This window comes from Rhipicephalus sanguineus, chromosome 11 (genome assembly GCF_013339695.2).
Source record: "Rhipicephalus sanguineus isolate Rsan-2018 chromosome 11, BIME_Rsan_1.4, whole genome shotgun sequence".
Lineage (NCBI taxonomy): Eukaryota > Metazoa > Arthropoda > Arachnida > Ixodida > Ixodidae > Rhipicephalus > Rhipicephalus sanguineus.
This window is the reverse complement of record NC_051186.1, coordinates 41,469,210-41,540,672: the sequence shown is the minus strand read 5'-3', so window position 1 is coordinate 41,540,672 and position 71,463 is coordinate 41,469,210. Positions and strand designations below refer to the sequence as shown.

The 71,463-nt window shown below is 49.7% G+C and overlaps 2 protein-coding genes and 1 long non-coding RNA gene across 4 annotated transcripts; 1 reads left to right on the top strand and 2 right to left on the bottom strand.

The window, feature by feature from the left end:
• Positions 1–18,257: 18,257 nt before the first annotated feature.
• On the bottom strand, positions 18,258–21,764 carry LOC119373367 (growth arrest-specific protein 1). The gene has a single exon (XM_037643388.1). The coding sequence runs from the start codon at positions 19,895–19,897 to the stop codon at positions 18,977–18,979; it is 921 nt and encodes a 306-aa protein (XP_037499316.1). The 5' UTR covers positions 19,898–21,764; the 3' UTR covers positions 18,258–18,976.
• Positions 21,765–32,409: 10,645 nt separating this feature from the next.
• Positions 32,410–45,488, top strand: LOC119373660 (uncharacterized). The gene is made up of 5 exons (XR_005179933.2): positions 32,410–32,702; positions 32,929–33,097; positions 37,589–37,850; positions 39,313–39,481; positions 45,314–45,488. It is a non-coding gene; the product is annotated as an uncharacterized LOC119373660 (long non-coding RNA).
• An 11,393-nt stretch (positions 45,489–56,881) lies between these two features.
• Positions 56,882–62,880, bottom strand: LOC119373278 (uncharacterized). Of its 2 annotated transcripts, XM_037643297.2 has the most exons (4): positions 62,697–62,880; positions 61,126–61,209; positions 59,578–59,619; positions 56,882–58,492 (listed from the first exon to the last, which is right to left on the bottom strand). In XM_037643297.2, the coding sequence occupies exons 1-4, from the start codon at positions 62,852–62,854 to the stop codon at positions 58,162–58,164; spliced, it is 615 nt and encodes a 204-aa protein (XP_037499225.2). In that variant the 5' UTR covers positions 62,855–62,880; the 3' UTR covers positions 56,882–58,161. The 2 variants fall into 2 exon arrangements, with proteins under 2 accessions (XP_037499225.2, XP_037499227.2); XM_037643299.2 differs by lacking the exon at positions 59,578–59,619.
• Positions 62,881–71,463: the final 8,583 nt, after the last annotated feature.

Here is a 71,463-nt window from a genome sequence, read left to right as displayed (position 1 = left end):
CTCAGTCGGGTTGGCCTGTGGGTGATACGTGGTTGTCTTGCGGTGCTTAATGCCAAAGGCAGCACACGCATCCACAAACACCTTGGCCGTGAAGTAGGACGCATTGTCCGTGATCAACTCCGCCGGAAAGCCAAAGCGGGTAAAGACCTCGGTCAACTTGTCCCAGATTGCGCGTGCCGTTAGCTTCCGAAGGGGAAACAGTTCGACCCACTTCGTGAAGTGATCTGTGACAGCCAGGAGAAAAACATGGCCTCTCCGGCTTCTTGGGAAAGGTCCCATAATGTCACAGGCCGCGACTTGCCAGGGGTGTTGGCTGTCGATCGGCTGCATGAGCCCGGGGGGCTTGCCACCACGAGGCTTCACACATTGGCACACGCGGCATGAGCGGGCGTAGTGAAGGGCATCACGCTTCATGCCAGGCCAGGTAGCAGAGCGGCACAACTTTTGAAAAGTCTTAAGGCCACTCGCATGTCCGGCCAACCGCGAGTCGTGGAAATAGCCGAGGGTGGCTTTCCTTAGACTGCGGGGTATCACCACCTTGAAAGACTCCTGGGGAGCTTCTTCAGATGGGACATAGCGCAGGAGAACGCCATCAGCATCAAGCAGATACGAGTCCAACGTGCCCGCAGCAATACCAGTCTGCGTCCGGCACTCGGCGCCGACAGCTATACCAGCTGCCCATTTGCGCCCGGCGGCTTGACCGCCCCGCTCCTCTTGGGAGCTCAGCTCTTTGAGCCCGTCAACAATTTGCTGACAAAACGGATCGTCCTGCTGTGCCTTAAGTAGGTCCTCTCTGCTGAAGACGATACCGGCTGACGTGACAGGGTCTACCAGGTATGCGTCCTCACCCGAGGCGGTCGACTCGAAAGCCACTGCGCCGTCGGGGTTCGCGCCGTTCGACCCATTGGAGCCAGGAGCCCCTGAGTCTACTCGGTGCGAGTGCTCTTGGGAGTGGCGGACACAAGTGTCAGACGCCAGAACGGGGGCACGCGACAAGGCGTCGGCCACGACGTTCGAACTCCCTTTCCGGTAGCGCACAACAAAGTTGTACCGCTGCAAGGTCAACGCCCAGCGCGCGAGGCGGCCCGAGGGCTCGCGCAAGCGCTTAAGCCAGGTGAGTGCCATGTGGTCCGTCTCCACCACGAATGGCACGCCGTCGACGTAGCAGTCGAACTTCCGGAGAGCAAAGACTATAGCGAGACATTCCCGTTCAGTCACGCTGTAGTTGCGCTCGGCGGCGTTAAGTGACCGGCTCGCAAAGGCGACTGGCCGGAGGACGCCGTCGTGCTCCTGAAGCAGTACCGCTCCGAGACCCAGGTCGCTCGCGTCCGCTTGGACAACGAACTCCCTGTTGAGGTCGGGCAGCTTCAGATCGGCTGTGGCCACTAGAGCTTGAGATAGAGCCTTGAAGGCTCGCTCTTGCTCTGGCCCCCAGCTCCATCGTGCCGACTTTTTCAACAGTGCGGTCAAGGGCGCTTGGAGGTCCGCGCAGTTTGGGATGAACTGCCGGTAGTAGTTCACCATGCCCAAAAAGCGCCTCAGGCCCTGAATGTTCGCCGGCGTCGGGTACTCCACAATGGCTCGTACCTTCTCCTCGCACGGCAGAACGCGACCGCTCTCGATGGTAAAGCCCAATAGTGAAATGCGAGTCTCAGCTATTTGAGCTTTCTTCGGGTTCAAGGTCAACCCGGCGGCACGCAACCTCTCGAGGACATCCTCCAAGTGGCGGAGGTGCTCCTCGAACGTTCGAGAGAAGATGACGATGTCGTCGAGGTACGCCATGGCGTGTTGCCATTTAGCGTCCCCGAGAACGCGGTCTATCAGTCTCTGGAACGTAGCTGCAGCTCCAGAACAGCCAAACGGCATGCGTGTAAACTCGTACAGACCTCTGTGAGAGGTGAACGCAGTTTTCTCCGCGTCAGCCGGCTCCATCTGAACCTGCAGGTAACCGCGGCTAGCATCCAAGGTGCTGAAGTAGCAGGCACCGCCTAGAGCAGCCACGATCGAGTCAACGTTAGGCATAGGATAAGCATCCTTCCTCGTGACCTCGTTCAGCCGGCGGTAGTCCACACAGAGCCGGTGAGAGCCGTCTCTTTTGGGGACCATTACCACCGGTGAACCCCAGGGACTGTTTGAGCGTTGGACAACTCCGGTCTCAATCAGCTCATCCAATGCCTGGTCAATTGCTTTCCTCTTTGCCGCACTGACGGGGCGAGGATTGCATTTCCACGGTTGTGCGTCGCCTGTGTCAATCCGGTGCCTCACCAGAGAGGTGCAACCCGGGCGTTCCGTGAACATGTCACTGAAACGTGTCAACAGCGACGACAGGCGTGCCTTCTCATGTGTCGACAAGCTGTCCGGCAAAGGCGGCAGCGAGCGATCCGAGCTGCTGCTTACCGGGGTGGTCACCGGCGCAGCCGAGACCTCGTCAACCACGGTAGCGCTATGCTCGAGAGAAAGCGGTAGGCACGGGCCGTTTTCCGCCGCGCCGGCCAAGGGGCCAGTCTTGGCGTCGGAGTGAGAGACGCGGGCCGAAGGGGCCACGCTTTGTCTCCTCTCCTCCTGCTCTCTCGTGGCGTCCGGCGACTTACGGGCAGCCGAGACCACGGGAGGTGTAGCGAATGGCCGTAGGGCGCCGGAAGGGCCGTCCCTGTAGCCTCCGCTCGCGACGTCTATCACGATACCCGTGTGCGCGAGAAAGTCGCGACCAAGAATCACGGGCACGGAAAGACCCGGGAGATGCACGAAGCGCTGTCGGCGCGCGCGATTCTCCCAGCGCACAACCAACCGCGCAGCGCCGCACGAGGTGGCGGTACCGCTGGCGAGATGGAAGGCAGTGTCGCAAGCTCGAATGCGGACAGAGCGGTCGCGCAAATGAGCCATAACCTCTTCGCCGAACAGCGAGATCGAAGCCCCGCTATCCAGCAACGCCGCAAACTCTCGACCAGCGATCGTAAGGGCGATGAACGGCGCCGGCGTGGCTGGAAAGTCATGTCCAGCGCGACACGCCATCGGTGCCAGAGGTTGGGTTACACCCCCATGCTCTCGTACTGCTGTAGCCGCCGGCGAGGGGGAGCTCACCGACGGCTCACCCCGTTTCCCGACGGGCGAACAGGCCCTTGCGTCGGTTGGGGCGCGTTGCATGATCGCGCGGTGTGGCCACGCTCATGACAACGGTAGCAGACGACGCCTTTTCCCCCATCAGTGAGGGATTTTGGCGACCCTTGAGAGCTAGGAGGCCTCCGTTCGCTAGCCGCAGGGGGGGCTCCGCGATCGGATCTCTCCTCGTGCATTGAGGCACGGGGGTTCCGTTCTCGTTCGCCCTGCAGTGCAAAGGGGCACGCCCGGGCGTACGAGTACGGGTCGAGAGCGCGGTCCGAAACGTCCGGCGCGTCTCGTTGCTCTCTCACGGCCGAGGCCACCTCGTGTTTAGGGGGATTACGGAGTGACGAGTCACCACCAGCCCACGCACAACGAGGCTCGAGAGAAGCGGACGGCGGTGGCGGCGGGCGGTAGGCTCTCGCCGCCAGTATGTCGCCCTGAATACGCTTCGCATCGGAGGCCAGCTCGTTTAGGTTACGATAACGGGCGCTCCGAAGGTAAGCGGCGAAGGTTGGATGAGCCTGGCGAATGGCTCGCTCTACCTTCTCAGCGTCTGATGCCGTAGGGTCGGCAAGGAGGTAGAGCTCCTGCAAAGCCCGGACGTACTCGAGGAGAGATTCGTCGGGATGCTGTGTTCGGAGCTCTAGCTCACGACGCATGCGGCGCTCGTAGTCAGGAGGAAGGAATTCGCTACGGAAGAGCGCCCTAAACTCCTCCATCGAACGAGCTTGGTGGCCGACAAGTCGGTACCACCGCGCCGCTTGGGCTGTCAGCGATACAGGCAATACACTACCAAGCATAACGCTGTCGCTCAGCCCCATCGCCCGCTGATAGCAGTGCAGCGCCTCGAGGTACTCTGTGGCACTCATGCGGTCCGAATAACCGCTGTACTCAGGCAGAGGTACCCGTAGGCTACTCGGTGCGCTTGGCTGAGGGGGCTCGAGGTCTCCCTTTAAAGCACAAGGCTGCGAGCGCGCCGCTTCCAACAGGACGTTTAGGAGCTGCGCCGCAGTTGCGTGCAGCGGCGATTGCTCCGACGCAGGCGCGGCCGTAACAGGGTCGCGCGCCTGTTCTCCGGCATGCACGTCAGACCGAAAAGGGCCACTAAACGGCATGGAGGAGGTTAGGGTTGTTTCCGCTCCGACGGGCGCATGAGGCCTCACACGATAGGCAAGCGGATCGACCGCAGAGCACGGTGGCCCACGTCTGTCGAAAGTACCGCCAACGTGCATCTGAGGCATGCAAGCGTCGGGAAACGCGGCGACGTTGTCGGCCAAGCGAGCTGGCTCGCGCACGACATTGTCAACCCTTTGCGCTCGCGACCACGGCGGGTCAGGAAGCGCGTTCCCGCCAACACCTGAGTGCCCCCGGTAGGAAGGATCGGGTGCGGCGATTTGAGCTGTCAACCGTGCTGCTGACGGGGAAAGGCCAGCGAGCGGAGACTGCGCCGGGGACAGGCCCATAAGCGCGTGAGCCTCGAACAGCTGATACAGCCCGTTACTGGCTTGGCTAGGACTGTGGTCCTCGTTCAAGCGGCTCGCATCACTGTAGGGGGCCCCGAAAAAGGGATCTCTCCCGGTGAACGCAAGCAGAGGGTCGCCGAGAGGGCCGTACCCCGTGCTGTCGCCGCCGTCCGCCTCGAACGAGATCAAGTCCGTCGCCACAGGATCGAACAGGAACGAGCGCCTCGAGGGGGACTGCTCTGATGCCATGCCGAAACCAAGTTGGGCGCCAGTTATGTGGAGATAGGTTTGCACTAGGCTTACCTATATGAGCGCGACCGTGTAGGGACGCGACGTTCTCCACTGCCGCAGCGAACAAAGACGCTACGGCCGGGTTCGTCGATTCTCCGGCACGGCGCAGAAACCACGCACGAGGCAGGGTAACAACAACAACACGGGTTTATTAACCCAAGATGCAGCACAGTACGACACTCACAGGCTTGCAGGCCGCCAGTGACAACCCCCTTCCCCCTTGAGCTCGCTTCTGTCTGGCGCGGGCTTGCCCGCGTCAGATGCTCTCAGGCTAGCACGAGAGGTTGACGCGCTGCTCTAGCAGGCGGCTTCTCGTTCGTGTGCTCGACCGCTGCCCTTTGTGTGGTAGTCTTAGCGCCGCTGGCAAGCGTACTCGATCGGTCTTGCGGAGTTCCCCCTTACGGCCTGCAAGCCTGTGAGTGTCGTACTGTGCTGCATCTTGGGTTAATAAACCCGTGTTGTTGTTGTTACCCTGCCTCGTGCGTGGTTTCTGCGCCGTGCCGGAGAATCGACGAACCCGGCCGTAGCGTCTTTGTTCGCTGCGGCAGTGGAGAACGTCGCGTCCCTACACGGTCGCGCTCATATAGGTAAGCCTAGTGCAAACCTATCTCCACAATTGCCACGCTCGAAATAGACAGAGAACGAAGACGATGTGCGCGCAGTCTCGTGAAAAGGGACACTGACCAAAGAAGACGACGTGCATTTGTTTATGTCCTTGCTCTTGGCTGCTGCATAAAAAACACGCCGTCGGTTCTCGGACTCAACGTCTCGGTGGTCTGCTTACGTTGAACCGCGACACTGGTGGAGGTGCTGGACTGCAAGCCTGCCGATGCTCTACACCCCATCTGGGAGCCGTTCATCAAGTTCCGACACGCAGTCACCTGTTACGACACCAGTGCACCGCTTCAGTCGGCGGTTTGCTAGGCCTCTCTCCTGAGCTGACCTCCTTGGACGAACATTCTACCAGGCATTTCTCACCTCTGCCAATGGCATCCGCCAGCCAGCCACAGGTGGTCCAAGGGATACAAGGCAGCCCCGTTTCCAATCCAGCCCAGGTAACGCTTCTTCAGCCACTTGTGCCTAATCGCTTCAGTGGTGCCCCACATGAAGACGTTGAAGATTGGCTCGAACATTACGAACGCGTTGCCGACATCAACCAGTGGAATGATCAGCAGAAGCTCGCCCGCACGTACTTCACCCTCGATGACAGCGCTCACACGTGGCTTGAGAATCGAGAAGGCCGTATATCGACATGGGATGAGTTTCGTCAGCAGCTGATTGACACCTTTGCTAGCGTCGACCGTCGAGAGCGGGCTCAGCAGTTGCTTGAGTTAAGACTTCAGAAACCTGACGAAACTGTGGCAATGTTTGCTGAAGACGTGACGCGCCTGTGTCGTCGCGCTGATCCCAGTATGTCTGAGGAAAAGAAGTTGCGCTACCTTATGCGCGGCGTCAAGGAACAACTGTTCGCCGGCCTTGTGCGCAATGCCCCAACTACCGTGGCCGATTTTATAAGAGAAGCCACTGCCATTGAGCGTGCTCTGCACCAAAGATCGAGGCAGTATGACCGCTCGTCCACTACCACCCCAAGCAACGCCGCTTCAGTGACTCTGGACAATCAGGGCTCCCTACGTGACCTGATCAGAGATGTTGTTCGCGAAGAACTTCAGAAGCTTTGGACTCCGCCAGTGGGTACACCAGTGACCGCCGTTGCCGCAGTCGTTCGTGACGAACTTAGGCACGCTTTCTCAGCAGCTGATCTCGGTCGCGAGCAGCGTCAAATGAGTTACGCCGACGCTCTCCGCCGTCCACCACCCGTCCCGCCTATCACGTCATACTACCAGCCACCTACAGCCGCACCTTTGTCGCAACCTTTGCAGGAGGCTTTCAGACGTCGGCCCATGTCTCCGATGTCTTCATGCCACCAGCCATCACTTGCCGCGCCTTACTCACCACCACAAGAGGACATGGGACGCCCACAATTTCGCAGAACGGAGGCTTGGCGCACTGTCGATCGGCGCCCCCTCTGCTTCAACTGTGGTGGTGCTGGCCATATAGCTCGCTATTGTTGGTACCGCGACACATCGCTTCGCCCGTCTCGGCCAGGCTACGACGGTCGCCGTGCCAACGCCGACTATACTGTTCGCCATGACGACCCTGGTTTTCGAGGACCTCCAACGACGTGTTCTCCATATCACGAGTCGCTTCCCAATCGCCAGCCCAACTCCGCCCACCGGTCACGCTCTCCATCCCCTGCACAGACATCGTCACCGAATCGACGTACTTTTGCTGACCTTCGGGGAACAAGGTCGCCCAGCCCTTACCGGGGAAACTAAAGGCGGCGACCTCTCGGGGTAAGGTCGCAGCCCGACCACAAGACGATAAAAAGTCCCCAGTACTGCCGCTACAGAACGACGCGACGTCGACGAATATTAACAGCGACGAAACGGTGAGCGCCGACCTCAATGTACTTATTGATGGAGAGCAAGTGACGGCTTTAGTCGATACGGGTGCTGATTTTTCCATAATAAGTCACAAGCTGGCCGATCGTCTTAGGAAAGTAAAAACGCCGTGGACAGGACCACATATAAGAACAGCGGGTGGTCAATTGCTGCTCCCTACTGAAAGATGCACAGCAAGAATCAGCATAGGAGATTCCTCTTTCGTCGCGACTTTCATCGTTCTTCCAGAGTGCTGCAAAGATTTAATTATAGGAATGGACTTTCTCAGGGAGCATGGCGCAATAATCAACATCCCGGACCGCGTGGTTTCGTTTTACGAGAGTGCTCGTCTGCCTGATTCTTCATCACCAGAACACAAATCCTTTCGTCTCAAAGACCACGATATAGTTGTGCCGCCTCGATCATGTACCCTCGTTTCAGTAGCATGTGACGCACCGTTCGACGGCGAAGGAGTCGCCGACCAAGTAACCTCGCTGCTTTTCACTCACGGGATTTCAGTAGCACGAGGAATAGTCAATGTCACTGACGGCCGAACGAACTTGCTGTTGACCAATTTCACCTCCGAGCGACGGCACCTTCCAAAAGGCACAACTTTGGCATATTTTGACGAGATAGCAGATGTTTGTGACTGCTTTTCAGCACTCGAAGCAACGCCTACACAGGACCCACATGACCTAGCACCTAACCTTGACGTCAACCCTACTTTAACTCAGCAACAGCGGGAACGCCTCCTTGCGCTGCTAGCCGAGTTCCACGATTGTTTTGCGTCGACCACGAAAGTTGGCCGGACGTCCTTGACCAAGCACCGAATCATCACAGAGGACACGGCTAGACCAATCCATCAAAATCCGTACCGTGTGGCTTCGAAAGAACGAGAAGCGATAGAACAGCAGGTAACAAAAATGCTTGAAGACGACGTGATTCAACCGTCTAAAAGCCCTTGGGCGTCACCTGTTGTTCTAGTCAAGAAGAAGGACGGCAGCCTGCGTTTCTGTGTGGACTATCGAAAGCTAAATCAGGTGACAAAAAAAGACGTGTACCTGCTTCCCCGCATAGATGATTCGCTCGACAGGCTTCGAAACGCACGTTACTTCTCTTCTATGGACTTAAAGAGTGGATATTGGCAAATTGAAGTCGACCCCAGGGATCGTGAAAAAACCGCTTTCGTGACACCAGACGGACTGTACGAATTTAAGGTCTTACCATTTGGCTTGTGCTCCGCGCCTGCTACTTTCCAGCGCCTCATGGATACCGTGCTCTCTGGGCTTAAATGGAGAACCTGCCTAGTATACCTTGACGACGTCATTGTGTTTTCTGCAACGTTTGACGAACACCTCGAACGATTGCAGGTGGTCTTGCAGGCCATACGGGCCGCAGGCCTGACGCTCAAGCCGGAGAAGTGTCACTTCTGCTTTGAGGAACTACAGTTTCTTGGCCATGTCGTCAGTTACGCAGGAGTTCGTCCAGATCCCGAGAAAGTTGCCGCTGTCGCACAGTTTCCGACACCATCAGATAAAAAGGCAGTCAGGCGTTTTCTGGGTCTCTGCGCGTATTATCGGCGGTTTATTCCAGATTTTGCGCGCATTGCGTCGCCTTTAACTCGCCTCACGAGGGATGACGTTGCATTTGTTTGGGGCGACGACCAGGAAGCTGCTTTCAATGACTTGCGGCAACGTCTACACACGACCCCCGTGCTTGCCCATTTTGATGAGACAGCCCCTACAGTGCTCCATACTGACGCCAGCAATGTTGGCCTCGGAGCTGTGCTTGTGCAGCGCCAGGACGACGAGGAAAGAGTGATCGCTTACGCAAGCAGAACTCTGTCACGCACAGAAGCAAATTACTCGACAACTGAAAAGGAATGCCTCGCCGTGGTGTGGGCAGTTATGAAATTTCGCCCATACTTGTACGGCCGCCCATTCAAGGTTATCAGTGACCACCATTCGTTGTGTTGGTTAACAAGTCTGAAAGATCCTTCCGGGCGATTGGCACGCTGGAGCCTTAGACTACAGGAATTTGATATAACGATGGTGTACAAGTCGGGAAAACGACACACGGACGCCGACTGCCTGTCTCGATCACCGATAGAGTCGGCTGCTTCCCTTGAAGAAGAGACGGCATTCCTCGGAATCCTCGACACGTCAACCATCGCAGATCACCAGCATGACGATCCTGAGCTACTTGGCTTGATTAATTATTTAGAAGGACGAAGCCAGAACGCACCCAAAGCCTTTGCAAGAGGACTATCGTCGTTCTGTCTGCGAAACAATGTCCTTTACAAAATGAACTTCTCGTCAGACGGGTCCACCTACCTGCTTGTCGTCCCTGCCGCTCTTCGTTCTGAGGTATTGCAAGCGTGCCACAACGAGGTCACAGCTGGACATTTAGGCTACACGCGCACACTGGGCAGAGTTCGGGAGAGGTATTACTGGCCTAGACTCACCGCTGCCGTGAAGCATCATGTTCGGACCTGCCTCGATTGCCAGCGGCGCAAGTCACCTCCGACTAAACCAGCCGGTTTGTTACACCCTGTCCAGATCCCGCCAACGCCATTTGACCAGATCGGAATGGACCTTTTGGGCCCACTTCCCACCTCTAGTGCTGGTAACCGCTGGGTTATAGTGGCGACCGACTACCTTACCCGCTATGCCGAGACAAAAGCCATCCAGAGAGGCACAGCAGAGGAGGTGGCCCGATTCTTCATAGAGAACATTGTGCTGAGACACGGTGCGCCGTCGATCGTTATAACAGATCGCGGAACCGCATTCACGGCCGCGCTTTTAGATCATGTGTTGGTGCTCAGCGGTACTATTCATCGTAAGTCGACAGCCTACCATCCACAAACCAACGGGTTGACCGAGCGGCTCAACAAAACTCTGGAAGACATGCTTTCAATGTATGTGGACATCGAGCACAAAAATTGGGACGAGATTCTCCCTTACATAACGTTTGCCTACAATACTGCTAAACAAGGAACCACACGGATGACCCCATTCAGCCTTGTTCACGGACGAGAAGTAAGGACCATGTTGGACGCGATGCTGCCACACGAATGCGATAACAACGAAACGAGTGCCGACGCGTTCACTCAACGCGCAGAGGAAGCCAGGCAGCTCGCACGTCTGCGAATATACCAACAGCAAGAGTACGACGCAGGACGCTATAATCTACGTCATACACCTGTAACGTACGAAACCGGGGACAGGGTATGGGTGTGGACGCCTGTACGAAGACGGGGACTATCCGAAAAGTTGCTCAGAAGATACTTCGGACCTTATCGAGTGCTGCGACGACTAAGTGACGTTACCTACGAGGTCGCCCCGGATAGCCCAAACTGCACAAGGCGTCGCCAGCACCGACCTGAACTTGTGCACGTAGTGCGCATTAAACCATACATCAGCGAGTGACTCTACGAAGCACCGTCGCTTGTACAAAGTGACTTTATGCGCGAATGACTGTCTCAGCTATAGCATCGGGGCGATGCTCTTTTAAGGGGAGGCAAATGCCACGCTCGAAATAGACAGAGAACGAAGACGATGTGCGCGCAGTATCGTGAAAAGGGACACTGACCAAAGAAGACGACGTGCATTTGTTTATGTCCTTGCTCTTGGCTGCTGCATAAAAAACACGCCGTCGGTTCTCGGACTCAACGTCTCGGTGGTCTGCTTACGTTGAACCGCGACAATATATATATATATATATATATATATATATATATATATATATATATATATATATATATATATATATATATATAAGGCACAAGGAAAAAATTCTGTGGTACCCGGCCGCGGATTCGAACCAGCAATCCCTCGCTCCCAAGCGCGCTGCGTTAGACAACTCAACCACACGCCATGTATGCGCCGGTGAATAATTACACCATTTCCCTCTAAAGGGGACCATGAGGCGATGCGAAGCCGGAGCACTGGCACGATCGCGTTCCGTTGGCGTTCGTTGGGCATGCTACCGACCTCGCATCGTGGAACGCGAAGAGGAACGCTACGTGCGTCTTGTCTTCCCTCTAGCCTGGCCGTTAATTCTCACAGGGCGATCGGGGAACGCGGTCGACAGGCGTGCGAGAGGAGGGCAGCGTAGGAGAGGAGAGAGGGGAAGGGGACGCGCATGCACTGGCGCTCATCGCGGCGTTGCGCAGGAGAGAATTTCGGCATGTCTAGCCCGCGTTTCAGAGGAAGAGTGGAGAGGGGAGGGGAGAGGAGAAGTGGAGAGGGGGTTATTGAGAGGGTATGCGCATGCGCAGTAAGGGTGGTCACGCCGCACACCACCACCCCCACCGGTTTGAACTCCGCTATAAGATGCTTCGCATCTAACAACGGCGAGCTATTTATATACACCATGTACCGCTGGTGCTAAGCAAATCTCGGAGTAACGTGCGCGTGTTTTCTATCACGCAACGCTCCTAATTTTCTTTCAATTTGAAAACTACCCTTGCGTCGCGCACGACAAAGTGGCCCTTGTCTGTACTCACTCGTGATGTGGATGGAAAAAAGAACAAAAAACACCGGGCACACCTTGCATCAGACGACCCCGTGCGGCTGGAGACGCAGGGGGTCACTCCACGCGCCGCAGTTTAAAAGAAAAAGAAATATTTAAGAGCATTTGATTCTCCATTGTCGACACTTGCAGCGCGTTGCTCAAGCACATAGACGTAACAACTGTGACAGTGGTTAGTTCACGCTTGCTCTGTGCATGCCTGTGCGTTCTCTTAGGACGTCCTTCTTTGTGCTTCAGCGGCGCGCTGCAAGTATCGAGCTGCTTCTGGTTCTTCGTGTGACATTTCAACTTCTCGCTATCGCGTTCATTGCTTTGCGCTTGCAGCGAAACTGTGACTTTTTCATGTCATCACCAGACAGTCATATTCGTCAAACCCTCTTCCCTCCCATGCCAGTATTGGTCTACACCAAGCTAAGGAGGTGATCACGAGAGCACCGAGACGTAGGCGGATAGATAGATAGATAGATAGATAGATAGATAGATAGATAGATAGATAGATAGATAGATAGATAGATAGATAGATAGATAGATAGATAGATAGATAGATAGATAGATAGATAGATAGATAGATAGAAACGCTCAAAGTGCCTTGGTTTCGCTAAGAAATGCTTCGCCTTTTAAAAAATTCACCGACGATTCAGCACAGCTATTTAGGTGCTTTGATTTCGCATTAAGTTGAGGCGTGACTACCTCGCTAACAGTGAGACCGCGGAAGGCAGCGCGTGGGCGCATTCCACAACAGCCGCCGCATGCAGGCCTTCGTTCACGCAGCGCTTTATTTATATATATGTGGTATCGGTGTGCGCTGGATGACGTCATCGGCGACGGCACGAAGGCGCGCATTACTATGGCGCCGCGGAACCTATCGTCTCACCACTATTGTTCCCTCCTTCTCCTGCTCTCCTCGCTATCGCCTTGTTTCACCCTCCGCGTTCGCTCTCTTTCGTCCTCGTTCGCTCTGCCGCTTACGACTAGAGCACTGCACGGGCCGGATTTTACGGCCCGGGCCCGGCCCGGGCCCGCTTTATGAAGCCCGAGCCCAGCCCGGGCCCGTGGTTCCAAGCGCGGGCCCGGCCCGGGCCCGGGCGTACATGAGCGAACCCAGCCCGAGCCCGGCCCGGGCCCGGGCGTACTTGACCGTACCCAGCCCGAGCCCGGCCCGGGCCCGTCGTTCCAAGCCCGCGCCCGGCCCGGGCCCGGGCGTTCATTACTAAACTAATCCAGGGCGCGCTTGTTCATGACCAGGCCCGACCCGTGCCCGCTTTAGTTGTTGATGATGATTACTAATGATGCCGTGCGCTTTGTAGCGGGCGATCGGACGGAAAATCCGGTGTGTACATGCATCGAAATGTTGCTTTGCCCACGGTGGTAGCTCAGCGGTTAAGCTGTTTCGCTGTTAAGTCCTAGGACGCGGGTGCGATTCCCGCGGCCACGGCGGCCGCAATTTGGTGGGGGCGAAATGCAAGAACACCCGTGTATATACTTATCTTTAGGTGCACGTTAGAGAACTCGAGGCGGTCGAAATTGATCCGGTGCCACTACGGCGTGCCTCGTAATCATATCGTGGTTTTGGCACGTAATACCAAGGAATATAAATGAAATGTATCGTATGTGTCAACCGCGAATAAAAGACCGAAATCTTTATGCCTCCCATGGGAAGAACCGTGATATGGCCCATTCTTAGTGCTTTATATATATATATATATATATATGTCACTTCAGCTTGGCACAGTATACCTTAGACCATAAAATGCATAACATTCGCGTGTGCTCGAAGGCCCGACTTACGCCTTTTAATGAGCGGGTCCGAGTCCGGCCCGGCCCGCAGCCTCAAGCCCGGGCCCGCCGGAAAACGCTTCGGACGGCCCGGGCTTTCGGGCCCGGAAAAGTAGATGCAAAATTTAAGAGTCCGCTTGAGCGTTCCACACACTAATACCCTTGTCACACGGGTAGTCTAACCACAGTTAAGTACGACGGCCGTTAAGTCTAACGGCTGTCGTACATTGTCACACGACATCCCTAACCGCAGTTAAACCGCTACGACCGTTTTCGTAAACGGAGGTAGGCAACCCATAGGCAACCCCTGTTAGCGCCGTAAACTGACAACATGGCGGCCCCCATGTCGGACGCGAGCAGCTCGGCTCCCAACGACATATCGAGCCAAAAGCGTGTCAACTGGACCGTTGCGACGATGGAGGCGTTGATACCCATTTGGCAAGATAAATTACCGGCTTTGAGGTACAAGTTTGTCCGTGCTGCAAAAATCTAGTGTGCATTTCACGAGATTGATACACGGCTGCGTTCGTTCATTGAACAGGGCTTCACGCTATTTGATAGACGCGCATCAAAACACGCTGCTGACGCGTCAATGGACAGATTTAGTTGAGCGTCCGCAACAACTTTACGGACGCAGCCTGCCATAGGAAATGGCTGGCAGGCTGCGTCCACAGAGCTGCTGCGGACGCCCAACTAAATCTGTCCAATAATCGAGCGTGAGGCCCTGTAAAAGGCGGTGTTATAGCGGTGTTGCACGAACGCAGCCATGTATCAACTAAAGGACGGTTGGAAGCGCTAGAGGCGCACAAGCGCGCGTCTATTTAATATTTGGCGTGTTTCGCGCGTTTTTGTTTTTTCTCGGAAATAGCAACCAGACAGGTGTGACAGCGCCTCTGTCTGGTTTGCGGTAACTGTGGTTACGTCCGCTAACTGCAGTTGGGTCAGCGGTTAAGCTTACCCGTGTGACTCGCAGGTCAACCCACCTTCTCGTGCCCGTGCGCGAGAGGCGCATGTTGCGTTGTCATGAGAAGCGCGAGCAGGTACGAGGCATTGCAGACGTTAACACAGCGGCTCGCTGCGCTCCGCGATCGCTCTCTTCCGTCCTCGTTCGCTCTATCGGTTACGCCGACGACGACGGCGACGCCGCTCAACGCAGGAACGGGCGCCTAAGAGCTGCGCTCTGAAATTACAGCCTAATGAATCCATCAGACAGTATAAGCCGAGTAAACCGTAGGAGACGTTATTAGGGGCGAAGCTCCTTAAGGCGGCACCCGTTCGTCCCTCGTAGTCGTAGTCGTAGTAGACGTAGTGCGTAACCAGTCTTACGCTTTGACCTCCAAGGTAGTGCCGGTGGGAGATTTTTCCTGTGCGTTGTTGAACAATAAAAATTCGCAGCGTGCGCGTTAACTAAAAGCCGAATTCTTCTGTCTCTCATTCCCCATTAGCAGCCATTGGCATGTTCCAGTAGGAAACGTTAGTAGAAGTAGAAGTGTAAGTGTTAGCTAAAAGCCGACTTCTTCTGTCTCTCATTCCCATTAGCAGCCATTGTTTACCTCCAAGGTAGTGCCTGGTGAGATTTCTCCTGTGCGTGATTAAACAATAAAAATTTTGTTCAAAACGCCGTTGATTGATGAAATAAACCAACGAAAGACGCCAGATGTTTTGTAAAAGCAAAACGAAAGAACGCCAGATGTTTCTAAAGCAAAACGAAAAGACGCCAGCTGCTTAACGAAAGACGCCAGATGTTTTCTAAAGCAATGGTTTTCTAAACAATGAAAATTCACAGCATACATGTAAAATTAAAGTGAGCTGCAAGTCGTCATAACTCATCGAACCTTTAGTATAAACGCGCCCGATCTCACGTCGGTGATGATGTACTGGGCAGAATTCACGGAAGATTCACGGTTTACCGATGAACCTCCGCAGCTTCGCCCACTCATCATCATTCACTCCGTGGATATGCTGTGATTTTTTGTAGTTTTTAACTGTAGTGTAGTAATTATGGCACAAATTGAAATGAATGAAGTCCGGCAAAAAAAAAAAGCACGCTTTCCGTCAGTGGGGCCCGAAGCCACAAGGTTGACGGTCCGGGCCCCATCGTCCTTACTAAGGCGAGTAGGTTGCTTTGGTTTTTTTTTTTCGCACATTTTAGTAGTCTGTGGTTGGGCTTCTACCTGCCGGTACTAAGGAGCAGACTTAAAGGTAGTAAAGACTCTGGAGTAGCATATATATGTTGTACGTGTGTACTACTGCATGCTATACGGACGTTTCGGCTAACGGCTCTGTTCTCTGCCAAATAACGCTATGGCGCGAACGCTGTCCCCACAGCAAATGCGCCCCTTCAATGACATCACAGTAAAGGTTAATGGGCTTCTCGAAGCGTTAAGCCCGAACCACACGTACGCGTTGGAACGCGTCAGCACGCGATGCTCCGCGTCGGCGTCAGCCAAAAAGGCCGGATCGCGTGTTGACGCGCGTCGAAGGCGAGAGCTGGTGCGCCGTGCTTCCTTACAGGCTGCAGAAGTAAGCGTCTTTCCTTTCCTCAAACCCCCGCTACTACTCGTGCGCTGATGCAAAAGAGCACTGATGCAAAGGAAGCGGTGAAGACAGTGATGGAACTGCAGAGTTTTACAGGCGTAGGGAACAGCACATCGTCACCTTTCGTGGTTTTGCAGTGCCTCCGAGATTCGCCCACCTTTGGTCAAGTGACGATGTCATGTGATGACGTGACGATGAAGTCACAAGTTCTGGTCATCAGTGATCACATGAGATTATAATTACAACATGCGTGAGTAATACTGTAAGAGTTTCGGTAAGGATCACATCAAGTAATAAACATGTCATACAGAGAGTTACCGTGTAGGATTCGCTTTAAATGTTTAGTAGAGCATAAACATGTGATTACGAAAGTTTGGGCATGTTGGTATTCCATTTCAGTATCTAGCGCACACACAAGGCAAGAAATAATTAAGTGACAACCGACGAAGACAGGCGCTATCTTATAGTGTAGCGCCTTTTTCGTCGGTTGTCCCTTGTTTCTTGCCTTGCGTGTGTGCTATACGAGAGTTGTTGTGGTGTGATTGTATATTCATATTATATACACAATGTTTATAATTTCCATATTGATACACTATATACTGTGGGAGATGACCGCGCCTGCCACGGCCGGCAGCGTCCACCCGTGAGTCCAGCCCGAGCACTGTTCACGGCACGCACTACACAAGCACTTCGTCGTTGTCCATTCATTCTCTGCAACGTCCCTCTAGCGGTATTCCCATAATACACAAATTTACATATTGATGCAGTATATACATTTTGTTCATAGATACTCGAGTAAACATGAGGCATCCAAGGCGCCTTAACAAGCGAGTCTTGAATAGAACGCCTGGCATTGCGATATACGCAGGCTGACCTGCGGCCCAAGACCCAACACGGCTCCTCGTTTCGTCGACACGAGACGCGTCGTTGACAGCGAGAGCTGCGGAAATTACCCTCCCTCGATGAGAGGCTCCGAGACGTGTGTCGAAACGAAACTGGGCTGATCACGCGGTGTGTTGCGAAACTCTAACGGCGCCCATCACGAAACGGAAGCCAGATTCTGTCTCACCAGCGCCAAATGTGCGAAAAGAAGAAATGTTTTTTTTTTTCTTTTTTTAAGGAATTGCATAAGGGATGGGGCAGTGATAGAACGCGTACGCGCGGAAAGAGGATCCGAGACGTAAATTGTCGAGCGGAGTGTGTGCGATACGATAAGTGAAGCAATCAATAAACGCACTCTGCGACTAAAGACACTCGATACAGCCTAAGAGGCTTATCGTGCTCCGCCAAACTGCCCCGAGGAAACCACAACAGCGTTCTACGGAGTGCATTTCTATAGCTTAGTTCAACAAGTGCCTGTCCCGTATATATGTGCCAGAATGTGGCGCACACACACACACACACACACACACACACACACACACACACACACACACACACACACACACACACACACATATATATATATATATATATATATATATATATATATATATATATATATATATATATATATATATATATATATATATATATATATATATATATATATATATATATATATATATATATATATATTCAGGGGTAGGTGTTCCTTGAATCAAAAGTCAAAGTGAACATCATCACATTTATTAGGCCGGGTCCCCGGCCGAAACGTCAGATTAAGTGTTATGTTTCTCACTGTGACTTTTTCTTCGTATATACTATATGATACGGTGTCGCTGAAACGACTAAGATTAGGCGCTATGGCATTACACTGTCCAGAGGCCGGTCGCGACGCCGTATACGGAATAGTAACGGATTTACTCTGACTGACTACCCGCTGTCATCGTTCATGTGCATTTAAAACTCAAGCACAATTGCATTTTGGCATTTCCACACCCCTGTTCATTCGTACGTGGTCTAAGCAGCCGAGCTATATAGAGCCGACGAGATCTAATCTGCAAAATGATACAGCCACTTCACCAGCGTGTCGGCATTAGACCGATCGTCTATACAGTACAAAAACACATTATATAGATGCTCAGACGGAACGCAACAAAACACAAGATTAGACTGCAAAGAATCGGGTGATATCGGACAACACGGCACATTAAACAACAGCGTTAGGATAAATTTATTTCAAGACCACAGTCTACAAGGAAAGGAGTCCAAGGACATGCAAGAACGATTGGAAGCACAATGAATTTGTGACAAGACGCATGCAAGTTCAGCTGAAGAAAAAAAAAAGTTGATTCAGATAGACGTGTCCACAGTGGATGCTATAAAGAGACTTCAAGGATTTCCAGTAATCATTATGCCTAGTGTCCTACAACAGAACCTTTAACACGCTCTCAAAAACGTATTCGTTACTTTGTAAACACGTCAACGCATTTAACTGCATATCTGGGTAGCTACTGCATGTTTCCTTTTGTCGCTGCTTGGTGATTCTTCGTATTTTCAGGGTTGCCATTGGCAAGAGTATACTAGGAACATAATGTGTGCTACAAGTGAGCGCTTACAGAATGAACTCCCACGAGATTAAAGGGGCTATAGAGAAACATAATGGCGTACGGTTCATTACAAAACGTATACTGTGTACTCACGCTGGGACTATGAGTCGCCATACGCCGTCGGCAACTAGTTTCAGTTCAGTGGGATTGGTAGTTTGGCGAGTTGGCACGGTACAGCATCGCTGGCTGCATCGCCAAAGAACGAGGATATAGAGACGAGAAAACACCGAACGACAGCTGTACAAATCAGTTTCATGCTAGATTATGAGCCACAATCACCACCGCGGAGATCGGAAGAAAGACATTTAACTTCGCGGCGCTCATTCGCGCACACTGAAAGTCACCAACCGAAAAGGATCAAGAGATGCACCAACAGAACAGTACGTCTGGCGACACTGTCGGCACTGAGTAGTCCCGCGCTTGCTCCACTTGGATGTATGCCATCTAGGCGAAAGCAGGCGGTACGCACCCGGTTCAATTCGTTGCCGCAGGTCACCCGCGTGACGCGTCCGTCGCACGCGCAGTCCAGCAGTCTGTGAGCCTTCTCCATGCGCATCAGGATGCGTACGCTGTTCCGGCACCGCGTCGAACAGTTGTCTGCGACGCCGTCCAGAACCTCGTGACAGAAGCGGCGGTAGTAGTCCCACGCCACCGAGCACACCGGGTCCTCGACGCAGTCCTGGGCCAGCTGCGAACACTGCGGCCTCGAAGACGACGACGAAGGTGGCGATGACGGCGAAGAAAGAGTCGTCAGACCACCGCCGGGGGGCAGCTGGAATCCCGTCGCGTTGGCTGTCGAGGTTGACGCGGCGCAGGGCTTCTGCCACCAGCAAGGAGCGAGCCGCAGTCGCAACGCCCGGCAGAAGTCGTCCTCGCCGCACTCGCAGCCGATGTAGGCGTAGCCTTCCTCGGTGCTCGCCAGGGAGACGAGAGACTGGCGGCAGTGGACCGAGCAGCGACCCGGCGTGCGACCAGCCAGCTCTCGCTTGCAGTCCAGGCGGTGGCCGTGGAAGGCCATGCCGCAGGTCAACCGTCCGATGCAGTCCTGTTCAGCGTCGGCGCACGTCCCCGTACGACGTCTAGGAACGGCTCGAGTGGAGGAGAACGGCGCACTGATGTCGGCACCGCTGCCGCAGTCGACGCCGGCGACCACCCGTACGCTGCCCAGGACGGCAGCGATGAGGACAGAGAGAAGAACGAGCATCAGGTGGCGCCGTACAGGGTCTTGCCCGAAGAAGCGGCGCGCTGAACTTCCCAGCATTTGAAGGCTTTGAACGACCTTCTTCTATATGTTACTGGTCCTCGTTCGAATGCACTTCGTCGTGAGCTCAAGTCGAAGGCTCGGGACTCACACGGAAAACGTTTCGACAAAACTACGATAACCGTGTTCCACTGGACAGCGTCTGACTCGAGGAACCTAGGGAAACCCTTACAACTTGTTGACACCGAATGTATTCATCCCTGAGCCACCGGACTCCAACATCCAGACGTTCGGGTCATCTCAAAAGCAAGCTTCGACCACACGTACTTACTTGAGCAGGTCTGTCTGCGCTTATCCGCGCTTCAACTCCGCCTCCATCTTCGCGGATATTGTTTGTGAAAGTATATCACAAAATAGTCTACCTTTGAGCAATTCGAGTGCTGAAGCTTTCATGTTGGAGTCATCCACGATGGACGTTTCACATGTCAGAGGCATACACTTCAATGTATTGCTTGGTAAGTTGAGCCGATCCGAGCGAAGTCCTCTGCAGTGGAGCACTGGAGCGACTGAGACACCGCACTCAATCCCATGAAGTCTAACAGCTCTCTTTGTAAAAAAAAATGAAAGAGAAAAGAACGTTGAAACTCCAAGTTCCTTTATCTTTTTTACCTACTTGCTAGCTTTTTCTTGTTCATACAACAATAGAAGGAACAGTTCCAATCTAAGAATGCCGCTCTCTCTCTTTCCCAACCTTTTGTCAGGTTTCATAGGACGTTTTCTCTAACTTTAAAACGTCGTTCTCACAACGTCCTATCGATTTTCTGAGACCTCTCTTATTCAACGGTTCCCGGTAAGAGCTTTTCTCTATATTGAAGACGTTATTCTCGCAATATCATTTCGATTTCCTGGCGACCTGTCTTATACAGCGCATATTTCCTTCTTCTTTCGATACCAAGTCAATAAGACTTGAAAATAGTTTTTGTCGGTGAAGCGACCACCCCCGGCGGCAACTCCGTTTGTGATCCGCTGAATTGAATAAGCGCTCGCAGGAACCACGGATCTCGCAAAAATCAAAATTGGAATCGGAAAATCCTGTTCCAAAAACGATGAAGGATCTTGATGTCGTTGACGACAGTGATGGAATACGACTCGATCACAATAGAATTTCCATCCATCCATTCAGAGGCTTCGAGATGTTCAATGTGTCTTCAGTCATTCCTCGTTTCTGACAACGGGTCGATGGCTTTTTTTTTTTTTCGAGTCGCGTTCCCGTTGGTGACCGTTCAGTACTCGAATTCTTAAGGAGAGCTAAAAGCTTGTCTGAAGAGATTACATAAATAATGCTTTATTACCACGTTCCTGCTTGAGCTTCAGAGGCTTTCGTTCAGTATTCTTGATGGTGGTTTCTTGCTCCACATCGGTTGACAAACTGTCGACTGTACCTTGCCTTGCACCTATTTGTCAATTCGCCTTAGGGATCAAAATCATTCCGGAATAAGTACTGGAATACGGTAATGTTCATAGGAAAAGTAGGTTCCAGGTGCCAAAGTGTTACAAGGTGCACCTTGGGGCAACCACAGCACTACGTCAAGCCACAGTACGCCAAGCCCTCCAGTGCTTGTATTAAGTCCAAGGCTGACATGATGGAAGAATAAAGTGTCTTTTAGCTAATCAAAAACGTAGTGTTCTTTACCTTGATCAACAATAAATCACCAGAAAGATTTCCTTTCACTGAACACTCGTTGAGACGGAGTCGACTGGTTTGTCCGGAGATAACGGTGGGTGTAGTGATTGAGGCCTTCAAAAGCCATGGGGATATAAACCATTGTTCTTACGTGCAGCACGTTCCCAAGCACTTGTACGCTTCAACTTAAGCCTCTCATAAAAATGTTACACAGACTGCCTGACTGCGTTAGTATGTGTAATACCACCGTCCTCTGTTCAATGGCTACACTTAGTACGCTCTACGTGAAAGCGAACGAAGCCTTGAATACCCGAGAGGCTTGAAGAACACATGCAATGAGATGACAATACGTTCCAGTCTTGTTCAACGCCTCGATTAGCTTCGCACCAGGGAGTGGGAGGGATCCATGTTTACCGTATCGAGTATTAAATTAAGCAGTGGCTTTACCTGTTCGTGTCTAACTGATATTCCGGTCTGGGACCACACAACGCACAAGCATATCCACATGCTTAGCGGCGCCCACCGATCGCAGGTTCACAATGTCCTCTTGTAGCTAAATTAGCTCGCCACTGGAATAATGAAACGGCACTGTGGACCCAACTGTAGCTGCAGCGCCATCAGCGGTCCTTAACAGTCGTTTCAATTCTCAGCGAACGTATCCGGTATTCCTTCAACGCAGACGTTTTCGTCCGTTCGGAGTAATTCCATTCGCCATCTGACGTAAAGCTTTCAAGTCTTCAAGTGGTGATCGCCTTAGCACATGGCACTCTGTTGGCTCTACAGTATCACGCTCGGGACATGGCAACTTCGGCAATGCTTCTCTTTCATTCTGTCAGACTTTTTTCGACTGCTTGCGGAGCCGCGCCAACTCTGTTTAACCTGTATACCTGTGACCGGAAACTCGGCGTTTAACAGAAGTTTTCAGCTGCCAGTACATTCATTTGGTATTGGTAGCACGAATAACCATCGGCTTCACAGCGTTCACCAGGCCGCCCTTTCCCTGCATATCCCGTTTTCGGGCTGTGGGAAGTTATTCAGGCTTGGCTTCACAAACTTATTCCGCATCGGTTTGTTTCACACAATGTTGAGAGGCTGCGCGCTGCTGTCCTCGCCGACTTCAACGCGCACACAGTATAGGGAGAAAGTTGCGGTATTCACGGTCTCACCGTGATCGCGCCGAATACCACTGAGTGAAACAACGCGAAGCACATTTCAGCTGAACGCGTCGTCCCGGCCTGCGGTGTCACACACTCCGACGACCCGTGGACATCCGTGCTCGAACCACCATTTGCTCTCAGGAAACACGACGGGAAGAGTCAAGGCAGCAAAAAATGGAGTAACACATTTTGGTACGTCCCCAACTCAGAGTCAACTGTACAACGTCTGCTGCGTGATCGTTCTTCAGGTATCCTCGAGCATAAGTAAAGTGCACTCACTTCGCAGTCGATTTGGGGTGATTCTCTGGAAGTGTACAAAAAGAGAAACACGGCTAAAAGAAAGAAGACAACAAGTGCGAACGCGAAACTTTCAATCGGCGCAGCACACGGGGCAAATCCCGTTGGGACGGGAACCGCTCGACTAGAGAGCCCGATATGGAATGACCGCGAGCGGCCGCCGGAGGCGCTTCCCGAGCTCCCGCTGCTTCGCTGGGAAAGGAGGAGTAACGGCGAGGAAAAGCGGGAAAAGGGGGAGGCGCGCAGTGGAAAGGGGAAAACGAGGGTAAGTGAAGTTGGAAGCGGAGAGTTAGAAGCGGAAAGAAGTGAACTTGGTAGTCGAGGGAAGCTGGGCAGAAAGGAAGAGAGAGGGTCGTAGCTCGCGGGATTTAGGGAAGCAGCGAACGGTCGCGGTAGCTAAAGGGAAGCGGCAGTCTTAAATAGATTTGGAGCTGTAGAGGTGCGAGGGGGAGAAGATTCGGGAAGTTGAGAGTGGACGACGGTAGCAGGACAGCAGAGAAAGGCTGGCAGGGCGGAGGAAAGAAGCTCGGATCGAGAAATCTGGTAAAGGGGACGTTGCGGAAAGCAAAGTTTAAGAAATGAAGAGATCCAAAATTTAGGGAAAAGAAGGCTGAACGGGAGTGCGAGGCCTTGAAAGCAGCAGTGGCAAAACTGGGATGGCAGTAAAAAAGAAAAGAGTTTGTACCAGCAGATTTAAAGAGGAAATGGGGATCACCGTACAAAATGACGATATTCGGAGTGCAGGCAATAAAGGAATAAGATGGATGAGAGGGCTTGAAGTAAAAGAGGGCGAACGTCTGACCTACTATCTTTCTTTCTTTCCTCATATCGAATTGAGCAATGCTCCCTCCTAATTGTTTCCATCCTCCATGCCGGGATTGGGACCTTCGTCCACGAGCTTAGCAGCGCAACGCTTCAGTTGCTGACGACGGTCATGCGTTCATATCCAGACAGCAATGCAATGTGGCAACGTCAAATCACAAGTCATCTCGATAAAAGATCAGATTGCCACATCAGAAACGGCTGATTGCCGACAAGCCGACGATCGAGAGATTATGCAGTGGTTGGAAAACGACGCATGCGAATAAGCACGTGACTGGCGCACATTCGAAGGCCATATTTCTGTATACTCGCCGGCATCGAGTTTTTCGCGCACAACGCCGCCGCCACGAAAATATGGAACTCATGAAAAGCTTCGCTTGGAAAAGGTGGTGCGTGGCAGCAAAGTAATTGATCAGAAAGCTGATTGTAGTTTAAACAAGAGGAAAGTAATGACGTATTACCGATCGAAGAAAAGCGGTGACGGTTGATTGAGTGATCGATTAGATTCGATGACGCAAAGCAATGCCGGGGCTCTTAGAAACGCGTCTGTGTAAAAGTCCGGGTTTGTTTTCACCACTCAGAGTGTGTTTAAGCTTTGATTCCAAGCTATGGGGATGCAGCAGCGAAAATGATTCGAGTCACTAGAGCACGCGTAGAGAAAGCACGCGTGGTGAAAGGGTGGCGCCTCTCCCAAGTCGACAAAAGCTCTGCTCGAGGGAAACCAGCGACTATACGAATGCGGCCGAGTTTCTAGGTCATATGCCTCGAGTTCATCGTCCCGAGGGAACACAGAAATATCTTTTATTGCTCTCTCGCTCACGCCCTTTCTCCGGCATGCAGCATTTACTCATCACTTAAAACGCGACACGTTGTGTGTATTTTATTCCGTCTTGTTCCGTTGTGTTCTGTTTATATGCCAACACACAATAAAATATGTCTCGAAGTTCGTGTCAATGAATATAACGATCAGTAAGAGCGCTGACAAGCGAGGAAGGGTGTTAGAAGGGTGAGGGGAGGCACGCGAAGTTCGGGGAGGAGAGAAACGCATCAAACTGAGAGCCCGAGTGTGCGCGGGACTGTGGCCACGAGAGGGAATGGCATGCGCGGACTTGCGGGCGATGCCGACAGCCGAAGAGTGATTGCCTGGGGTTCGCATGGAGAGTCTCGCGCAGGCTCTAACCTCGCGGAAACAATCGCTCCTCCCTGGGCAGAGCCGGACAGAGCAGCCGGGGCAGCGCGAGTGCGCCGCCGCTAGGCGTTCTTTTGCTCGTCACGGTCCTCCTTCGTATATTGGACGACAGCAGCGCGGCTTCCTTACTTTGTTCTTGGCTCCCTTCGCTCTTCGTCCCTTTAGTAGATGACGCTGGCGGCGGTTCCGCGCGGCGGTTAGATTACATTTACACTGAAATTACATAAAGCCGTTTCCTTTCCCTTTGCGCACACCGGATCGCATGTCGGCACGCTTGCGAAATCAGCGCGACTTTATGCGTATTCTTGGCGGAACACGCGCATTCAACCGCTTTGCCACAAGCAATCTCGCTGTGGAATGATCTTCCCGACGCGATAGCTGCTGTGACTAACAAACAATACGTTCCGCGAGCAACCACACTCTCACTACACCTAGCATTATTTCATAGCCATTTACATTGATGTGCATTAAATGGGTGACTGCATTTTCTTTGTAGTTGGTGTTTTATTAATGCTATTAGTGTCGTTGTGATGTTGTATTCAATTCGTATAGCTGAACTGTTTACGTTCTCATTTTTCTGTCTTTTTTCTCTGTATGCCCCCCTTACACTATGTTCTAACCAGAGCCTGTAAGGTACGCCAACTGAAACAAAATTTTAAGAAGTGCCACAGGAAAATCTGGCGCTATGCCCCACTTCATGTTGTCCTCTGATTTCCTCCTTCTCTTGTTTTCATTTAATTGTACTTCTAACATATCTTTTTTGTCAACACAATCTGTTGATTTGGACCCCCCCCCCTACTAGCCAATGTCTATTGGTCCAACCAGGGTTGTGCATTTTCGTGTACTAACTTGAAATATGATGAAGTAGTTCGTTGCAGCGGAGATTAGATTACATTTACACTGAAATTACATAAAGCCGTTTCCTTTCCCTTTGCGCACACCGGATCGCATGTCGGCACGCTTGCGAAATCAGCGCGACTTTATGCGTATTCTTGGCGGAACACGCGCATTCAACCGCTTTGCCACAAGCAATCTCGCTGTGGAATGATCTTCCCGACGCGATCCTGCAGGCGCACGTCCTTGTGCTCCGAGGTACAGTATTATTAGGTCGAAATTTAGGCTTAGATGCTTCAACACACGCGAAAGTGACCGTCGGCAGCGGCGTCAGCGTCAACGGGAACTGATGGAAAACATGACGGCGGCGACGGCGACGGCAAAAATCAGCCGAGACTGTCCATATAATTGCTATCGCAATAAAATCAGCGTCGTGTGACGGCGTCATCTTACCATGTCATCTTGACGTGGTCACTACCATGTCATCTTGACGTCACGGAGGGGTGGGACGTCAACAAGACCGATTTTTCTTCTTTCTTCGGCAGCCGAGTACGCCGGCAGCTCTTCAACATGCGGTTTCTCTTTGTGACGCGCGCGCGGCATCGTTTGCGGTTGGAACTAGCCTCGGCCCGGGCTTCATCTCCCGTTTCGGACTGCGCGTGTGTATGGCGCAAGCGGACAGACCGCTGCAGTCTTACTGTCACGTGACTCAGCCGTCCGTGGATGGGTCCGTCCTCTGAATACACCGTTAGTTGCCTTTCCGGGTCTTTCCGCCTTTCCGGGTCGGTCGCTCTACCAATTGAGCTAACCAACAAGCTACCAAGAAAGGCGTTGGTCACGGGCATAGGCGTGCGCAGGGTTCCTCTTCAGGGGGGGGGGGCGAAAGTCCCCCCTCCCTATTAAGCTAATGTATGGGGCAGACTTTGCACCCCCCTCTTCTTAGGTGACTAGGGGGGGGGGGGGCACCCTTCCCTTGCGCGCGCCTATGGTCACGGGTTCGATCCCCGGACCAGGACGAGTTTTCCGGCAACAAAGAGGCTTTCTTTCTGAGAAATCCATATGGATTTCCTTGTGGCTTCCTGCTACAAATGGGTGGTTGTCAATTTCCCTCTCTTACGCTTGTCTTCTACGCCATAAATCCCTCTCCCCCCCCCCCCCCCCCCATCACGTGTGGCGCGTATAACCGCATACCAGGGCCCGGCGTATACAGGTATGCGCCGCGGGTGAAGTAACTACGTTCAACTTTACAGTCTGTATCAACCACTTCAGTAGGACAGACTGCTGGGCTAGTTGGTCCTGCATTTAAAAAAAAAAGTTAAATTAGCGCTATTAAAGACGCGCGCAGAGACGAGGCAGACAAGGACAGGCGCCACTGAAAATTGTTTGTTGTGAAAAACGCCCACCGAATTATATACCCTCTGTCGCGCATGCGCCGTCACACATCACGAGGGCGCCTGGAAAATAACATGATGATGATGCGTAAAATCGTATTCCGAAGAATGCAGTCCTATGAAATCCACGCTTACGCAGATAGGGGTATTATGTTTTATGAAGAAGGCTTTCAAAGTTAACCGAGCAGTACAGCTCTTGCTACTTCCTAAAATCTTGGTGTCCCGGAAACGTGGCTCGCAACCGCATCTTCTCTCTTCTTTATTTTTTGAGCATGCTCCTTAAGATGTCATTAAAGGGACCCTGCAACAATTTTTCAGCGTGGTCGGAAAACGCTGCCGGTGGGTATTCGAGGCTCCTCAGAACACGCGTGCCAAACATTACAGCGCAGCACGCGGCCTGGAATTTAATATTAATTATCAGTCAGCTCGAAATCGTTCCCTCTTCTCTCAGCAAATGATGCTACAAGCCCGAATAACCGCACCATAAACCCAAAGTCCACAGCAATTTTCTGATTTGAGCATTGTGAGCTTCATAGTTACCGTGGCCGCCGCGTGATGCCGCCACGTGCCCGCGTGCGCGCTCACGATCGCACTGAACGTAAGTCGCGCGTTCGAAGACAAAAAAAGAAAAGAAAGAGTTCAAGGTCATGATGGGCGCTGACGAAGGAACGCATCTTCTTGCCCCCTTGTCATCCCTCTCCCTGCGTAGCTTTCAGCGCGCTCGCTGGTACGAAAGGAGAGAGAAAGCGCTTGAAGCGTGCGACGAATCCCTATAACTCAGCTCGTACTTGAAGGATTCTAAAAATTTTTGCGGCAGTCCATTCGTGAGGCAATAAGCTCTTTTAATAAAGCCATTCGACGATTACTTGCAAAAGTGTTCCAGGGCCCCTTTTTAATGCAACATTGCATTAACGATTGTCGCTGAACGTCGAGCGTTGAATGAACGTTGCATTAACGACCGTCTCAGGGAGCGTGCTCAAAAATGCGACGACGTGCTTATGATACGAACGTCGTCGCATTGTGGCGTGCATTTCTCTTCGATGAAAACTTACGTGTACGCTGTAATAACGTGTGTGCCGATGTTACGTTGGACCATAAGCTGCGCCCTTTGAGAGTCAAAGCGATGTCGACGTGACTGGTCAGCCCGCCTAATGCACACAATTAACTGCCGAATTTTCACAAAGGCGACGATCTGCCTCGTAGCGCTTGGTTCAAAGCCGGACAATGCGGTACAGGCAGCTCCTCCCTGACAGCTTCGCGTGACATTAATTTCCCAATGCGTTGGATCTGCCAGTATTTTTATTGCAACAGCAATTATATAGACATTCCAGGCGCACTCCTGCCGTCGCCGTAAGGTACCGTATAACGTCCAAAACGATTACATCGCCTCGCGCGTAGTATTTTCAACGTGCGACTGAAAGCGTGCGAAAGCAGCTGACAATCGCGGCTCGAGCGGAGAGGAAACGCTCAGGCCGTCTTTCGTCAATCGAAAAGTCCAACGGGGGGAGGGGGAAGGGGCGTTCGGCCGGGCGTGGTCGCGCTCGATTCATCTTGACAGGGATCTGCAGATGGCTCTACCGTCAGCGCCTGGTCCTGTCTGTTTCTTTCTGTGTCCTCGTACTTTAAGCGCTGTTTCGAAACCCTGAGGCTCTATACCTTTGTACGTGCGCACCGCTAAGTTTGCGTTGAAGCAATAGACAGCACGAAGCCATAGACAGCAGCGGCCGGGTTTTCTTACGCTAGCGTTTTTGCTCAGTTACACCCGATCGGACGCTACAGGAGTTAGCTAAAGGGGTTATGCCAGGGGCGAAGCGCAGAAACACCCATTTACTTAAATCGAATTAGGTTGGTGTTAGAGAACCCGAGGGTGGCAAAAATGAATCACACGGTGCTTTCAATACACGGCATGTTTCATTGCTGTATCGTGGCTTTTGCAAGGAGAACACCATAATTTTATTTTGATTAATTTAACCACGGGGTACTAAGCTTTAGCGCTATCCCGATGACACGCGTGCAGTCCATAAGCATGCCACGTGGACAAACATATAGGTCAGCGACGACGCGTTTCAACAAAGAATGTCTGTTCGCTTTCGATGGGGAACGAGCAAAGGAATTTGATTTCGCTGCCGGCGGCGCGACTGATGCTGGGAGTGAAGCCATACAAGTTGGGGTCTGTGTTCGGCTATACAACTTGTCAAGGGAGCGGCATTTCCTCCTCAAAGGACCGCGAAACAACCTCTGAAAATATAAAGAGTGAGCGCGTTATTCTCTCCTGGCGTTTCCCGTCTTTACGGCACGATTCCTGACGCCAGCAGACGTCATGAGCAAATACAGCTCTCGATTGGTCCATATACGAAGGATTTCAGTTATGAATCGTCTCCCGTATACCTCGCGCTTTGCTGTGCAGTCGCACGCCCGTTCTTCCTTGTGTCGCATGACCGCCGTGTGCGATCAACTGATTTCTCATCGTTTTGTGTGTTTTCGACTGCGCAAGCGGAGACAACAGCGTGTTGCCGAAAACCGTGAAATACTGACAAGCTCAACGCTTAGGGCTGTCATTGTCCACGTGTTTTATAAAGAAATGAGTGGCGAGGAAGAGACAGCTCCTGTGCCTTGTAGAAAAGGGAGGGAAGGCGAGAAAGAAACCACTCTCTCGTCTTTGAACTCGGAGTCATGGTTTAGGGGCCCTTTAAAAGTGGATGAATATGAGCCTGCGCCAGTGGGCGCGCATTCTTGACTGACGTCACGAGCGGGACTGCCGGTGTCTCCGCCGTGCGGCTCATGTACGGGACTCTTCCTTTCCCTTTAAGTATTGTCCAACCACAGTCGTTTCTCATTCCATCTCGGTGCGGCGCCGTGTGAATCCTACACAAAAGATTCCAATTCACCACAAATTGGAAGGATGAGTGCGGAGGGCGTACGCGTCGCTTCCTTTGTGTTTCGTTGGCGTTGTAAACTTTTCCATTGTGTTCGCTGCAGCATAGCGTCCAGATGAGTGAATACATGGGACTGCAAGGATTAGCAATCAGCTAAGTTATAAACAAATCGCAGGAGCCCTTCCTCTATCGGGAAAACGGAGGCAAGCGAAGCTTGGCGTGCGCGCGCCTGGCTATACTTTTTTCGCTTTCCTTCTATCAGTCTTTATTTCTGTCTTTCTTCTATTATCCCCGGCGGAAGCGAAACGGCTCTGATTGGTTGCGGGCGTGGCGTGAGTGCGCGCCTACGCAGTTGTCACTAGAGTCACTGTATATGCTACCTTTAGGTAGCATATACAGTAACTCTAGTTGGCACCGCGCCTAATGACTCACGTTCCGGCGCCGGAACGTGAGGACACGCATTCTTATCAAGGCAGCAATGGAATGTGGCATCGTGAAAATGTCCAGCGACCTCGATAACAGATTAGATAGCCATATCATAAACGGCTGGTCGCCGGCAAGCCCAAGATTGAGAGAGCAACAATTATCGAAAAACGCCGTATACGAGTACGCAGATGACCAGCGTAGCTAAGAGGGTCGCATTTCTGTACGCTCAAGGCGCCGGGTTTTTCGTGAGCGGTAACGCCGCCACTGAAATCTGTAACTCATAACGAGCTTAGCTTGAAAATGCGCGCGAGAGAGAGAGAGTCGAAATCCTCAATACATCTTCTTGGGCCACTTGGCTCGTTGGGCCAAAGGTAATCACGCAATACAACGCGAAGGAACAAGATTTACAGCAAAGAGCGCCCATTTCTTGTTTTAGTCAGGGCCCACTGTAGAAGAAATGTAGAATAATGAAACATGTTGTTGGGCTAGTTGGTTTATATTGTGCAAAAGGCAAAGAAACGCAAGGCGAAGAAACAAGAGGTATACAGGAAAGAGCGTGTACCTGTACCTCTTGTTTCTTCACGTTGCATTATTACCTTTTACACAGTGTGAGCCAACGAGCCCAACAACGTGTTTTATTGAGTTGGTTCATCTTGGAATAAGGAAGTACCAGCGCAACAGACGCCCACAAGAGAGATGACACGTAAACACGAGCGCTGTGTGTGTGTGGGAGTCGTCTCTCTTGTGGTTGTCCGTCTGCTACTTCCGTAATCCAATGGTTGAAATTGCGGCCTCCTAACACCAATAGTTCAAGACGCAACACGAAGAGCCGTGATGGAAAAAGAACAAGAAATCGTATTGTTGGGGCACCCGGCGCCGCACCGAAAAAGAAAAACATAATAAAGACTAGAAATGAAGGCTCCAGTTTCTTTACACGTCTCCGCAATCTTCGTACTCGGCGATGGGGCCGGTAATGAGATAAAGATTGCGCGAACCGTAGATAGCAGCTTCGCATAAAAAATAGAAGTAAAGAAAAACCACGCGGTAAAGACAGCGGACGTCCATCCCTATGGTTGGACACGGGGCTCCGAGGAAAGATAAGTTGGTCGCAATCTCGTGCCAAGGTCGAAGGCAAACGGGTCGCCCGAGTATTGGTCAATCGATTCGCTCTCCACATCGACCACGAAGCGTCGTCCTTTTATTCGACATCGCAACGTAAGCTGTTTTCTTCCGCGCGGAGGCCTCATATTCCGTGCCGGCATTCCCGCTAGTCGTTAGTATAGGGACGAGCCAGACGAACTGCCGGAAAGAAAGAAGCGTGCAGCTTCCGGAACGATGGATCGAGACGCCGTGCAGTTAACTGCACTCCTAAACAACATCTTAAGATTCAAAGAACGAGCGCGTTAGTATTCTGTCCCATGGCGTTTCCCCTCTTTTCGGCACAATTCGTGACGCCAGTAGGTCTGTTCACGTGACGTCACGAAGAAAATAAGCTCTCCATTGGTCCGAGGGGTATCAGCTGCGAATTGTCTCCTACCCTGTTCTGCCATGCAGTCGCACGCCCGTTCTGACTTGTCTCTGCGCTGGTCCTCATCTTTTCTATGTGTACTCTGTCAAAAATTTTTGCGCTGAGCAGTTTAATAATGGAATACCAACTAGCCCAATCCCACACTTTACTGCCTCGTCTCGCATGGCTATGGCGCGCTATCAACTGATTTCGCTTCGTTTTGCGCGTTTTCGACTGCGCAAGCGGAGAGAGCCGAAAAGCGCGAAATCCCGATAGGCTGAACGCGTTATGTCGACATTGTCCTCGTGTTCTACGAAGAAATAGGGTGGCGAGGGGGAGATAGCGCTTGTAGGAAAGGGTATAGTGAAAGGCGAGAGAGAAACCACTCTCTCGTCTTTGTGCTAGGAGTGGTTTAAGGGCCTTTTAAGTTCGCGAAGTCGCATTTCCGCACCTCGGCTTTCATTTTATCTTGTGCCTATAGCGTCCGTGCTGGAACAGTCGCGCGACGGATTTGCCGCCCGTTTTCAACCGGGGTTTTTTTCGGAAAGAAGCTATGGCGGGGACACGACGGCTGGTTCACTTTTCAACTGCCGCGCCGACCTGCCGGAGGACGTGCTCGTAGGCCTGCGAGGCGCTGCACGCAACTAAGTACTCCTCGACACGCTCTGCACACCGCGATCTGGTAAAGATTCGTTTCCAAGAAGGCGTTAATCTGCTTAGCATAGCATTCGGCTGGCTTGGATGTTCTTCCGGTTCCCTTTCCTTCAGTCGCGTAATCTACCCCTCTCCCTTTGCTCTGTTCTTTATGTTCTTTTTTTTACTCGGATAAACATATCGCGAGCGCTACTGGCCGAGTGGTAATCTTTCCACGTCTTCGCTTATTTCTGTTTCGTGCCTGTTCTTTCCAGATACACGACGGGGTTTGAGCATCGCTCAAGGGACCGTGGGTTTCCTTGGAACGCAACTCCGCGGTCGCTGCAGGGCAGTCGGGAACCACGCCTGTTGCCATGGGTCGGAAACTGCAATTCGTGTGCTGATCCTGCAAGTGGATCGTTAAGACCTCGCCTAAACCTTCAGGTATCGGCACTGTTCTTTATATGGCGCTTGATATTGGACGTTCTCTTAAATTGGTCCGGCAGCACGTGCCCTCTGCTTGTTACGCCAAAATATCGTGTCCCCGAAATGGGAGAATTTTTTAGGCGGTTTCGGGGTGTTCCGAATTGACGGAGAAGTGGCGTGGTCGACGCACGTTTTTGTCAGTTGGTGACACGGTCAGGTAGCACATGGAATGTATACTGCTCTCTATCCGCCGTCGTATGGTGAACGGGTCCGTTTTCGTCTCATCATCAAAGCTACAACGGACCATTTTCGATTGATTTTTGACGATGTCCGCATTTCTGACGATGTCCGCACCAGAGCTGACGTGTGTGTGGCTTCGAAGACAGTGTTTTATTTTTCTTTTACTTTCACCACTGACACACTGGACTGCTTACTCGCATGAATTATCAGCGCAGATACTGTCAGCCCCTGTGTATTCTACGCAATCGTCTTTCTGTTGTGCGATATGGACTAACATGGCAGTGTCAAATATGCTTGCAGACGAGACTTGATAGCAATATTTTCCACTTGGAACATGCTTTCTGCATTCTCGTGCAGAGAATATGCGAAGGTAAAAGCCAGCGAGCTCATACAGGCTTGAGCTTACTTATGGTAAAAAAAAGGGGAAAAAAAGCGTTTCTTCAAGCCCATTAATCAACGCGCTGAGCGGTGACTACGGAAGGATCGATAACTTGAGCACTGCGAGGGTTGGCAGACAGTAGCGCGCACTGAAGCGGTGCGCCCTGCTGTCATTATCGTCAGTGATGAGAAAATCGATAATATCCAGTTTTGTGGAAATAAATGCCAACAACACCCGCTGACGTTGCACTGCATGTGAACTATTCGCCAAGGGCTGACAGTGATTGCATTTTCTAGATAAAAGTGGAAGTAGTATTCCCGTATACTGAGTCTGTCATCTGTCATTCCTTCAACAAGTTCTGAAAGTAGTTTCATCATTGCCTGGATCTCCATCAGGACTGAAAGCTAGCGGCGTATTCAATTTAGTGCTACCTTGATGCAAACTTCATGCTAATATGAGTGTTCGTGTGAGCCTATGTCTAAATTAGAGGTGTGCACGGGCTCCGGGTAGCCCGACCCGGCCCGCGGGCCGGGCTCGGGCGGGCCGACGTATATTCACCTCGGGCCCGGGCCGGGCTCGGGCTACTTGCAGTTTTATCGGGCCGGGCTCGGGCCCGGCGCAAAGCCCGACTCAAGCCCGAAATATAGAGAATGAGCGGGAATTGTTTTCTAGCACGCATACAGCGCCTTTTCCGCGACCGCCCTTTACCGCTTTTCTTTTCCATTCGCTACTTTAAACAAAAGGGGAGCAGGTAAACCACTGCCCCTGTTGCACTCCGACAAACAGAGAAGTAACACCACCTGAGCTAGTGACGGCGCCACGCGACTGTTCGCGTTAGACTTAAGGCCAAATCCCATATGAGTGAAAATGCACGCGACAGCGACGAGCGACCCGACGTTGATCGCCTTCGTGCAAGCTGACGCGCTGACGCTTGCATGGGAATACCCCATACACGTGACGGCTTTGGCGAGCGAACTCCATTGTTGCTGGCATGAGGCCGTCTACTTGTATAGCAAAAGTGCCGCGCTGTCGCAGGTATGCAATGAAAATAAAATATTTGTTGCATGTTGGTACGTAAAACGTTTACCATTGGCTCGCAGTATTTTTTTATATGCACGTGCATAATTATTACGTTATTTGTTGGTGTACAGCTGATGTGCTTAGTACGTCGCTGATGTACATTCGGTTCGGGTGTTTTGTGACTTCTAGGTGATGAGCGACGGTTTCCAAATGTGAAAACCGAGCGATCGCGCGATTTCGAGCACGCGATACATCGCGCGAACGGCCCGCAGCGAACCTTCGAAAAGCAGGGTCGGGCCGGGCCGGGCCCGGGGTGGTGTTTTCGTACGTCGGGCCGGGCCGGGCGGGCTCGCAGCCCTTTGCCGTCGGGCTCGGGCGGGCCTTCGACAATGTCAGCGGGCCCGGGCCGGGCTCGGGCTCGGAAATACGGCCCGTGCACAGCTCTAGTCTAAATCACAATGAAAACCAAGAGACAATGAAGCAAAGAAAAGTATAGGGAAGATATTTGTAGTCATTTAACTGTAGTGAAGTAATTAGGATATAAATGTGAAGAAATCAAAGTGGACGAAAAGACAACTTACCACCGGCAGGGACCGAACCTGCAACCTTCAAATAACGCGTCCGATGCAAGTTGTCTTTCCGCCCCCTTTAACTTCTTAACATTTACATCTTAATTACTGCATTACAGTTAAAAGACTACAAATATTTTCCCTATACTTTTCTTGGCTTCTTTGCCTGTTGGTTTTCGTTAAGCCTATATATATGTCTAACGAAGAAAAAGCAGCCCTTACATTCCCCGTCTTTCGCTTATGTCTAAATCATGGTATAGATGTTGGATCGTCCAGCACTGACGGTATACATTGGAGGGAGACACACACGCATGGAAGCATTATGTCCCGTAAACGTTGCGCACTACAATTTCTAGTACACTGCAAAAACGCGCCCAGCCTTCACCCCTATAGATAAGCATAAATCACTTGTTGACACACCCGGAAGTACAGGAAAAGCGCTGATTGTAGATGAGGCACATCGATGTTTACAAGCGTGCACATAATCTTGACGTAGAAAGTACAGACATGTATTTTGCTGCGATAGATGTCCGTCAAGTTTGGTTACTTTATTAAGTTTTCGAAGCGTTAGCAAGGAAATGTAAGGATGCAGGATGTGTTAACGCGCCTTCGATAATATCTAATTGACAAGGATTGTAACTATATCTGCATATAATCTTTTTTTGACTAAACATGTTTTGTTACTTGACAGATGCGCCGCTAGAAGTGTTGATAGTTTCCTCCCCCCTTGTGTACCCCCTTTCAGGGTATATTAGTGTTTTTTCACAGTTGGCAGTCAGCCCTATACAGGCCCGTAGCTAGGGGGGGGGGGGGGGGCTCGAAATTTGGATGACACATGGTCTTTTATAGAAAATAAATAAGAAACATAGGAGTTTTTCTCAAATAGTCAAGGCTTTCAGCAAGTGGGTCCCCCCCGAAAAAAATTCCTGGCTACGGGCCTGATGGTCCTGTGTCTACTTGTCCGTTTGCGCTGTTTTACCTATGACTACTCCTGTTACCAAGTGATGGGAGCTAAGATACTAAAAATACCGTGCCCCTATAATCTTCCTTTGCTTCACTGTCTGTTGGTTTTATTAGTTTCGTCCAACGAAGAAAAGGAGCCCTTGATCCATTCCCCTTTTCTAAGGGACACTAAATTGAAACAATGAACCAGTTTAGATCGATAAGTTGTACTCTGGGAACTCCAAGGTCGTTAATTTTACCATCATATATTCATAAATAAGCGAGAAAGTGAAGGTCAAAGTTTCAATTTTAAATTTCGCGCCGAAATCTGCGCGCGTGACGTCACGGATTTCAGACGTGTATTTTTCGTATTTTGGCGACATGGGCTCAACGAAATATCCCGAAACTTTGTATGTTAAGTCTATCGGCGCCTCAGAAGACAATTTACTTCATTTTTACCGATTATGATCTACGTAGGCGCTAATAGACGCCGTCAAAATCCATGACGTCATGGCGCTTGGTGCTGGAATTTCAGGGTGGCGTCGCCACCCACATTTCCTTTTCGCGCGTTTTCTCGTTTTCCAAGGGTCTTCTGGCGGTAAGAGTGGTGTTCTCGGTATTGTGAAATTTTAATTTACTAATACACGAAAGATCGTTTTCCTCTTAAGTGTCCCTTTAAAGAGACACTAAGGAAAAAAACGATATTTCTCGCATTTGTAAATTACTCTTTCACGATACCAAAATCACCACGCTTGCCGCCAGGAGACGCTTTGCAAGGGAGAAAACGCGTAAAAACAAAATGCGGGTGGTGACGCCACCTTGAAGTTCCAGCACCAATCGCCATGACGTCATGGATTTTAACGGCGTCTGTTAGGGCCTACGTAATCCCTAGCCAATGAATATGTAGTACATTATCCTCCGCAGCGGCCAGAGATGTAGCGTACCAAGTTTCAGGATAATTTCCTTGAACCAACGTCGCCAAAATACGAAAGAAAGTGGTTTGAAATCCCTGACGTCACGAGCGGAGATTTCGGCGCGGAATTTAAAAATGAATCATCGTTCTTGATTTTCTCTTCTATTAATAAACCTATGGCGGTAAAATGAATAGAGTTTTCAGAGCATAATTTATCAGTCTAAACTGATTCATTATTTCATCCCTAACCTCTTGCCCAGTGCAGGGTAGCAAACCGGATATTTATTTTGCGGTTACCATCCCTGCCTTTCCGCATTACATTTATCTCTCTTTAGTGTCCCTTTAAGTGATGGGAAAGGCTTCGACGGCCTTTGCTAAATGATTCCGCCGAGGAGAATTTTTATACTTAGAGTATTTTAAGTGGCTTTTGTTGCACGACTTTCCAGTTCATACTTCCTGCCTCGTCGACGATGACATGCGCGACGCGTGCATTCCGGGAGTCCCCTCGATCCTTGGCTGCGCAGCGCCGAGTGGAGCGAGCCAGCTTTAGCGGCGGCCAGCCTTCTTCGTCCTGCAACAGGCGCCGTGCATCCGACAGGGCTGCTTCGGCGCAGCAAAGCACGGCGCGACGCTGGGGCCAGCAGGTCGTGCGCCGGCGTGCGCTACTGAACGGAGCGGCGTCCGCAATTGCCAGGATGCTTCAGCACGGTAGTGACCGCATATATCACAATGTCCGTATATGTGGGTGCGAATTCTGTCCGCCACTTCTGCCCAAGAGTGGGGAGAGAAAAGAAAGCAGTTGGTAGAAAACCCGATCTTTGAAGTGAGATTGAATCCAGGAGGTTTAAAATAGAGTATTAGGTACGGCTCCAAGCGTCCCCAAGCTCTTGAGTTCCTTTGTTCTCTCTTTGAGTTCTCTCGTTCACCAGACGGAGTACAAAAAAGGACGCAAGAGCTTGGGACTTGGGGACCACTGTAGTAATACTCTGTAATATTGCTTCTATAATAGTGGATAGAGTTACCATCATTGAACAATAGATATTTACCGTCATTTAGCCGAATCAATCCGTGCTGGAGCGAATACTCGTACGTTGAACTGCTTGCTCCGGCACAGAATTCGTTATGTTTCAAAACATTCAGGTTTGAGCAGAATGCAAAGACCATTGCGAAGTGGGCGAGTATTTTTAACCGCTCCAGAAGATGTATCAGTGTCTTGGGTCCGGCTAAGACACGCCTGGCCGTTCTATGAAGTAAGCGGAGCGCCGTCCCGACACGTATTCTCGGAAGCACCAAAAGCGAACAAGCGCATCTATGTTGCAAACTTTCGCGGTAGGAAAAGCAGTTCCTGTACTTGAGAAGTATTTCACCTACTGCATTATTCGGGAAGAGAGAGAGAGATAAAAGCGAAGGAAAGGCAGGGAGGTTAACCAGGTTGTACCCGGTTTGCTACCCTACACGGGGGGAGGGGGAAGGGGAGAAAATAGAATAGAGAGAGCGAGGAGGAAAGAGGGAACAAGTAATACGCGCACACACATCAGTGTTCACCGCATACACACAGACAGTCGCAACTGAGAAATATTTGACATCGGTTCCTCTGCGAGATGTACCGATCTGGTGGAACGATAGTACGGGAACTAGAGTAGCAATGTCTACTTGAGTGGGAGTAGTCTTCTCAAGCGCGACAGGTGGTCTTGAAGGTGACGGGTATATAATGAGTAGAACGCAAGTTAAAGTGTGATGTAACGCATGACTCGAAGGCTTTTTTGCGTGCAAACTATGTTGGGCACGGATGCACGTGCGTTTACGCTTATATCTACGTAACTTGCTTTCGACTTGTGTGTGTCTTTTTCTTTTTTGTTCCTCCACAGTGACCTATAACCGCATGCCTATCCCACTGTGTCTGCGCATAAGCTTCACAGATTCAACCAGGAGCGTTAATTTGGAAGTCTATGGTTGTATCTGTGTCATCACGTGTTTCCCTCCTGGTTTTACTGCACAAACTTCCATATCTCAGCTTATGGCAAACCATCTTGACCGCTATAATTAGCACGTTTGCATGCAAGAAGGCTCGTCGGGCTGAGCGTGTCCGCAGACTTGCGATGCTAATTCTACCTGTCAATGATTCACACTTGTGGTTGATTCTTCTATATCTTATCTCCTCTCTTCGCAGCGTTCCAGGCTTCAGCGACATGACGACATCTCTTTCCGTAGTTTTAGGCCATTCCTCTATTTCCTCATGCTTCTTAGTCGGCGTAGTTGCTGGGACGTCCAGAAGCACCGTCCTCTACTCCATCATCTGCCACTAAAAGCTCTGCGACCCAAGGTTTGTTGGCTGCATGGTACGTTTATATTTTCGCTTTTGACATCATTTTACTACTATAGCCTTACCTGTTTGTATGCATATAAAGCATGTGGTGACGTGCGACGTTGTTTTTGAAATGACACAGAAGATTCCAGCTGGTTGGTGATGTGCATTCACCTCACAAGAAACCATTGGCATAGCCTGGGTAGGGGAGGAGAGGCGGTTCCAAACCCCCCGAAATTTTTCAATTTCGCATGTGTATATAGGCATGCATACATATAAACACGAACTTTCATAAAAGATGGTTGGATTCCCCCCGCCCCCAACCTTCCCCCCCCCCCCGAAAAAGATTTCTAGCTACGCCCCTGCGCGAAACCACTGTAGTTGAGTTGCGAAACTTAATGTGAGTTAACGAAAAGTGTTAATCGTGTTTCTCTACGGTAATCCTTAATAAGTGTTCTAAAAATTGTATGTTGAGCTCTTCTATAAGCATCTAATGTACAGAGCTACCAAACTGCGAAATTTTCCTCATTCGAAGATGTCAGAACGGTATTATCAGAGTAGGATAGTCTTCAGAGGACGCTGCGATGTCGTCTAACCAATGTATGCAGGCAGTGAGTTTTTTTTTTTTTTTTTGCACGCATTCTTAGTTATTCCGCGAACCCCTGAGCAGAGATGCGTAGCAGCTGTGATAATTTACTCTGAAAGCTTAACAGCAACACAATCAGTAGAACGCGTAGTTTATGGATTATCATGTTGTCTAGTTTTGGATTATGATATGCCAAACCCATGAATGGCAAGCTTAGTCATAGCTTGCCTTTAGAAGAAACATTGGCTTCTTCGGAAGCTTTGAGTGCTTGCAGCTAACACATCCTTGAACATGACGGCCAGATGAAGCTGAACTCAAGGCGCCGCCGAACAATAATAATAAAGCGTGAAATGCTGGACATTTTTTGAAGACTTTCTTGTCTCTTGTGGGACACGGGATAACAGCTCTCAATGCGGGGACAGTCCTGCGATTCGCTGGAAGGGCGGCCACCCTACACAGATCACGTTTCTAGTCAAAACAGCAGCGATCACCAACCTCTTCTTATCCATACCAACCCGCCAGCCACGTTCTGAATTTTATTGTCCCTTTTGCTGGCCTCGCGCGGGGGTCGCACCAAGAAATGATACGACGCACTATACTTCCCCTAAACGATACATTTCTACGCACAAGAACCCGTTATCTTATCGCTCGCTGCCCAAGTGACGTCCATTCGGTAGCGCTTGACTTGTTCATTGACTTGCGACGCACTTCGACTCACGTGCCTAGACCATCAAGCCCTTCCTGTGTCCTTAATAGGTCGGAGAATTTGCTGCTATCTACCCATGCGGCAGAAACTACTCTCCCCTCTTGACGTATATCGTTCTCAGTGTCGCATCTAAACACTTGGAGCCACTGACACTTTTTTCGAGTGGCATTCCCGAAAGCTGCTGCAGTTTCATTTCGAGCGTGGCGGCGCTTATCGTCGCAGTGATAAAGTGGGAGCGCCGCAAGAATGCAGTCTATAGGAGCACCCACATTTGTGCATTTTTTCACACAACGCATCTGCGCATTGGCTCGACGGAGGAACGGAAAGTAATCTTACATTTCTCGACTTCGGTCGTAACTGCCCTCACCGCCGAGTTTGAGACTACGAATTGTTTTTGGACCGCTCGAAATGCTTTTTAGCGCATTTCGACTGACGCTGACTAGGTGTCTGCCTTCGGACTGTCAAGAACAGGCGCATCAGATGTCCCATGCCTCTGAGCGTGGGCCGTCGATTTGATAGTATACATCCATCATGAAGAAAAACTTGGAGGACGCTTGAGCTTCGCCTTCAAGAGTAGGACGCCATAGCTTAATCGAGCCCTGTGCGCATCGCCTTGAGGAAAGGAATGTTTGTGCGCGTAACATTGGCCGTTTCTAACTATCCTAGAATGCACCGAGACGCCGTCTTCAAACGGAACTAATGGAATTAGACCGCACACCGTTCAGTATGAAAAACTTCCGGGCCCGTGGCCAACCAGAGCTTTACAGACGTACGTTTTAAAAGCGTTAAAACGCTTTTTAAAAGACAGCGGAATTGCTGACAATTAAGAAATTTATGTTCATATTACATTAAGTCAATTATTATATATGTGTCCTACTTATATATGTATCATTATATGATACCTACTATACGTGTGTGCTGACGTCTATTATGTGTCGACTGTTATGTTGCCCACATGTGCGGATTCATAACCAAAATGACCATAGACGTGTTGATTGCTATGTTGCCCGAATGTGCCGATTACATTCAATGCTGATCAGTGACATTATCGGATACATTATTAATTGCCTTTCGGCCATTTCCTTTTACGTTAGTTGTTTGACGTGTGTGTGTGTGTGTGTGTGTGTGTGTGTGTGTGTGTGTGTGTGTGTGTGTGTGTGTGTGTGTGTGCGCGTGCGTGCTTATTTTACATGTACTGCTGTTTGTATGCTATTTCTATGCTGTATGCTCGACCTCCACTCAAGGGCTAAGGAGTAGCCGGCGCCTTATTTGTGCGCCAACATCGGCTCTTACATTATGTCAATAAAAAAAAGCCTACTGCAATTTCAGTTGCGAAGTGCCCACTACGCCATAATTCTTCCTTTCGCAAATTGGCGAAGTACCCTGTGCGCTTCCGGTGCCACGCGCACCTGTGCAGCTGCCCATTTTCTAATGGGTGGGCAGATTTAAACTACCCACTCGTTGCGCAATCCACATGTTGTGACGCCTGGTGCAGGCCCGTAGACAAGGGTGGGGAGGAGGCCAAGGGGCCCGGGCCCCCCCCCGTAATTTTTATGATACATGGTATTTTACCGAAAATAAACAATGAAAATAGGCGTTTTTCTCAAATACTCCAGCCTTTCAGCAAGTGCCCCCCCCCCCTCCCCTCCGAAAAAAATTCCTGGCTACGGGACTGGCCAGCTGGTGCGATTGCTTTTGCCACGCAGTATTACATCCGTTAAGACAACTCGCATGACGTTCTTAGCGCGTCCTTTTTTGAAGCTGTTTCAGACGCTGCTGTGGCTCCATAGTAGAACACCTGCTTGCCACGCAGAGGGCCTGGTTTGATTCTCACTAAAGCCGAAGATTCTTATATGCACATATCTCGAATTTTCTCTCGCGGGCAACGCCGATTTTTTGCGTACACATGCCAGGACATTACACAGAAAGAGGTCACCGAGTGTCATACTAACATTGCAGCTGTTATATTCGTGAAGCATAATATTACAAGTACATAAGCAACTTCGGTAACAGTACACAATCTATAAAAATAATGAAAAAGAAAAGGAGCCCTTCGACTCTGTGCAGGTGAATGACCAGCGACGCGGCACAGAGGCGACACAGAATTTCGAACCATAGTCGATCACACACCCTGCAACTAAAATCCCAAGTCTCTGTCCAGAAGGTCCATTCTGAATTTAGCGTGTCCTCCTTTATTGTTTTTCATTTTAGCAGCATGCGCCCTTTTTGCCGCGACATGCGTCGTCTTGGCTAGATTGCCGCATGCGTTTGGCTTTTCGCGCACGACTTTGAGGACCCATTTGACAGCTTGCGAAATAGTTACTGCGCATGCGCTAGCAGGATTGTTTTCCACGTAGATAGCCTCGACCAGTGACTAGCAGACAATGATCCGAATGATCAGGCGGCGTCAATACAGGGCCAAGAAACACCGAGGGTAAGCGAATACAAGTACCTCGGAGTAGGGGTAAATGAGGGTGTTAGGTACATGGAGGTACAGGAAAAAGCCTCGATAGCAAAGGGAAAGAGGAATGCTGCAATAATGAAGTATGGGTCGTTATGGGGATACAATAGGTACGATGTGCTTCGAAGTCTGTGGAAAGGTGTAATGGTTCCGGACCTTACATTTGGGAACTCAGTGGTGTGCATGAGGTCAGAGGTGCAATAAGGAATGGATGTGAACCAAATGACTGTGGGACGCCTCCCGCTGGGCGCTCACGGGAACACAACAAATGAGGCTGTAAAGAGCGATATGGGATGGGCAAGTTTTGAGGTGAGGGGAGCTCAGAGCAAAATGAGGTTCGAAGAGAGGCTGAGCAATATGAAAGAGAGTAGATGGGTACAGAAGGTGTTCAGGTATTTTTGCATAGGAATAGCACTGACACACAGCATGGAGGAAAAAAAAACTGTGAGGCTCACCAGTAAATATACGGCTGGCAGTGTAAGCGATATGACAACAAAAAGCGTTAAGCGAAAAGTCAGAGATGCGGAGAGGATTTACTGGATGACAGCGATCGAGAAAAAAAAAAAAAAAAAAAACACGGGCCTGAGTAACTACCGAAAGGGCAAGAACGAAATGAGGGGGGAGATATTTTATGATAATTCGAGGGGAAGCGCTTTACTGTTTGAAGCGAGGTCGGGCTGCCGTAGAACGCGTAGTTATAAAGCGACATTCCGTAAAGAACAACAACAATGCACATGCTGTGGGGAAAATAAGGAAACGGCGAAGCATGTTCTGATTGAATGTGGAGATATCCACCCAGGTGTACGTTTCGGTACGAGCCTAACACGTAGCCTTGGGTTTCAGGGACAACAATGGAATGGTGAACCCGCCCGCGATAGAAATAAGTAAGAGACGGTTAGAGTACAGGTGGCAGAAAGCTGGAGAGAAACCAGAAATATAAACAGTCAGAAAAATAAGGAGATTCTGCCGTAAAGAGGCAGAGAACTGAGCTGTGAATTTGTTTTTGTTTTGTTTTCTATAGTAAGATCGATTTAATCGAAGTAGACAAGGCTTTAGGCCAACATAAAAAGAAAAGGGATTTTTTTTTGTCGAGCCTGGTGGCACACACGTCACCGCCTCTTTAAAAGGGGACGCTCATAGCATCCATCCATCCAGTGTCTTTGCGCAGCACGCGTCTTTTTGCCACATTATCCGTTCCGTCACGTGTCTTCTCCTGCTTACCGCATGAGCTTGGAGTTTCTTGCGTGAATGATCTTAATTTGTGCTTGCGGCCGTGTGTTCCTGCCTTCATTTTTGTGGACCAGAGGTGAGTATAATGTATAATTGGGCGTGCCTGATTTCAATGGCACACTTCATTTTTAGTGGACCATTGTAGTGGGGTTTGCCCAATTTCTGTGACACATACCTGCGCTACGAGTTCTTGCACACAAAGGGACAAATCCCAGCCATATACATATTCGCTGTAGTAATTAATGTAATTTAAACGGGCATTGAAAGAATAATAATAAATGAGACGAAGTAGGCCAGTACACGCTATTTTCGCACTTTCATTTCTGTCAATAGCGGTCGTTCTGTCCACCTTTGTCTGATTATGCTGTTTTGGGAAGTACCGTATTTACTCGGTTCTAACGCGACCACGACTGTAACGCGAGAGGTGACTTTTCACTGCGTCCAGGAAGAAAAAAAATAGTTATTTCGATATTTGATTGTAAGGCGAGGGTCGACTTTAGGTAGCAAATATGTGGGAAAAAGCACGCGTTACATTCGAGTAAATACGGTATACCTAGGCAGGCGTTGTGTCCCGTTTGTCAGCTTTCAGTCTGGTCCTTCCATTTTATTTCTGTAGTTCGCGCTTTATAAGTTTCGAATCCAAGTGTAAGTGCCCTTAATGATAATGGAGCACATAAAACACAAGCCGTATTCTGTACTGAATTTTCCTGCCAAGGTCCTATTTATGTCCAGCTTAATCTCAGTGTTACATCGTTTCATTTGATTTTCACAAAGACTCGCAAGCCTGTGCACGCCGCCCTGTCAACATCCACAGTAGCGGCATCCACATATGCTATATAATTTTTTTTTGTCAAGTTATCTGGCTTGCTTTCTTTTGCACCAGGATACCGGCACCTGTGGTGAAGCAGCCAAGGAAAGTTCCCGATCCAACTCATCCATCAACGCCTTGACGTCCCTGCCGACGGCTTTCAGCCCACATTTTCTTATGTTTTTAAACTTTTAATAAACTTCATTGTTCATTGTCAGTTGCTTAAAGTTAATCTTCAACCACACTATATATACAGATATCTTAATTTTTTTTCTCTCTCGACGATTTCTACACTTCTATCGCATTTAATTTTTCTCAATCTTGCAAGACAAAGCTCCGCGGAGCCGCCAACTTAGGAAGCTCTCTGTTATTGTTATATCCTTCACTGGCGAAGTCAGCCCTTGTTTTATACTACTTGCAAAATGAGATTGCACATTGATGTATATCATCAGTCATTGTATTACTGTTTTCATGTGCTTACATATGTTCACTTGCTGTTACTGTACTCACCTCTTCCATATGGCCACTGCAAATCGCTTCATAAAATTTACAAGAAAACAGAGGGGAGGTGGGGATTGTTGTCTTGTGATTTACCCTAATGTTACTTGGATTAGTAGACGATATGGCTTGTGCATTGCTCATTGCTTCGACTACCACCAATGGAAAGTTCTCTTTTTGTTACGAGTTAAGATTCAGTTTTTATTAATTTTACATTTTCATTAAAACAGTTTACATTTCCTCCATTTTTACTTGTCTCTTGGATCCTGACATGTTTTTCTTGTCCTCGTCTCAATCGCGTTTCACTTTGACCGTTTATAAGTTAACTTACCCATCTTTCACCCTAGGATCCATTCGTTGTTTTTTTGCAACAGGGTTGAAATGGTTCGGCCACTCGAAATGCGCGCCATACCGGACTGCATCGCATACTACGAGTTCAAAGCTCCGCCCTCGTAACTAGAAAAGGTCCCCGAGAAGCATTTCAAGATCTTTGGACCGGTGCCGCCATCTGCCGCCTTTCTTATGAAGATTGCTTGCCCGAAGGCAGCCTCCGAGATTGGATCGCGACCTATGCAACCTTCTAGACCTTCCCATTCTATGGAGAGTACGTAGCCGGTGAAATTCACTCTCTCGCCATTGTGGCGCTTTCGAAAGAGGCCTTTACTCGGCGGGATCAACATAAGAAAAGACTGTCTTGCTGTGCTGTTTGTACTGTTTCAATTCAATTCAATGTTTATCTTTCAAAGAAAGAAAGGAGCAGTCACAAAAACATACTGCAATGAGTAGCTTGACGGGGTGATAGCGCGTCAAGCTATCCAGTTTTCGTGCAAAAATTGTTTCGATTATTACTATAATTTCGCTGACGCCCCTTAATTAACCGTGAAGACAGACTGAATGAAAGCGCGACTGCAGACACGAGCTGCTGAACTCCGCAGTGGAATATTCCTAGCTGAAAGGTTTGGTGACTCGGGAACAAGCTGTGTGTGTTCTTCCAGTTTTCTTTTTTTTTTTTTCGAGAAGTACGGTTCACCAACACTGTATAAAAAATATTCCACAACACTTCGAGCCAGTGCACATGCGTTATTTGTGAGCGTTGAAAATTTTGCTTTTTTTTTTTTTTTTTTTTGGCTGGGAATGAAGCAGTAGGACGATCATGGGGACGGTGCTTCGGTGGAGTGCGCACCAAGCGGCTAAAGTTGCAACAGGCGCACGCCCCAGCTCCTGATATCAACGTTGCCTGATATCTCGTCGAGATGGCCAAGGAATGAGCGCGCGCTCCTGTCCATCTATCTCGAAACATTGGCTCCACTATGGCCTCCGAGATGGAAAAATATGCGTCTGTCATGTGAAACTCTATATGGGCCTGTACATCTGTGTTTTTAAGACGGTATACGTACTGGAACAGGCAGTGTGTCGTCTAAAGCAATGACGGTACATCGGTCCACAGCAGCACCATCTGTTGCTGCAGCCTAGAGTCAGCCTGTTGCTGAAGCCTGGAAATACAGAGCCTCTTAGATTAAGGGCTGCAGTTGTCGCGCTCTGCCGCGCATGGCCGTGCGAAATTCACCGATTGCTTTCTGCTGCTTTTCGTGCCGCGTTTGCTGTGCGTGGCAGACGCAGTTTTTGCGAAAGCTTGCTTTTTTATGCGTTGTCGTTCTTGCAGAGCGATTAGAATGTTAACTGCGGGCTTCTTGAAATGGGACAGGAACCGTCGATATTTCTTTGCGCATTTAGTTTCAGAAAGGGGCCCCAAAGTGTAAAAATGCAGCTCTTCAGCTGCATGCCTACACTTTGACGGAATCCTTTATACGTTCCTGCCAAAGTCTGGTTCGCCTCTTTAAAGGTCCCTATCAAGTGTAGGTATGCAGTTAGCTGCATTCCTACACTTTAACGCCCCTTTGTGAAACCAAATGCTCAAAGGAATATGGCAGCATTCGTCATGAAGTGTTATTTTTTTCTTCAGCATCACTTGCAGAACGCTCTTGCGGCTGGTACAGTTGAAGAGATGCTTGTGCAAACGGCCTCAAGGTGATCGCGTTCTAGTGGGTTTCGTTGCGTGACTTCAAAATACTGTCATACGCATGGCATGCATGCAGAATATCCAACATACACATGGAGCAAACTGAGGAGCGTTTTTTTTCCTTCTGGCAATCAAAACGGTGAGCTTTGCAGGCAGGGACGTAGGCAGAAATATTTTTTTCGATAAGGGGGGGGGGGAACACCTCCTTTATCTGAAGTGGGTGCCGAGCTGTGGACGAGTGTCATTTTGTGCTCTGTATGCCATGGCAAAAAAACAAAAAAAAAATCTGGGGTGGGGGGGGGGGGGGCACGGGCTCGGTGTGCCACCCCCTGACTACGTCCCTGATTGCAGGTGATTCGGGACTATGTTCTGCCACTGGAAACGTGCAAGCTCAGACGACGCCGGAGCAGTTTGATTTATTGCAATAATGCATCCTAATGGCACGTGGTGTTTATGCTTTACATATTATGCTTGTTTTATTTGCGCTATGTGACCATTTCTGTAAATGCGGGAATTTTCGCCCTGCATGCATGCTTAAAATTAGCGCGCGAGGCACACAGGTCGATCGCCGCGCCCTGCTGCTGGCATTATGGCAAAAGGTGATCACGGTTCGTGTGTTGCGGCGCACACGACACACTGCGGTAATCCACTGCGCCGTAACGATGACACCTCAGTCCTCACAAAGAGCTTCTTACTATTATGAGAAACTGAGTATAGACCGGATGGATATATGGACGATATGAGCGTCCGCTTCATAACTGGGCTGTGACCTGATCACTAAGGACAGACCGATGGGCTAGTTGGTAGTGCATAACTCAGAACAGTAGCGCAAAAGAATCACACGGACGGCGACAGGTAAAGACGGGTTAGCGCTGTGTCCCGTCTTTACCTGTCACCGTCCGTGTGATTGCTCGCGCTACTGTTCTGACTGATCACTAAGCTTAATTTTTATTATTACTTTTTATTCCAGCCTGATGCCTTGTCCACCTGAAGTGAAATTTTCTCTCATAAATCACAGCCCAACTTTATGCGCCTTGCGGCAGATTAGGCTACGTAGTTTTCACGCTATTCACGCTATACAGTTACATTCCAAACTGCATCTCCCTAATCCTTCATATCCACTGGCTTACATGGCGGTTGTTGTCATAGGACGTAGCGGCAAAGGCTACGCGACTATTTACACTGCAGTCGCACATTTCTACCACAACCCTTTCTACGGTGCGTCACACGTCTGTACAGGCCTTGAGTTGGCGTTTTTCCGCGTTCATATATTCGCGGCATGGAAAAAACCCCCTTGCACTGGCGGTCGCTTGCCTGTTGGGAAACTTCGGCTTGTTTTTCACGCTCTCGGAGTTGCGCGCAGAGACCGGGAGGTGGCGCCACAAACCTGACCGGAGCGTCGTTTGGAAAAACTCCAGCTGCCGTCGTGGTGGACGGCTCAGCGGTTTTTTGGCGAGAGGCACAGTAAATCCTCGCCATCTCGGGGAGTTGGCCGATAACTGTTTATTTGCACAACAGCCGGTGCGCGCACAGCCGTTTTATACACTGTCCGTTCCTCAAAGGACGATTTATCGGGAGCACTGTAGGCGTTGCGGGCGTCAAGTCGCCGACTTCGTGCCCTCTGCTCCGCGCGCGGCCAGTGTGCGTTGGGCCGCTCCCGCTAATAAAACTCTTCCCGGCGTCAGCGGCGCAGACGCTTCCGCTAAAGTTGTTCGGTGCTTTTAAGCATAAGTCTTATGTTTTCTGTGTTCGAAATTAAAGTGACACTAAAGAGAAAAATAAATTTTCTCGTATTTGGAAAGCACTCTTTCACGATACCAAAAACACCACGCTTGCTGCGAGAAGACGCCTGGTAAGCGAGAAAACACGCAATAAGAAAGTGCGGGCGGCGACGCCACTTTGAAGTTCCCTCACCAGTCGTCGTGACGTCATTGATTTCGATGACGTCTACTAGGGCCTACGTGCTTCCTAATCGGTAAAAATCGAGCACATTGTCTTTTGAGGGAGCCAGAGAGTTAATATACCAAGTTTTAAGAAATTTCGTTGAGCTAATGTGGCCAAAATACGAAAAAAGACAACTTTGATGAAATCCGTGACGTCACCATGAGAGATTTCGGCGGGAAATTTAAAAGTGAAATTTTGACCTTGATTTTCTCATCTATTATTAAACATATGGTGGTGAAATTAACAACACTAAAGTTTTAGAGTGTATTTTACCAGCATAAACTCATCTATTGTTTCACTTTAGTGTCCTCTTAATGCTGGCATTATTGAAATACCGCGATTGTCGTTGCCATTGGTAACATGCTTCATCTGTCGGTCATGTTGATAGAGTTCATAGCACATATAATAACTCTTAATATTATGGCTTCGAGTGCTGCAAAGGGCCGAACTACAACTTTAGTTCTACAGGTTGCAACGGCGAAAGTTCGCGATTGCGAAGTTGCTTCGATGCATGCACCACCGTAGCTCAGGAGGTGTTCTTGCGACCACGATAAATTTGATAATGAAGGAACCGTGTATGTTGTGCTGGGGTCGACATGGAAGCACAGACGCTTCGATAGATTGGTGAGCCTTACTAAGCTCTTCACTGAGGTTATTCAACCACTCAGTACTGCGTACTTGTGAAAACGCATGTATAAGTCAGCCGCTGGAATGAGATGGCCTTGTTCTGGAAGCAAGGACGAAATGTCTACACCAAGCGCGCATGCAAGCTTTGAAAGCTGCACCCACATCAATGGTTCAAAGCAACTTCTTGTCACGACACCTGTTGGCGTCGTCACAAAAGGCTGCGGAGCCTTCGTTGGGCCGCAGAGTAACCAACGACTGCAAGTCCCAGTATTTTCCGCTTTCTTAGTACATAGTATGGCGCAGGGGCGTAGCCAGAAATTTTTTTCGGGAGGGGTTCAACCATACTTTATGTATGCTCGTGCGTGCGTTTGTATGTGTGCGTGTATATATACGCAAGCAAAACTGAAAAATTTCGGGGGGGGGGGTTTGAACCCCCCAACCCCCTCCCCCCCACCCCCCCTTGGCTACGCCCCTGGTATGGCGAAACTCTGTACCGAAATTCGGGCACAGAGTCGCAACCATTTCAGCGTGAGCTAAGAACCCAAGCAACGGTTGATCAAAGTAAACCTGGAGTCCTTCACTCTAAAGAGGCTTCCCTCTTGGATCGAAGTGCAGCCACAAATACAGCAATACTTCCCCTGACCAATATTACAACAAAAGCTATGCTATGTTTGACGAGAAGTCTGGAGGAAGTTCCTAGGAAAGCGGCTATTGAATGTCGGACAGCAGTTCTTGACAGCCGAACACCGGGGCGTGGCCAAATCTGATGATCATGGTAGGGTTACAGCTGTGACAACGCTATTAAATAGTCAGTGTTAACTTCCGATTCGTTTTGATAGCTTCTGCAGCAGCTTGCGGTACACAGCGGCTGATCGCCAGAATGCGCCGGCGATGGGGTCTCCTGTTCCTTTCCGATGCTTCCTGGCACATCGGCGCGTCGGGGACTTGCCATCACGTGACGTCACGTTGAGCGGAAGACGCGGCGCTAGGGGCTTTCCTTTCTCCAAGGTTCATCCCGGGCGAGGCTGACGAGCTATGCGGTTTCTCTGAATGGCGCGTCCCGCGTGGCCTCGGCTCGGAACACTACAAGCAGGCGGCAGACTGGTCAACAAACACGCGTAGTCAAAGAGAGTTCCACACTCGCCGCCTTGGCTACGAGTGGCGCTGGCTAACACTCCCAGGGACTAAATGCACATAAATACCCAACAAAGTGGGCGAGGGAGCACCCTGTCCGTACTATAGCTCAATTGGTACAGCATCCGACGAGTAATTGGAAGGTTGTGGGGTAGGGTCCCACCGACGGAGAGGGTGCTTTTACATACAGCTTAGTTCCTTTCAATTTAGGTCGTAATTATTATACTAAAGCTGAAAACAACAAACAGCGTCTCTTATGCTTTCCTTGGCTTAACTGTCTGTCGGTTTGGTTGGTTATGTAAGACTTCGAAACAAGACAGATGTTCGGTAGAAGATGGAGCCTTGAAGCGACAAGAAAGCGTCGAACGAGTAACGTCCATATTACTCGCATGAACTCTGGAAGCATTCGGCAAGTTTCTATCTGCAATAGTCTAGACACCGAGTTGAGTTTTGTGAACGCTCCATTAGCGCAGCTGCGCTAGTACTTGTTGCATCAGCGCCACTGACGTGTCTGCTGTTTACTCCTTTGAGGGGCGGCGTCTGTGTCTGTACACTGCCCCAAAGCTGAGCTATCGTCTCCTTTCTCTCACTTTATCTCCTTTCATAGGAATATGTACTGTCTCTTGCCTGGCAAAGCACAGGTACCCTTCATTCGCTGGAACGTCTTGCGCGCACCGCAGCGCAGGAGAAGGAACCGTGTGCGCCAGCGCACAACAGGTTTTTCTTTCTTCTCTCTCAGAGCCTCCTCCAACATCGCGCGGACTCGAAGACTCAGCCGGGTTGTTTTTTTTTTGCGCTGAAAAACAATGAAAATCGCCTCACAACCGTCAGGCCGCATCCTCTCCTGCTCCAACGGCGTGTTGGCCTCGCGCGGCTGGTCATTAACAAAGTCAGCCGAGGCGGCTGCTCCCCTACGAAGAGTAATAGCTTCTGCTGGGTTAGCTGATTCCACAAGCGAATTGGCTTCAGCAGAACGTCGTAGGCTGGGTCAGTTCGAATTTTCCTTCTGTGCAGTGCACCTTTTTATCCGTTGAGGCTGTGCGTGTACTGTCGTTCTCGTGGACGTCAGGGGCGTAGCCGGAAATTTTTTTCCGGCCGGAGGGGGGGGGGGATTCAACCCCACCCCCACCCGTCGTCGTGGAAGGGGGCACATATTTGTGATCTTAAGCTGCGGGAAATCACCAAGAGCCATCTACGGCCTGCGGGAGCGTAGTTGCGTCGGTGTAGTAGCCGATCACGCTAAATGGGCAGCTTGGCGTCGAATAGATCGGGATACAATACCTTACGTATGTTCGTGCGTGCGTTTGTACGTGTGCGCGTATATATACGTACCCATGCAAAATTGAAAACTTTTCGGGGGATGGGAGTCCACTACTGGCGTAGACGTCCACTACGTCAGTAGTGGACGTCTTCATTCTGGGCCTACTATAGGCCTATAATATATTTGAGGCCGCCCCATAAACATATGCTACAAAAAATTACTACATAGAAATCTGGTACTAGTGTATCTACAGAAGCTGCAAGTATGGTGACGCAGCAAGCATGTGAATCATGCTGGGCGTTGCGTGTATTTGCATCAGCGTGGTCCTTCTTACTTGAAACGGCTTTGTTACTTCGTAAGTTGACTATTCTAACATACATATTGCCCTTTTTGAAACAATTAGCATTGATTTCCTCAGTGTACAAAACTTTGATTTGTTTTGGAAGAGTATTAGTGCTTTAGTATAGTTAGGAACGCTTAAGTGTAATAAGTAAGACCGGTTTTCCCGCGATTTCCAGACGGGTTAATTTTCTTTTCGTTTGTGTTGCGTATTTTTGGTGCACGTGCAGGTTACTTGCGACGCCAAAAACGAGTCGCCATTTAGTTATGATGATGCTGTTCGTGACTATCCACAATTCATGATGGCTAAAGGGAATTGGGCTTAAAATGGAGTGGAAGCACTTAGCAAAAAACGAATGTGGAAAGGATTAAGGCGATGTAAGGTAGACTCGTGATCAAGCAGGCGTTGAATAGGAGACACTGAGAGAAAACAGTTGAAATGATGCATGATATGTAATGCAAGTATCGAATTTAAATATTAGTCCTGCTTGCTTGGGCTCGCACACCTGATTACCTATTCTTCGTTTCCAACTTTTGCACTCACTCTTAGCTGATAATTACCTTCCCGCTGCACGACGAGTGCTTCTTTGAGGGAGTAGGTCATTAATTACAAGACCATCGAATAACGCTAACAATTTTAACAATGTCCAATCAGCGCACATGAAGAAGGACACAAAGACGAGACAGACAAGGACAGCGCCGGTCCTTATCTGCCTCGTCTTTGTGTGCGTCTTCGTTTGCGCTAATTTTAATTTGTTAAAATAATGCAAGACCAACTATAGCCCAACAGTCTGTTATACCGGACACCAACAATGTTGTTTCACAACGCATGCACACACATCGCGAGCTGTTGTGCAAAGCAGCAGGCAGTCGCTTACGCGGACTGAGTCGTCGTCGAAACACTTACCTTTCAATAGATTAAAAACAATCGCGAGTAAGCGTTCGAACATAATTGTAACATTAACAACATATAACATGTATGGTGAAAATGTTCTGTGAAAGCACGCACATATAAAGGGTAGGAAAGTTCATAACAAGGAAGACAACAAAATCACATCAACCGACTAACAACAAAGGAGATTCGCTTATGCCTTCTTAGCAGCTCCGAGCTTCAGTCGTGTGGATGTTAGATTTTCCCGTTCACGTAACAGCTGGTGTCAACTTCGACAAGATGCAAAGGCGTAATCAGTAATGTAATCACACTTTGAGCACTGATTGTGTCGCGCATAATTGCTGCAGAATAAACCTGCTGGAGCAATTATGAATTTGCATCGCGTAAGAGTATGTTTTTTCTATCGTTAAAGGTTATGGGCGCGTCAGCGTGTGCAATCAAGAGCAGCGAGTTGGGAACAGCTGTGTGGGTTTTCGCTGTGTGTGTGCCTATATATTTTCTCGCTTTTTCATTGCAGCTTTGTCCCTTCATGTTTTCTTTTTTCTATCTCAGAGCACCTGCCAATCATTCCAAGTTCAATGTTTTGTCCTTTTCATTACCGTTATTAAAGGTCATTGTTACTATGGTCAACTGCTATTGTACACAGCTGGTCACAATGGAATTGAATAGTATTGAAAGTGTATGCAATAGGGATCCTCGTTAAATGCAGCTGAATATTTTGCTTTGTTGTTTTTGTACCGATAGTAGTTGTGCAATTGTCGACAAGTGAACTGTTTATCGGTCGTTAATCGCTTAATAGTCGCTGCATATACATCTCAGTAGCCACTGCATCATTTACTTTAACAGAAAGTTGAGAAAATCAATCGTTTCTCTTACGATAGTCTCTCCGACACTGCGGGTCTAATATCACCGCATACACGACCGTTGTTATAAATTTCAGTTAACTCTTCATTTTAACAGAGGAGAGAGAGAGAAGAAATATTAGAGAAGGAAAGGCAGGGAGGTTAACCAGTTTAGGAAAATCGGTTTTCTACCCTACACATGGGAAAAGGGAGCTGTTTGAGTTCGGAATAAAGCTGGTGTCGTAGACAGATAAGTCGGCGGGTGTGTGCGCCACACAAAGCGGGTATGTGCCAAGCAGCTCCTAGCGTAGCATAGCCTGGTATAGTATATTATTGCAGGGGGATGGGAAAGGGCAGTGTGGATGAGGAGCACTGTTCTTAGGGGGAGGAGACGGGAAAGGAAGAGGTGAAAGGGTAAACCATAGCATAACCACGTACGGTATAAATCTTGTCGACGGAGAGAAGGATCACCTCCTTGCTGAACTGTTGCACGGGAGTACAAAAGCTGACGTCACAGCCTCGGCAGTGTGCTTGGGAGGGGGGGGGGGAGGTCACGCGTATTGCAGTGTGTTTTTTGGGGGTGACGCATGTTAACAACAGCTGAGAGCGGATAATGGCGGCGCCCAGAGAGCCTTCGTTGACATAGCAGCATAGCAAGGGGTGGGAAGGAAGAGTGAGGGTGAGCAGGAGTGATGGGAGGGTGAGCAGGAGCAAAAGAAGGAGAGAGGACCATACAGAAAGAGATGAAGAAAGAAAGAAGATTAAGAAATATTAAGAAAGAACTCAATATGCGTTCTCCAGGTGGTGGCGTTTGCCTGACAGCTCCTCTGCCTTCTCAGGTTTCGCCGGTGTGGAATTGGCTTTAATTTTTTTCAGGCGCGGCAAGAAATTCGTTGGAGTTCGCGGCAAGAAATACGCTGCGCCGGACTCCCTTATGGGTCGCAGAAAAAAAGCGCCTTTCCTAACGTCAAACCGCCATCAATCAGAGAATAAATAGCAGAAAATCGGAACGAAGAAGCAGCAGACCTCTTCGCGCGAGTCCGTCGAACGATGACCAAATAAACATCGTTCCTTGTTCCGAGGCACCTTTATTTCGGTTGCCGCGCGGACAAAACTTGTTGACGTGTGGCATGTGTGGCGAAAGGCTTAGCGTCCTCCACTCGCTGAGGGAGTGTCGGGAAGCAGAAGGATGAAAGACGGAAGCACTTCTCAAAAGCTTACCGACCTAATGTCCATTTTCGCCCCGCAGTGGTTATCGGACGGGAACCGCTATTTGACACAAATGCTAGGTTTTCTCACCGCAACTAACACTCCTAGCATTACAAGCCCTATTACTTTGTATAGCACGGCCTCTCTTCGGAGGCCCTTGCTGTGACAGGAGCTTATTGTATATATAGCACATGTCCGTGTTCCCGTGTTCAGGTGCCCGTGTTCAAGTGCCCTGCGGGTGAGGTGGCAGAGTTACTGGCATCAAAATATTTTGATATATTATGCATTCACACAGCATCCATCGCGCTCCTGTACATCTCGTTAACCGTTGCGACAATTTCAATGCATATATATGCAATTTACAGCCCGTACCTTTAAGCCCTCATACAGCCACGTGCACCTGTCCGTTGTCAATGTCACAACCACTTCTTTACACATCACCTTTTGGCGCTCCTTGGCCCCGACTCAACCTTATGCCATATCATCAACAGCCATGCATGCTAGCTCGACTTCATAATTTGGATTTTAATTATTTGTTTATAATTGGTTAATGTGCACCAAGGCCACGCTCGCGCGTTAACGCCGAGCGATAACATTAGCAAACGCCCCCTTCTGACCTTCAGTATGCATAAGTGGTCATTTCCTAAATGTGCATACTGGCACATACGACGATATGCATCCTGCTTACGAAGCTCTAAATTCGATTTATAAGGAACTGCGCTTGACGCCTAGAGACTGCGCTTGGCGCCGTTAATGCCTGTTTCTCAATATTGAAAATCCAGCATTGCCGAGTGGCTGACCAAAGAGGCCATAACTGAAGTGCCCTTCCTTTTCAGTCAGGTGACGCTGACGCTGAAGGAAAAAAAGAGCAGCTGGAAAACAAATCTTTATTCATCACTGATGTTCAAAGACAAACAACACGCACAGCGTACTTCAAAGAGACATACTGCAGTAAAGAAAAGACAACAACTTGTTGCTTCCTTGTGGTCCAACACACTTCATAGTATGATCTGCAATTATTTTGTACTTGCTACAGCGACTGCGATACCGAGGCGCTCGTAACAGGAGTATTTTTCACCCATATACACTAAACTAGAACAAGTATAATGAATGCGATACCCTATGCACATTACTATGCATATTGAATGCAAGTGCAGCAGTGCTCTTACTGGAAGACCACGCGTGGATGTAGTAGGAGTCACTGCGAAGTCTGTCAATTGGGATGCAGAACTGACTAGATACGAAATTCCAGCCGCGGAACGCCACTTCGTTTTCGACATCACTTGAAAACCGCTCATTAGCTGTCATCTTCCGAAACACTCTCAGTAAAACCATTTTCTGACATAATACGGGACGTGCTCAATGGATGCACAAGAATAAATAACACATATTTCGACCAAGAAAAGTCGCGGCGAGTCGCGCACGTCCCTGCCGTGCACTGGTCAATCATGACTCGTTAGAAGTACAGTAGCTAGATGGGCGAGTCGATGGCCCAGTCATAGAAGTGGATATTTCATGATTGGGCCACCAGCATTCCTTATCACGAACCAGTCCTCGATAACTTGCGATGCCGCTGCGTCTTTTGTCTATACGGAAGGCGCTGGCCACTATCCTGTCGGATGCAATCGCTGAGATCGGCGACAGTTGTGCATTCGCACGGAGTGGAAGGTGTGGAGAGTTGTGTGATGGTCGGGAAGATGAAATCTCGATTAAATTTAAGATGGAGATTCTATACGAAAATGCCATGAACGGTGAGGAAATGGTTATGAACAGGGGAATAACGATGAAGTTATCGAAAGGATCGAAGTGAAAGAGCAGTTAATGGCGAGACCCGAGGTCCCACAAGAAGATGCGCCAGTAAAGACCCGTTTGAGGCCTTACAAGGAAATCTGAAACAAACACACGCACAACGTATTTTAAATATACATGCTGCAGTAAAAAAGACGACTTGTTGCTTGTTTGTGGTCCAACACACCCTACAGATATGATCTGCAAGCATTTGTACTTGCTCCAGCGACTGAGATACCCAGGCGCTTGTAACAGGAGTACTTTTCGCCCACATACCCTAAACGAGCACAAGAATATGATGCATGTGACATCTTATGTACACCTGCCAGCAAAAGTTTACGGGATGTGGGCTCTGAAACACCGCTGCGTTCAGATATCGGCCGCCATTTCGTGCTGGAAGAGAACCTGGTGCATGGCGTTCAGTGCCTTAAGGGCCGTGCTCCTGGGTAGCCGACGCAGCCTGTCGGCGACCATCATGCCGAAGTAGTGGAACGCGTCCTGCTGCGACCCGGCAGCTGCAGGAGGCGCCGAACTACTCGCCATCGAGGCATCCGGGGTATTCTCCAGCGTCGCCTCTGAAAGGTGCTGCTGCGCCGGGACTTGGTTACTGGTCAACGACTCGCCGTCCAGCTGATTATCGACGCTGTCGTTTGTGTCCCACGACACGTCTTCGTCGTGCTGGGGCTCCTGCTTTATCTTCCTGCGGTAAAAAAAAAACGAAATCCCGATAAAGCAAATCGTCCGCGACAACCTAAACACGTCTGTGACAAAAAGACTTGTTCAACGGAAGCAAAACAGACGCGCGGTAAGCTGAGCCAGTTGGCGATGGTTCACTGCGGAACAGCGCAAACTACAACAAAACAGCAAAGGTGAGAGAAGCAAGCGCTGACCATCAACTAAAGCTTTATTCCTAAAGCAAGCCAGTATAACCGAATAAGTGAAGAAAAAATTATGGCCCCAATTGACGCTGTGAAGGCGGCTGGAAAGCCAAACTGTAAAGGACACCCAGAGCGATTACCCATAGCCACGTCTCTTGAATGGCCTTCCGCATTAGAATCGCACAAGAGAGAGATAGGCGTCTGACCTTCACCGGAAGCGATGGCCAAAAAGTGCGTCTAATTTTGCAGACAGGCCATGCATGTTTCATCGTACACAACCGTCTGATTCGACGCGTTCATAGCCATATGAAGCATTGCTTTGGGTCATCCAAGTCGTCGACGTCCATACAGCTACCAAAGTTTTACCGAAGTGGAACTAAAAATGTGAGCGTACAACAAAACTGGATTTCTTTGGTTCTTTCTGCATGTTTGTCAATGTTTGACAATTGCCACTTATGAAGGGTTCTTTTTATACAAAAATATACGGATGCACGTAGGCTACTGATTTCAGTTCCAGTTATGTAAATACCAGTAATTAACATGTGTTTGAATTTTCGTTTGCTGATACCCGATAGTCTCCGAGAAAAAGTACACAAATTTCGAAAATGTTGTTTCGAGAAGAACGCAAAGATCACGTAGGGGTACACCCACATTTCTTGTCCTCGTGTCGAAAAAAAAGGTCCAAGAAGTTTTTTTGTGAAACCGCGAGTACCCAAGTGTGATATATTTTTTGAAAGATAAAGGAATTCCCAATCAGATGATTGCAAAATCTCAAAATTGAATTTTTTGTCCAAGCGAAGTCTATCAAGGATTAGGTCTCCCCATTTATGACAAGGGTTGATCGCTTCAACGCCTCAAGTCTGATTTGTAAAACGTGACTGCGCTAACGGAAGCTGCACCCACTTACTTCTTTTCGGGCCCGTCGCTTACACAGCTTTCGGGAGACCAGCTGCAGAAAACAGAAAGGCAGAGGAAAGACAGAGGAGCTTAAACAAATCTCCAGTCGACTACCTTGATACACGAGAAAGGGTCCGGTGGCATTAAGACTATAAAAGCACTCAATACTCATTCTTAATTATCCAATCTGGCGCCAGGTTGCAGTTACATACTACCTTGGGGACCCCACACAGTAACTCTATTTCATATTAAAGTTCCACGTGAGGACGTGCAAAACATTTTGCACGCCCTCTACTTTGTTGTATTGGTTCTAGTGGATCCAAGGACACTTTTATCTATCTATCTATCTATCTATCTATCTATCTATCTATCTATCTATCTATCTATCTATCTATCTATCTATCTATCTATCTATCTATCTATCTATCTATCTATCTGTCTGTCTACACCCCCCCCCCCCCCACACACACAGTAAAACCTCGTTAATTCGAACCTGAAGGGGACTACAATGTTGTTCGAATTAACGGACGGGCGCTAGAATGATCGGATATTGCGCCACACTACGCAGGCAGAACCCAAAGAAGCCACCTCTGGACTCGATATCGCGCGATACTACACGTTTGTGGCAAGTGATTTCGTAAATTAGGTTCGTGGAGCTCTAACAGCGAAAATAATTAATTGATCAGAAAGTGATGCGGAAGAAACAAGCAGCGACATGCAATCATGCGAGCAGTGAGCCTTAATGTTCGTTATATATGACGCCATTTATGCTCCAAGGCACGTTCATTTACATAGTAGAGTTAACGCAATCAAAATTAAAAGTAATCAGTAATTTTCATTGGCTTGCGTTTCTTCTGTCGCGACTCCATGAGCATCGTTCGCAGCTTGCCCAATAGTTCCACCGCAGCGTCCGAGTTCTCATCTGCGAATAAATGCTGCTGTTCTGTTGTTTCGCATCTCTAGTAAATTTGGTTTGGTATTGCAACACATTGCGATCACTCTGGATCGACTTCTGCGAGCAGAGATGAAAGCCAAGGGGCTCTCAGTTCGAATTAACCGTCGTGGATACCGACGCGTTCGAATGATCGGGAGTTTCCCCCCATAGAATCACACAGGGCTGTGCGGGGACCAGGGCGTCGGTTCGAATTAACTGTAAGTTCGAATTAACCGAGTTCGAATTAACGAGCTTTTAGTGTAACTCTCTGTGCGTGCGTGTGTGCGTGCGTGTGTGCGTGTTTACTGACTGCCATTGCACTGCTTGCTGCGTGGACGGAACGCGTGATTAGATAACAAGCTGTGCTATATGTTGTGTTTTTGCTGCGCAGTGTCATGTGCTTGCTGGAAGAGGGCGAGGACGCGCCACCCCATCGTAACTTACATTTTGTTCAGTTATTCTTTGTTAAGCATTTGTTTGGCAAGAATGTAAGAAACGCTACGCTTACATAATCATGTCCCATGATGCGCACGTTTATAAAATCTATAGCGTGTGGACGGCGTTTGGGGCAGCAAGTGAGCCTTTCTTTTCAGGCAACGCCTCGGTTTGGTCGGGTATACTCACACTTCAGGGACTATCAGGCCTTCGCCGTCTGGGACTGCAGCAGCAGCGGCCTCTTCTGCAACAGAGTAGATGTTCGAGATGACCCTGCGAAAAGGTAAGGGCAGCTTATTTGGTGTCCTCTGTTAATGGAGTGCAGGCATTGCTTTCGCACATGTCGAGAAATCGGGCGCGAACAGCGTCAACCTAACAGTATATCGCTTCCATCTGTTCTCTGGACTCCAAGTGCACGACCTAACCCTAGGTGTTTTAAAAGCGGAACTGTTTAAGGGCGTAATACTGAATCCGAAAACTATCATCATCATGAACCTGCACGCACTCTCTTCATTCTCTTCTTCATCTTCGTCCTCTTCATCTTCTACTTCGCTCCTTGAACACGTGCGCCGTTTTGTCCAGCGGGGAATGCAATCACTCTGATGGGAGAGAGAAAGAAAGAGGGAGAAAGACAAAGAAAAAAGAGAAGAATGAGAGGAAAAGATAGAAGGCAAGAGAATGTTTTACTATTACTTTAGAGTAATGGTAGTGACAACTGCTGTGTGGTCGCTGTGGTAGACCGTGATTGGTTCCGCGGCCATTTTCTGCAAGACGACTTTGTTCCTTTCGTAGAGCATTGTATTTACGCGGTTCTTCTGGTGCCTTTAATTTCCGTGGTCTACCCATGGCGGTCTTAAAATGAACTGATTGAGTTGCAAGACGGGTCTTCCTTTTATATATGAAAGCGGAAAACACACGCGGGGAGAAGGAAGGACCGTTTGACTCATTCGAAGCCCCCGTGTGAAGTGCAAAGCAGCTGCAACCTAATATTTACCGGGAACGCGTGGGAGGGTTCCCATTGTTCACAGGCGCCTTATCATGCATCATGCGGTTTTGATGCTTGTTTTGTGGTTTTCTTTATTGAAACGAATACTGAGCTCTATGCTGCATGTCTGATTGCAAAGAAGGATATGCCGTTTGCCTTCAATTGTTAAAGGACCCCTAAACCACCCAGAGGTCGAAATTTAGTTGTGGCGTTGCAGTTGTGCACGAGTCTACAGCGAATGCTAGCCAAGTTCCACACGTTTGCTCGTTTGGCTCTTTCCTTCGCTACACTACGTTCGTCGGCTCTTATGTCCACCTCTCCGAATACCCTTCCTCAAGTACGAGGTGAAAACGCAAGGAGCGCGCTCATCTGCTAGCAGAGGAGCACGCGGGAGTCTGTGGTGAGTAGTGGGATTTACCCAATTTCTGTGGCACGTACGCGGTATAGGAGCTTTGTGCTGGCGCCACGCAATTTTCCGACCAACGAAAGATATACTGCTTCGCTTTAAGAACGCTGTTGCGTACACTGGAGCACTGGACACGCTAACACTTTCTTTGTCCCATGGTGGACTTTCCCGTATGGCAGTTAGCTGGACTGTACAGCTGGACACTTAGCACTTGATGGACCATGCGGCGCTTTCAACGCAAAAGAAAATTGGGAAACGTACAATAGGACAGGAGGGATGCTGGGCAATTTTGGCGTCACATCCACTGACTACGGCTGACCCAGCAGGCAATGGAACATGCTACGGCGGGCAACGGTACGGGAAGCTCACATGACTGGTGCCTCGGAGGGCACAGGGCCATCGTCGTGGTGCCCTCGCAGAAAATCGTCCATGAGATCGTAGTAGCGCCACCTGGGTCGGCTGGGGGGCTTGCCGTAGACACGCGCCACGTCGTTCATCCGCCTCAAGTCCTTGTACTTGGTCTTCATGGTGCGGAACTTTTGCGCTGCGTGCTCCCCTGCATACGAGGCAGTGAGACGTACCTTCGTTAAAGAAGCACTACTACTCACGTGAAATGCGTGAACAGAAAGAAAACTGGGGCAGCTAAGCACTCGTGGTGCGAAGACTGGGGAAGCAGCGGAGCTGTTGGCCTTTCCCTCATCCTTACCCTCCCTTCCCTTTTCCATCCCTTGCTATAGAGAGAGAGAGAGAGAGAGAGAGAAGGAGAAGGTTAAGTGAAAGACGGGGATGTTAGCCAAAAGAAAATTTTCCGGTTTGCTACCGTGCACTGGGTAAGAAGAAGTAAGGGAGAACATAAATGTAAGACGATGTTAGGTGTTAACCATTCCTTCCTCCTCATCCTCACTTGACTTTCCAACCCTTGCTTTACTATACTATATATATAGCTTTGTTATGCTTCACTCTCTCCCTTCCTCCTTTATTTCGTCCTCACCCTTACATCACTCTTCTTAACCTTGACTTCCTTTTCCATGCCCTCGCTATGCCATACTATACATGGCTATCCAATGCCTTACCCTCTCCACTAATCATCTATAGATATAAGGGGGCGCCAACTCAGCCCCATATCTTTACTCAGTCGGACCTGCCCCATCATTGTTCAATTGGCAGGCTGGTTTTTGAAATGCACGTTTTTGAAAATAATGACGGCCGACGGCTCCTGCAGTGATGTCGCATTTTAAGAACGGTTTACTACCCACCTGCACTTCCGGAAAGCCGGGGACCAAAGGTAGGACGTTGTAAGCAGCACATCATTGGTTCATTTTAATGCTTGCACTCATTGCGAAGCCTGTTTCTTTTTCGGACTCGTCCATTGAGAGGGGAGGGGGTGCTACAGGGAAATTTGGCCCTACCTAATAAATAACCCTGTACACGCCTGTGGGGACAAAGACAACAGAACGTAGGAGTTGGCACCCTTACCGGCCTATATACGGCGAACATTGTTTTACGAGGTACGTCAAGCGAATCATCTGGGGCGTTCAAACTCAACCGCTCACTCTGTAAAATGCGGATGTTATCCCACATTAAAGGAAAAAGACGTGGTCTTCAAGAGCTGTACACAATTAAGTAGAGAACGATCAAAAACCTACCATATAAGACAAACAGGAGGTGTTTATGTCAGCCACCCCCCCTGTCTTGCTTCACGATAAGGTACTCACATTTCTTGACAGTTAAGGCACACGAACTATCAAGATTTACCTTTGGGTTTTTGCGCGTGTTTCCATATGTCAAAGAGCACAATAGGTTAACCTTTGGTTGCCGTCTCATGCGGAATAGTCACGTGAATTAACGTCACATATGGTGCCGTACCACCACAGTAGAATATAATTGAATGCTGGCTGGCGTAGCTTAAGCATCGTTATTTTGACAGTGTCAGTGGTCAGCCCTTGTCACTGGGGGGCCAGTAACCTACGTCGCGCCGTTTCGCGGTTCTTGCTATTCTGCCAGCATCACTACGGCCAGAAGCAGTCCACAGCGACGTGTCGCTCTACCGATAACGTCACGTGTGACGCTTTTGCTAAGGTCACGTGACCCTCCCGCGCACGCGCGCTGTATAGAATATGGAAACGCGCTTTATCGTGACACTTGTTCGTATACGCATGCGCGACCACCCCACTTTTTCTGCGTTTATATCTGTGGTCCCTTTCAATAAACCGTTCAGTTGTGAGCGAGTGCCCAGTCGTGTATTTTCTGCTCGAGGTCCGTCCGTCGTTGTGCTGAAGAGTTTTCAAAATGTAACTTGGGACGCTTCGACATGCCACAACACGGAAGAGCAAAGCAAGAAAAAGCCTTTGTCCGCTGGGAGGCGTATCTTGCCTTAACCTCAAATACAGCGGGCAATGGAGCGAATGTGATGATTATATTTTCTGTTCCACGGTTTAAATAAGGAAAACATGAGAGATAAAAAAGGCAGGGGTATGTTAACCAGTTTAGCATAATCGATATGCTACCACGCACAGGGGAATGGAATGGGGGAGATTTAAAGTTAGAAGAGTAAAGAGAGAGAGACTGAGAAAGAGAGAAAGAGAGGGGCAGCACACACTCAACGTTGCAGTCCGGCAGTCTTATGTGGTACACTGTCTCAACAATTTAGGAAAGACATGTAGCTACATTTTGGAGCGATTTCTCAAGTGCAGGCTCTACATATCCGCATCGTTATTTCATGCCACTGGCGTAATAATAGTTGTCGGGGTTTCACGTCCCCCAACCACGATATGATTATGAGAGATTATGAGAGACGCCGTAGTGGAGGGCTCCGGAAATTGCGACCACCTAGGGTTCTTTATCGTGCACCTAAATCTAAACCACAGCAGCTCTGGAAGCGCTCGCTCGCTCCTTTTTTCTGTGCACTTACTGAATTTCTGTTCGGCTTCTCCTTCCGACGACTCCAAAACAGCATGCTCGGGACCTTCTGGCTCTGCCTGTCGTTTCGTCGGTTTGCTTGAAGTAGCAGAGTCTCGAGCTTCTGATTCTTTGCGCGGTTTCTTTGCAGGAGTCGTAACGTCCGATGGGCATCTCTCAAATATGGTTGGCACCGCGCCGGGAGCAAGTCTTTTAATCTTGTGTCCACCGACATAGTCACTCAAAAGAAAATGCTTGCTGCAAACGACTGTGGAGGGTGACTTGTCATTAATCACGAGATCTTCCCGGGAAATGTTTTTCTGCCACTTCGCGCGCAGTTCCTCATCAGCAGGGAATTGGTGAAATGACACGCCGGCAGTCTTTCCAGACCGCGACTTGCAAAATGGCACACAACAGCACACCATGTGAGCGCTGTGCGAACGCTGCACCAGAACACGAAGCACACACGAAAATCACTTCGCAAAAGGAGGCACACACGAAAACGGCGTCGGGGAAACTCACTGCGACACGTACATACATCCAAGTGGGGCGCGTGCGGCAGCAAGCACCTTTCACGAATGACGCGACCAGTTTTCTTCAAGCCTTGCGCGCAGCGAGAAAGCCAGACTGCTCCCGCACGCACCTTGCACTGCGTTCACCGTTTCCTACAACAGGAAGAAGTAATTAGCACGAGAAAGAGCTTATGCGGCGCAACGCGCTTTGGATGGTTAGAGCTGGGTTAGAGTGCCGCGACGTCCTCCTCTCCCGCGGGTAAGGAGAACAATGGGGGGTTGGCTCACGACGCCCTCACGCGGAGCGCACCGTCGTGACTGTATTGAAACAGCGCCATTGTACTCGCGGCGGCTGCTCAGGCCGTGAAAGAAGGAGCAAGCGAGCGCCTCCAGACCGGCCCTGTCTACGCACACGCCTCACGGGCCTCTATCATTTCACGACCATAGAAATGCGCCCACCGCAGCCAGGATTCAGTATGCCGCTGGAAGCTCTCTGCGGTGTAGTAATCTCTATATCAAATTCCACACGTTGCATACATGCCGTCGCCAATATATGCGTGTGTGTGCGTGCGTGCATGTTGCTTTTCACGCTTCTCCCGAAAGCAACAACGCTGCGTGTGCGCTACACGTGCTCGGCGGCGCCGCTCGGTAGATCACCGGCAAGACGGGTTGTCTACGCCACAGCTGCACCGAAACGCAAGCTGTTTTTCCACCGCTTGCTGCCGCCGCTCTCTCGGCAATGGAGAGCAGCGGCCGTACGCCTGCCGCACCGCGATGTCCCCACATTACGGCCGTCTCACTATAAATCGGTTACAACCTAAGAAATGCCAGCTCCGCCCACAGCCATCGCTGTCCCTCCCACATAGAATTTCTATAAGCGCTCCAGCCAATAACGCGTACTCATTTTAGCTACGTCAATCACTTCTAGAGCGATTCAGATAGTTGACTTTCTCATACAGACACACGTTTGTGCCGCTAGTTTTAGGTCGAAAACTTGAACGTCCTAATAAATTTGGTCTGGGATTCTGATACCGCTGCACAGCCAAACGTAATGTTTTAGCTGGTAATGACGGACGTTGAACTATTAATATGCGTAGTATTTATTTACATTAGGGTCAAGCTTTACCGCAACCCCTTACCCCCTTAGGACGAGTATGAAGGAAGACTCGGAAGAGAACAGCGCTTTCCGATATGTAGCGTGGCACTGGAGGTGGTAAAGGAATACGTCTACTTAGGACAGGTAGTGACCAAGGAGCCGAACCATGAGACTGAAGTCACTAGAAGAATAAGAACGGGGTGGAACACATTTGGCAGGCATTCTGAAATCATGAATGGTAGTTTACCACTATCCCTCAAGAGGAAGGAATATAACAGCTGCATCTTACCGGTACTTGCCTACGGAGCAGAAACCTGCAGGGTTACAAAGAAGGATCAACTTAAATTGAGGACGATGCAGCGAGCAATGGAAAGGAAAATAAAACGTGACCTTAATATTCTTTAAGCTATAGCGTCAGCAAGCTCAAGCCTTCAAGCGCGCATCTCTACAATGTGATGATAGAAAAATCAAAAGCTGCAGCAGAATACACTTCGGTAAGCTCATGATAAACACCGGGACTGCACGTTTCAGCGGCGATATTTTTTTCTTTCGCATCGTGGAAGGGTAATTGAAAAAAGTGAACACACTTTTCTGTTGAGTGCCTCTTTAGGTGCGTCAGTGTTGCTTGCGCACAGATGCATGTCGGGAACGCCCAGTCAAAAGACAAGAAGAAATGAGCAGGGCATGCAGCGCGTAGGCAAGACAACCGGTGGTCATTAAGAGTAACAGACTGGATTCCAAGATAAAGGCAAACGCGCGAGGGGGAGACAGAAAGTTAGGTGTGCAGATGCGATTAAGAAGTTCGCGGGTATGACATGGTCGCAGCAGGAACAGGTCCGGGTTGACTGGCGAAACATGGGAGAGGCCTTTGCCTTGCAGTGGGCGCAGTCAGGCGGATGATGGTGATGAATATGATGAAAGAAAAAAATGTTTCGCAGGGGATGCATAAATGAAAATGAAGCAACGCGCTGCTCACAACGGCCTGCCTTTTGTCCCCGGGAAAGGGGGGTTTACCCCCGCGAAGCCGGGAAGAAAAGCTGGTGGGAAGTAAACAGCTTTGGGAATGCAACATCAGGGATCATCAGCCGCCATTATTGTCCAAAAGGAGCATCGCCATAACCTTGCACATAAAACAATGGCGGGGCAGGTAGGAATGACTAAAGGTATGGGGCTGACCTCGCACCTCGCTTTAGATGATAAGGTGGGGGGGGGGGCACCCCCCTCTGCGCCCGCCTCCGGACCTGACCCCGAATCCCGCATGATATGTAGCTATGACACATGACGCCGCCGGCATACCGCAATTCAGCAATAAACTGTTCCCCCACTGCTGAGTACCGTCTTGTAGCTAATCAAAGTGGACGATTGGGCCAGTTGACGATTCCTGATCTAAACTGCACATGGTCGCCATGCGCAGTTTGAAAACACAGTTGTAATGCATAAGCGCAAAGATAATCGTACCCGTCTAATTATTGAAGCCAAGAAAATGGCAACTTGATGTCCGCGTCAGCAAGCTGTCGATTGCTCTCTGAGATAAAGAGCAACCATTTCTGTCAAATGGCGCGCACGGACAATGAGTATATACCCATTTGCCCCGTGCACTGGGTGTCCAAGTTCTATGTTTTTTTTTTAACCGCTAATATATCTTGCACACTGCCACTTCCTGTTTTAGTCATGTGTATATCGTTTCTGAAAAATAACCCCTCAGTTAATGACCTCTGCATGTCGTCTTTGTCTTCATGCGGTCGCGGCGGCCGCATTTTCGATGGAGGCTAAAATGCGTGAGGCCCGTGTACTTATTAGAACCCCACGTGGTTGAAATTTCTGGAGCCCTCCACTACGGCGTCCCTCATAAGCATATCATAGTTTTTGGGACGTTAAACCCCAACATTTGAGTTAATATTATTCCTTGTTTTCTTCGGCGCAGTGTAGCTAGACCCTCTCGTAGCGTGTGCGTCTTCAGCGGCTGAAATGGACGCTTCTGTCACGACACTGCGCAGTTTTATTATTCCAGACAGTATTATCGGGAATTTCCTTCCAGCGAAATGAAATTATGCCTAATTCGCCGCGACAGCAGCAAGGTTCACTTCGTGTATACCGTCGAATTTTCCGAAAATATTCTTGGTTTAGACCCCTTACGCTCATACATTTCCTTGCCCGTAATATTATTGTGTCGTCCGCACCCCACAGAAGAAAGAAAATGGTACACAACTCAGTCATTAACCTGAGATTGAATGATGAAAATGTTGATGGTGACATCATGGATTGGTGACATTAGCAATCGCTTAGCCATCTTTAGCCAAGATAAAGCAGCACTGATGAACAAGCGCCATAATTTAGCGCAGCAGCAAGCCGAGCCATATTTTAGCAAAGCGAAGCTATAGCTGATGGGAAATTTTGTGCGCAAAAACAAGACAATTCACCAGAACGAGAGAGACAAGAGCTTCTTTCTCCTGTCCTGTTTCTCTCGTTCTGGTGAATTGTCTTGTTTTTGCGTGCAAAATTTCCCATCAGCTACGCACCACCTCACCGAATTTCAAGTTTTGTTAAACGAAGCTATAGTGCTTACGAGTGCTGCCAGTATGCAAGTAAACACGGCAGTTGAAGTCACGTGTCATTGTGAAGCTCCGTAAGAATTCACTGCCCTTAGTAATCGGCCGAACTTTTTTTTTTTGGTCAGGAACCAAACACCGTGTCCTTGCATGATACGCGTGAAACAAGCCAACGAAGACATTGTCTTCAGAGAGCGCCGAACATCCTCCGTTTCTTCCACTGTAGCTAAAGCTACGATGACGCACGCGACTGACTGCTCGGTGCCTTGCAGGCGACGCTGTCACGCCAGAAGACACAGTGGCGCTGGGGTTACAACACGTGTGTTCGCCTGATCGTCAGCATACATGGTACACTGGCTGGAAGACGTCAGCTGAAACAGCTTCTGTTCAAAACAAATCTACGACACTTCGCAAGAACTTTGAAGAACTTGCCTGTAATGCCAAACTCCGCTCCGATGATCTGCCACCGCTGGTTCTTGAGCCCCACGTCCTTGAACTCCGGTTCCTGGCGGTCGTAGAGGTAGCGGTACGGTCTCACCAACTCGATCAGACGCTCGAAGTCTATCGTCGTCGTCGGCACCGCCGGCTGCATGTCTGAATCTGCCGACACAAGCGGGCACTACAACAGCGAACGAGGAAACACGTTCGCTGCAACCAGCGAAAAAAACTGCTGCAACGGCGAAGGTAGCGAAGGGCTCCGGCGGAACGAAGCGCCACGCGCTACTGCTGTGGCGCTCCGATCGCTGCCACGATGAAGCGCTGCTTCGAAGCGCTGCTGCCCCGCGGGCGAGCATTTTCCAGCGGTAAACAGCGACCGCTCTCGCTCCTTCTCTCCTCTCCGGAGGGGGTGAAGGAAGGCGTTGCTGGCTGCAGCTCTCCAGCGCAGCTGTTGCTACAGCGATGGAGGGCATGTGCTGCGCTGCCGCCGCCGCTGCTGCTCGAGCTAGATGCGGCTTCTGCTGAATTGCAGCTTTTCCGGCCGCTATCGGGACGGTGTTTCCGTCGCCAGCGCTCCCTGAGACCCTGATATTTCTAGTCAGAATGCTCCGAAGGTCCGTTTGCGGCGGCTGGCGCGGTGTGCCGCCAGGTCGCAGCTCCGACGCGCTTCGCTGGAGCGATGGAGAGCAGCAGCGTTGACAGCCAGCGTGGCGTGTCGTTTTCACCGACGGTTGTGCTTGTTGTAGCGGCGCGCTTTTTGTGTGCGTGTGTGTTTGAAGTTACAAAGGCGAAGATCTAAAATTGTAGTCATCTTCCAAATTGAACGTCACTTAAAGTATACATACCAGTAGTATAGTGACAATCAGAGTTGCCATTTCCGGTTATAGTAAGCCGACTTGGCGTTATTTTTTAAACAGAGTTGCTTGTCGAATTTTCCAGTCCCTTGTCGCACTTTTCGGGCTTATTGGCGTATTTCATGGAAACGTAATTATTTTAGTGCTCGTCACGTTCACTAACAGCGCGTTTGTAGATGGCTGTGTGTGTAATTGAGCGTCTACATCAAACACGTTGGAGGAAGCAGCACTGGAAAACGTGCACTGGCAAATGTGCCATGAACAGAGCGGACACTGCCGTGGAGGCTATGTTATAAAGTAAATATTGTTGCCACCGGCCTTTTCAGCACCGGAGACTCGGGAGGGAGATGCAGAGGCAGCATGTAGAGACTGAAGAGAAACTTAACGTGGTTTATTTACATTGTTTACGTGGCGGGCATTTCCATACATGACGACGATTTCGTGTTACCTGATGAAGATTTCGTTTCTACATTGCGACGATTTCATGCCTACATGACGACGATTTCGTGCTACATGATGAAGATTTCGTGTCGAATGAGCCCGCGGGGGCTCATCTTAAAGGGTCTCTTTTCTCCAGATCCCTAGAACGGGGAATCCCTAGTTGGGACGGTCCAATCACGTCACACACAGCACTAATGAGGGTGCCGCCCACACCCGCCCAGGTCAACGTCCTCGACTGGGGCGCGGCCACGACACTCTTCACCTGTGGCACCTTCCTTGCCATGTGAAGACCGTAGGGCGATGGGTCACACGCTCGGACAACCGGGCGCATCAAAAGGTTTGCCGCTT

Coding starts and splice junctions, on each gene's coding strand:
- LOC119373278 (XM_037643297.2), bottom strand. CDS start 62,854: ATGAAGACCAAGTACAAGGACTTGAGGCGGATGAACGACGTGGCGCGT. Junction 59,620..61,125: donor GGCCTGATAGTCCCTGAAGT/GTGAGTATACCC, acceptor TGTTTTCTGCAG/CTGGTCTCCCGAAAGCTGTG. Junction 58,493..59,577: donor AGCGACGGGCCCGAAAAGAA/GTAAGTGGGTGC, acceptor TTTTTACCGCAG/GAAGATAAAGCAGGAGCCCC.
- LOC119373367 (XM_037643388.1), bottom strand. CDS start 19,897: ATGCTGGGAAGTTCAGCGCGCCGCTTCTTCGGGCAAGACCCTGTACGG.